Genomic DNA, 72,089 nt, shown 5'->3' with positions numbered 1-72,089 from the left:
AAGGGTTTTTAATTTGAATAGAAGGTGCGCCCCGCCTCGCACACCCTATGAAGGACGACCAGATCCGTCCACCAGACCCATCTACCTTCTCTAGCCCACTGGCTCTATTCAAACTGGTTTTTTTTTGTCAGTCAGTCCCTAGGAAAGGATCTATTGATTGGGATCCAGATGATGTTAATAATATTTTATTCAGCTTCACAATTCGGCACGGATATCTCCTGAGCCTACTTAAGCATTTATTCGACACGGATATTTCCTGAGTCTACTTCTGTATCCATAATATGTAATAGTTATTCGGCACGGATAGTTCCTGAGCCTACTCTTGTATTTTCGACACGGATATTCCCTGAGTCTACTTATACATTTATTCGACACGGATATTTCCTGAGTCTACTTATGTATCAATAATGTGTAATAGTAATTCGGCACGGATAGTTCCTGAGCCTACTTTTGTATCCATAATATGTAATAGTTATTCGGCACGGATAGTTCCTGAGCCTACTCTTGTATTTTCGACACGGATATTCCCTGAGTCTACTTATACATTTATTCGACACGGATATTTCCTGAGTCTACTTATGTATCAATAATGTGTAATAGTAATTCGGCACGGATAGTTCCTGAGCCTACTCTTGTATTTTCGACACGGATATTTCCTGAGTCTACTTATACATTTATTCGACACGGATATTTCCTGAGTCTACTCATGTATATCGTCACAGTACAATGTTTTCCAATAATGGACATAATTAAAATATAATTATTATCTCCCATTTCAGCTTGTGTCAAGAGCAATCACTCAAATGTATCTCTATATTGTAGATCTCAGAGTTATGTGACAATTAATATTTTATCGATGCTGGCTTGTGTCTACCATGGTACCTACAAGTTGTTCGAGGTGGTTTCCCTGCCTCTAATTAACTTCATCACAGTCAAGCTCAACATTACTTATTAATAACTAACTGTCATCATCTCCTCCTGTATATAGTATATTGGTAAGTTTGTAAGAAGAATCCAATTCAGCAACTGCTTTCCTTTACCCAAGCTGATAAGAAGTCATTTCAATTTATTTATCGGTCGTAAGTAAATCATGTATTATGAAAATATTTTCCTATCTTATTCAAAACTCAGTAAATTTTATTTAGAATAGAATAAAGTTGAAACTCTTATGGCCGTCAATCACCTCACTGACCCTAATTATAAGATTTTGTTTAATATTATCAACATCTTATCCAAACCCAAATCAATAATTATTTATATTAGCAGAATTAAAGGAGAATAATAAGTATAATAAATTATTACTAATCACTTAATATGTAAAAGTTGTCATGGTCACAGTCAATAATATATAGCCAATGATACCCATTTAACCTTCAAAAGTAAAATTGCATGAATATTCACTATGGAAATATTTATTTTATCTTTTCCAAATATTTCAGATAACTTAAAATAGTGTTAGTGCTCCTATGGCCGCCATCCAACACATTGACCCTACTGGTATAATTACCTAATTGAAGGTATTTATTTTATTTTAATCATACAAGTAGATAACTTTAGTAAAAGTAAAGTTGGTGCTCAACTAGGCCGCCAACTGACTCATTGACCCTATTATTTATTAATTTTGTTTAATATTCTTAACATCTTTTTCAAGCAAAATCAATGTTTATTTATATTAATAAAAGGGTATAATGCAGGTTTTTAAGTATTATAAATTATCATTAACTTGCTGAATATATAAGAATTGTCTTAGTCACAGTCAGTCAGGTACAAGTTATGGCCAATGTAACCATTGAATAAAAGGAATAATTACATGAATTCTATTCTGTTGTCTGATACATAACTAGTTATTGTAGTAAGTAAATACCTATTGAATTCCAATAAAACAAACTTTACATACTTAGGTGGGTAAGTAAGTACCACAATCATACCTATCACATATACTGTAGATCAGTAAGAAGCCTAGATTCACTAAGCATACATACATCAATAACATTCACCACACATGAGATACAAAAGGATAGCTGGATGTTCCTAGTATCAGGTATACCTAGTAAGTAAGTATAAATTAAGAATCTTGGTTTCTTAGTTCTGAACTAATGTTCTGAAAGTAGATTTATTTTGCAAACAATAAAACACTGGTGTCCCTTAAATGTTTGTTGGTTTTGTTGCTGCCTAATTGTTAAGTATGTTTTTTTTCTTTTATGATAAACAATACTTCAAATACCTGAATTTACCAAGTGTAGCTAAACCCATAATAAAACCATAGAGAATCATTAAACTAGTGAATCACACAAGTACACACAATAATTATTCAAGTAGAAACATAGTATTTTATGAAAATATGGTCCGGCCAATTTTCATCCCGGTGGAAAAATGTTTAAAATCATTTCAAATATTAGGAATACAAGTAATAAGTAATGTTTATAATAACCACTCTTAGAGAATCAAAGTAGGTTGAGCTAGCTGTAGATTTTAAATTACTTAAGTACTAAATAGAAATGCTGATTCAAATAAGAATATAATTTTGCTAAATAGATTCATAGCTTAATATGAATAACCTGAAGCATATTCTTCATTCTGGTTTCAAGACTGAATAGATAAGTACATGCTTACATGAGAACTAGATGGAGTTGGTAGAAATAAGTTTATATTGTGTATCTCAGGAGATAAGTAAATAAGTACCGACTACCTAGGAATATGAATCTTCTTGTAACCTAAACAATTTCAGAATGATCTAATATGTTACCTAATAGATTTACTTAAATTGCAAGCACTTATCACTGAATAGGATTCCACATAATTATGTTATATATCTGATGAATCATCCATTATTATTACTTAGGTACTTATTCAGATTGTTGTGCAAGCCTAGTAAGTTTGTAAACCAAATATGTTGGAACATAGGTTATGATCCACCACAATGAAACATAGGTACACCTAATGGTCTGTACCTATTATGCTAATTACTGTTCTTTACTGGGTATGCAGAGACTGCTGGGTGAAACAATTTCAGGTAGATAGATCGCTGTGAGTAAAAGTAACATACTTAAATACTTGACTCATTAGCCATCATCTCAATAGAACATAGTATTCAATATCTGTACTATATTGATATAAGTAACTAAGTTTATTCCTTCCAGGTAAACAAACATAGCTTGATGAAACAAGTGGGGTAATTTTCCCATAGTCGAATGTACTTATGCTTGTAAATTGATTGTTTTATGTGATAGAATCTTTAAGGCTGATTGATGAAGTAAAAGGTGGTTTCCTTGGGTCTCTCCTAATAAGCCTAGGTACCCTAGCAGCCTTCAATTTCAAAATGGCCAAGAAGCTTAACAATAAATAATGGGGAACAATTGGATTTTTAGGTTATGAAAAATATTCTAATTTTGAAACCAGAAGAAAGTAGATAGATATTCTAATATAAAGAATGGGGTGAAGTATAGATATGCTGTGATACCTCTAAATAGTGGTTATGACAAGACAAAATATTATCGACACTTAGCTGAGGATCCTGAGGCGCCGCCGCCGGCCGGTCGAAGCTCCAAAACCACCCCGCCATAAAATACACTTCCACTATCACTCCCATATGCAAACGCTCCCTCCTATCACCCGAAACTCCACGAGAAGCCCAAGGGCGAGTTTTCTTCCCGAATCCTATTTATAGCCTTCCCTGACCATCGACTCCCTTTCACTTTTTTTTTTTTTTCCGGTTCATCCATCGAACTTTATCGATTCCACCCCATCCCTAAGATCCTAGACTACAGGTGGCGCCACTGAGCTAGACAATAACACAACTATTAAATATTTTTAAGGTAATAAACCGATGAACTATTGTTCTATAATTATTGATAATTAATATTATTATTATTTAACTAGTATTTACTAATTTTAAGTCCTGATTCGATTAATTAGAACTAAAAGATACTCAGTTGAGCGTCAAGGAGGCGTAGTACGTAAAGTGTTGCGTAAATTAGTGTTGTGCAAATCTGATCCTCATAATAATAACTTATCACTATGGCGTCATTCATTTCAATAATAGAACAATAATTAACAGAGCCGTATAAACGGTTGAAACATAATATAACCGAATCTAGTATGATATCTCTTTAAACTCTAAGCGTCAACAATAAGACTTGTACTTATTCTAGGTATCTGTCGATTCGAACGACACAACACCCCCCGAACATTACCATATAAGGAAATGCGTCATCGAGTCTAACCCATTAGATGGCACTAGTGTGGCATTTCTACATCGCGGTATGGTTGTGTTTTCCAACCAGCGTATAGTCTTATTTTGCTTATAATAAAAATTTCGCCAATCTATACATAATGTATAAGTCTGCTACGGACGGACTATGTTCCGTTACAACCACCCCCTAAATTTTTAGGAAATGCAATTGGATAAAAATTTACCTATCTAAGACTTATACATTATACATGAATAACGGTACATGAAAATAACAAACTAATATCAAACCCTTACAATACAAATAAGTTTCGTTACAACCACCCCCTAAATTTTTAGGAAATGCAATTGGATAAAAATTTACCTACTTAACTTGATAGACAATGATAACTCTATATCTTAGTGAAGGTGATAAACCCCAATACTCTCATATTAAATTTACTTAATTCATAGTATTATACCCAGTGTTTTATTGTTACTTAGTAATATTAAAAACAGAATATTCGAGGTAACAGTCGCTGTACCCTTCGCTATCTCGAATATGCAACGAGTTCGGGGCCCCCTACTGCAGATAGATGCCACCCACTCGACCAGCGCACCCAATGAGGACAACAAAGGTGTCATTACCCGACAGGCGTGCACATAATCAATCCTATCAGGTAACTCATTTGATAACTCTCTTATAAGAATTCATCAAACGCCTTATATGTTTCTCAGTGATTTCTCCGTACGATCGATGCATTGGTTGAATTGCTTACTGTTTTCTTCCCAATGTCTTTGCAATTAAGAAAAGAAACTAAGTAACAAAGTTAAACTAAATACTTGAGTTGAGACCCATATCCCCTCTCAAATATGTGATCGATTAGAGCCCTCACTGTAGATCCTCACCGAATGTCCAGTCAAGCAGACACCATCTACGACACAGGTATCATTATCCAATAGGCTTACACTATCAGTAGTCCTGTTGAACAACTCATTCGATAGCCCCCTTATAGAAGCTCACCAAATGCCCTATGTGTCTATCAGTGGTTTACCCGAATCGTTTTACTTTTCTACTTGAATTAACTCCGCTTCAACACCTTCACAACACTTTTATCAACAGAATTTTGTAAGGTAAATTTAAGAATCCCTGGGTCTTATCACCTTCAGCATTTACTAAACCTACCTAGCTTTATGTAAACCTGTAAGCTATAGTGACAACAGGATAAAAGTTAATAAGAAAAACAAATAACTGAACGAAACTTTTAACGAAAAGAAATGCATCTCTGGAAGTACTTCTTAATTATAGCTTAGTTACGTAAATATTAATTAATAAATTACGGCACACTAAAATTGTAACCAGTGGTAAGCGTAAACAAAGTATTCGAGATAACAGTCGTTGTGCCCTTCGCTACCTCGAACACGGAACAACTTCGAATCCCCCACTGCAGATTAATATCGCCCCACCAAACCAGCACTCCCGCGAAGGCGACAAAAGTATCATTATTCAAGAGGCTTGTATTTTTAGCCTAATGAATAACTCATCTGATAGCCCCCTTATAGAAGCTCACCAGACGCTCTATATGTCTCACAGTACTTTCTTAGACCGATCGGCGCATTGAGTGACATTTAAATTAGTTCCTCCTCAATGTCTTTGTGATTTATGCAAATCAATAATAACTCATTAATGAAAAATATTTGAGTTGAGATCCAAAGTCACACTATTCCCTTCTCAAATATGAGATCGTTGAAAGCCCGCACTGTAGACCATCGCAGAAAGTCTTAGTCGGTCGAGACAATAAAAACGACAAAGATATCATTATCCAATAAGCAATGCTACTAGATAACTCATTTGATAGCCCCCTTATAGAAGCTCGGCAAATGTCTTATATGCCTATCAGTAGTTTATCCGAATTGTTCAGCAGGAGGTATGTATTTAAAAACCATCACTTATCACCTTCACAAAAAAAAATATATATTATAAAATGTAATCTATCACGGTAAAGTTATTAAGTATAGGAAGAAGTACTCCAAAACTACATTCCATTTCATTACCATACCAAAGTATAGTCACCGACATTAGCGCGCCCAAAAGTATAAAATTTACAGGGCCAATGAACAAATGACACGGTTACACGGTGTGACCATCATCACTGTACCTTCAGATAACCTGTACCTAAACTTAAATCCAAGTAGAAACTTATTTACTATCCCTCTTGTGTAAGTGCACAACACACCCCCTTGATTTAAGAATTTATCCACTCTCCTAATCACTAATCATAATAACAATAATCCTATTCTAATCCATAGCTTTTAGTTTAACCCAAAATCCTTTACAAAATCAATTAGTTATTTAAAGGAGTGCAATGAGAATTTAAATCAGCTATACTCAACCTGCGGCCCGCGTACCATGACTTAAACGTGTTTGTGGCCCTTACATAAAAAAAGTTTGAGTACCAATGATTTAAATGGTGTATCACCCCCAAAATTAAACAACTCTAAAATATTTATCTATGTTGATGAAATACTTAGGTAAGTTAGGCACATTCGTTCACTCCAAGACAGTCAAATTTAAAATGCATTCAAATTGTCAAATAACCTAAGCTCTTATCTATTTCTGTAGATGAATACTCTCACCCCCACGTGTGTAACAACAGAACAATACTTAACCCACATTCACATCACAACCGTCTTTCCTATTTTATAGTATTGATTGACTCAATTCAATCACCTCACTACACTCTCATTCATAAACATTCCTACATTTTTAAACCATATTTACTAATTTTAAGACACACCCCACTCTCATATGTCACCTATTCGTAAACACCCCCTATTGATGATGATGATGATGATTATAAAATTGGAGCAGCGCATATTTACTCACTTTAAGAGACACCCCCACTCTCTTATGTCACCTATTCGTAAACACCCCCTACTGATGATGATGATGATGATTATAAAATCGGAGCAGCCCTAAGGATACCTATTCTGTGACATTTACCTAATATTATGTTGAACCGCCCGATGATTATGAATCTTGGCCATCATAATCTAACACATAATTATAATCTAATACACATATTATAGTTTATAAAATATAGCATGAGCCCTTTAAAATATACCACGTTTGATTGACAGATCTTCCTGGTAGATGACTATCGACAAATAATTGTAAAATTTTACGTCGACTAAACCATTTGATTACCGACATAGCTGTCAAAACATGCAAGCTGAAGCGGCAGTGGGCCGGTCATATCTGCCGAAGAACCGATAACCGTTGGGGTAGACGAGCCCTCAAGCGGAGACCACGAACAGGCAAACGCAGCGTGGGACGCCCTCCTGCCCGCCGGACCGACGACCCTAGGCGGGTGGCGGGTAGTGGTTGGATGAGGAAGGCCGAGGACCGAGTGTTGTGGCGCTCCTTGGGAGAGGCCTATGTCCAGCAGTGGACGATTATTGGCTGATGATGAAATCATTTGACTTTGACTTATGCCTGCTAAATAAAGTTGGGTTTCCCTTGAAAGCGAAGAAGTGACAAATAAAATGTATGGATTTGACAGCTGTCATTCTAATCAAGCTATTTTTAAAGAACTGTAACATACATTCACTAGGCTCACCCCCACTATCTTATGCCTTCCAGCTTCCTCTCCTGGGAACAGTCCTAAACACCCCCTATATGTGATGACGACATTGAAGTAACCCTATGAATACCTATTTGTGTGTAACTTTTAATCTAATGATGTTACGGCCGATGATGATGATGAACCCAAGCCACCCTAATTTAACACATTGATAAAATCAGATATAAGTAAGTATGTAAATACGAACATAGTTTCCTTCACTAGCTCATTTTATTTACACCGTAATCTTATCATTCCTCTATCTCATAATATCCCTAATGTCGTGCACATTATTCACAATATCAATCCATACTCAATCGCACCTACACGCAATTAGCAATCCAGTACCTATACTATATGTAGCTAGCACGCACTCACGCGCAGCCTGTATTTAGGTATACACTGCAGGACACGAACCTCCTCCAATTCCCCAACAATAGAGAGCCACCTCCACAATCTCCATGCACATAAGTTTAACACCACAACACACATTGAACACCAAAAACCCGAGGATCGAACTCGAGACAGTAGTCAAGATCACTATCCACCACAACATTCGGTAGTGTAGCCAGCTAAGTATTTATTTATTTATTTATTTATTTATTTGATACTTTATTGCACAAATATGAAATATAAGTGTACAAAAGGTGGACTCAATGCTAAAAGCATTTTCTACCAGCCAACCTACAGGAGGTACAGAAAAACTAGTAGAATAATTTACATATTTTACATACATGTAGAAACATAAGATCATAATATCATAACCTCTCTTTCTCCACATGCTAGGTATCGATTTCCCCCTCCTAGTTCCAATTATATACCTAATTACCTATACCTGCGTATTAGCAAAACGCATACCTACTACATACATGCCATTGAAGTAGGTACAACGAAAGGAGTGACATATCCATATCCACTGTACCCAACACACGAACAGTGCCTGCGGCATCGGCAAACAGCCACCGACAACTGATCCCACTACATAATCTTTTAACCACGGTGACAAACACCTTAGTGACAATCACTGGAGCTGGACAGCTGTTTGTCACTGACATTATAATAAGAAGTAACATTACCTATCATTGCCTAATTAAATAGGTACATAGGTACATGAAGGTCATTGAACCTGTACAAAACAGTCTTTAATTTTGTCGACACGAATGCGGTAATTATATACATATTCAGTTAACCCCACGAAAGCTGAATATACTATTACTAAAATCCACAAAACTCATAACAATAATATTCGCTAACTAAACTTATAACAGCCCTTTCCTTTGTCCGTAAGGTACCTACACGTCAGGTACCTAGAACTCACCTACATCCATACCAAATTCATGACACCAATCCCCTTCTATCGTGGGTAGAAGTCACCTTGACATAAGACCCAACACTAATCCTATCTTTTCTATGCTGGCAAAATTTATTTGTCATACATAACTAATTCTCATTACACCCCTTTCTCTAGCGTTGAAAGTATAAATATATCAGCATATAAACATACCCCAAACCTATAACAACACTCTTCCTTTATGGTTTAATTAAACCCACATAACGGACTACCTAAATAAATGAGTAAGAAAATTATACAATGCAAAATATTTTAATATGTATACCAGCGCCACCTGTGATAAAACTCTTGAACTGCAATTAATCATTGATATCTACAGGTAATCAGGTTCGAACATCAAATACAGCTAGCTAACTTCTTCCTGTTGTATCCTTATTTACCTTTTATTTAAAGGTAAGTAGAAGTATAAAATAAAAAAACAGTAGACAGACAGTACACTTGGAATTAAACCTAAAATCGGATGCACACAATCAAAATAAATTTGCCATGAGTAGATATATCTCATCCGCCGCTGTGAAACTGACACTTATTAAAATGTGTCTACTATCTACCTATAATATGTGTAGGTATATGAATGTATAAATAACAAAAAATCTATTCCCTAGACAATCGTAGTCGTAGAAAAAATTAAATAGGTAAACAAGTACTCAGGTACTTACTAAAGTTTGCATTCACCAAAACATCTGTTAGATAAAGCTACCTACCACGCTAACTTCGAACGGTCTTTGACCTTACTAGTTTATTATCGTTTACTTAGTAGGTACCTACTTTATTTTACTATAGGTACCCCTTTTCCTTTAATAATTTAATGAAATAATTACAGAAAATGACGCAACATCCATGCGCCAAACCTACCAGTTTCAAGTGCACCATGGTAAGATCGGTATAAATGAACCATGTAAAGTGTGCGCAGCTTCTAAATCACAATGTCATGTCTACCAAAATAATAATGACAGGACGCTACCTATAACCTATTTGATTGTTTTACTAATGCATTTGTAGGCAACCTACCCGTATTTTAAGCACACTAAGTTTGAATGCAACAAATTTGTATACAGTAGGGTAAAAGTACCACATATCGGCACTTCACATGTTTCAAGCAAAATGTATACAAGTATACAAATATTATGCTAAGTTTTTTTTTTTTTGTAAGGGTAAAGTTACCAGTTATTGACCTTTTAAATGGTTCAAATAAAATGTATTACCTAAGTGTACACATTATATATATTTTTTTAAATTGTTTTTTTTTTCTCTAAATGCCTATTTTATTGTACACCTACACATATGATTTTCCTATTAACGTTTTCTCTCAATCTCCTTCCGTTTCACAGCAACAATTGTAGGCTAAAAGCCTTTTAAGTTTTTTGAATAGTGCAAAACACAAATAAAATAACGTTCCTAATAACCCGATCCTGTTTCTAATAATTCTGATCACCCTATCCTGGTCTACGGCATATCAATTGTAATATCCCCCCCCTGTAGTGAAGCTTCAGACTCTAACCTACCTATTTGAGACGTATTTTCGCCCTAACTAAACTGAAACGAACTGAAGAGAAGTTTTGTAACGGTATACGTGTTTTGCATTATTCGTTTGGCCAATACGTGATCGTCTAGTCTAGCGGTTAGGACTCTACATTGCCGAAGTAACTCAAGTTCTTTTAGGAGGTTGAGAGAATCCCTACCCTAGCACTAATCCCTAGAACCCTAGTTCATAATCCCTAGTTTATCTAATTTTTAGGACAACAGAACAAAGCTCAAGCAATAGTTATTTCTTAAAAAATATACATAATTGAGAGTGATTTAAAAATATATTATATATATGAAAAAAAGGGTTTTTAATTTGAATAGAAGGTGCGCCCCGCCTCGCACACCCTATGAAGGACGACCAGATCCGTCCACCAGACCCATCTACCTTCTCTAGCCCACTGGCTCTATTCAAACTGGTTTTTTTTTGTCAGTCAGTCCCTAGGAAAGGATCTATTGATTGGGATCCAGATGATGTTAATAATATTTTATTCAGCTTCACAATTCGGCACGGATATCTCCTGAGCCTACTTAAGCATTTATTCGACACGGATATTTCCTGAGTCTACTTCTGTATCCATAATATGTAATAGTTATTCGGCACGGATAGTTCCTGAGCCTACTCTTGTATTTTCGACACGGATATTCCCTGAGTCTACTTATACATTTATTCGACACGGATATTTCCTGAGTCTACTTATGTATCAATAATGTGTAATAGTAATTCGGCACGGATAGTTCCTGAGCCTACTTTTGTATCCATAATATGTAATAGTTATTCGGCACGGATAGTTCCTGAGCCTACTCTTGTATTTTCGACACGGATATTCCCTGAGTCTACTTATACATTTATTCGACACGGATATTTCCTGAGTCTACTTATGTATCAATAATGTGTAATAGTAATTCGGCACGGATAGTTCCTGAGCCTACTCTTGTATTTTCGACACGGATATTTCCTGAGTCTACTTATACATTTATTCGACACGGATATTTCCTGAGTCTACTCATGTATATCGTCACAGTACAATGTTTTCCAATAATGGACATAATTAAAATATAATTATTATCTCCCATTTCAGCTTGTGTCAAGAGCAATCACTCAAATGTATCTCTATATTGTAGATCTCAGAGTTATGTGACAATTAATATTTTATCGATGCTGGCTTGTGTCTACCATGGTACCTACAAGTTGTTCGAGGTGGTTTCCCTGCCTCTAATTAACTTCATCACAGTCAAGCTCAACATTACTTATTAATAACTAACTGTCATCATCTCCTCCTGTATATAGTATATTGGTAAGTTTGTAAGAAGAATCCAATTCAGCAACTGCTTTCCTTTACCCAAGCTGATAAGAAGTCATTTCAATTTATTTATCGGTCGTAAGTAAATCATGTATTATGAAAATATTTTCCTATCTTATTCAAAACTCAGTAAATTTTATTTAGAATAGAATAAAGTTGAAACTCTTATGGCCGTCAATCACCTCACTGACCCTAATTATAAGATTTTGTTTAATATTATCAACATCTTATCCAAACCCAAATCAATAATTATTTATATTAGCAGAATTAAAGGAGAATAATAAGTATAATAAATTATTACTAATCACTTAATATGTAAAAGTTGTCATGGTCACAGTCAATAATATATAGCCAATGATACCCATTTAACCTTCAAAAGTAAAATTGCATGAATATTCACTATGGAAATATTTATTTTATCTTTTCCAAATATTTCAGATAACTTAAAATAGTGTTAGTGCTCCTATGGCCGCCATCCAACACATTGACCCTACTGGTATAATTACCTAATTGAAGGTATTTATTTTATTTTAATCATACAAGTAGATAACTTTAGTAAAAGTAAAGTTGGTGCTCAACTAGGCCGCCAACTGACTCATTGACCCTATTATTTATTAATTTTGTTTAATATTCTTAACATCTTTTTCAAGCAAAATCAATGTTTATTTATATTAATAAAAGGGTATAATGCAGGTTTTTAAGTATTATAAATTATCATTAACTTGCTGAATATATAAGAATTGTCTTAGTCACAGTCAGTCAGGTACAAGTTATGGCCAATGTAACCATTGAATAAAAGGAATAATTACATGAATTCTATTCTGTTGTCTGATACATAACTAGTTATTGTAGTAAGTAAATACCTATTGAATTCCAATAAAACAAACTTTACATACTTAGGTGGGTAAGTAAGTACCACAATCATACCTATCACATATACTGTAGATCAGTAAGAAGCCTAGATTCACTAAGCATACATACATCAATAACATTCACCACACATGAGATACAAAAGGATAGCTGGATGTTCCTAGTATCAGGTATACCTAGTAAGTAAGTATAAATTAAGAATCTTGGTTTCTTAGTTCTGAACTAATGTTCTGAAAGTAGATTTATTTTGCAAACAATAAAACACTGGTGTCCCTTAAATGTTTGTTGGTTTTGTTGCTGCCTAATTGTTAAGTATGTTTTTTTTCTTTTATGATAAACAATACTTCAAATACCTGAATTTACCAAGTGTAGCTAAACCCATAATAAAACCATAGAGAATCATTAAACTAGTGAATCACACAAGTACACACAATAATTATTCAAGTAGAAACATAGTATTTTATGAAAATATGGTCCGGCCAATTTTCATCCCGGTGGAAAAATGTTTAAAATCATTTCAAATATTAGGAATACAAGTAATAAGTAATGTTTATAATAACCACTCTTAGAGAATCAAAGTAGGTTGAGCTAGCTGTAGATTTTAAATTACTTAAGTACTAAATAGAAATGCTGATTCAAATAAGAATATAATTTTGCTAAATAGATTCATAGCTTAATATGAATAACCTGAAGCATATTCTTCATTCTGGTTTCAAGACTGAATAGATAAGTACATGCTTACATGAGAACTAGATGGAGTTGGTAGAAATAAGTTTATATTGTGTATCTCAGGAGATAAGTAAATAAGTACCGACTACCTAGGAATATGAATCTTCTTGTAACCTAAACAATTTCAGAATGATCTAATATGTTACCTAATAGATTTACTTAAATTGCAAGCACTTATCACTGAATAGGATTCCACATAATTATGTTATATATCTGATGAATCATCCATTATTATTACTTAGGTACTTATTCAGATTGTTGTGCAAGCCTAGTAAGTTTGTAAACCAAATATGTTGGAACATAGGTTATGATCCACCACAATGAAACATAGGTACACCTAATGGTCTGTACCTATTATGCTAATTACTGTTCTTTACTGGGTATGCAGAGACTGCTGGGTGAAACAATTTCAGGTAGATAGATCGCTGTGAGTAAAAGTAACATACTTAAATACTTGACTCATTAGCCATCATCTCAATAGAACATAGTATTCAATATCTGTACTATATTGATATAAGTAACTAAGTTTATTCCTTCCAGGTAAACAAACATAGCTTGATGAAACAAGTGGGGTAATTTTCCCATAGTCGAATGTACTTATGCTTGTAAATTGATTGTTTTATGTGATAGAATCTTTAAGGCTGATTGATGAAGTAAAAGGTGGTTTCCTTGGGTCTCTCCTAATAAGCCTAGGTACCCTAGCAGCCTTCAATTTCAAAATGGCCAAGAAGCTTAACAATAAATAATGGGGAACAATTGGATTTTTAGGTTATGAAAAATATTCTAATTTTGAAACCAGAAGAAAGTAGATAGATATTCTAATATAAAGAATGGGGTGAAGTATAGATATGCTGTGATACCTCTAAATAGTGGTTATGACAAGACAAAATATTATCGACACTTAGCTGAGGATCCTGAGGCGCCGCCGCCGGCCGGTCGAAGCTCCAAAACCACCCCGCCATAAAATACACTTCCACTATCACTCCCATATGCAAACGCTCCCTCCTATCACCCGAAACTCCACGAGAAGCCCAAGGGCGAGTTTTCTTCCCGAATCCTATTTATAGCCTTCCCTGACCATCGACTCCCTTTCACTTTTTTTTTTTTTTCCGGTTCATCCATCGAACTTTATCGATTCCACCCCATCCCTAAGATCCTAGACTACAGGTGGCGCCACTGAGCTAGACAATAACACAACTATTAAATATTTTTAAGGTAATAAACCGATGAACTATTGTTCTATAATTATTGATAATTAATATTATTATTATTTAACTAGTATTTACTAATTTTAAGTCCTGATTCGATTAATTAGAACTAAAAGATACTCAGTTGAGCGTCAAGGAGGCGTAGTACGTAAAGTGTTGCGTAAATTAGTGTTGTGCAAATCTGATCCTCATAATAATAACTTATCACTATGGCGTCATTCATTTCAATAATAGAACAATAATTAACAGAGCCGTATAAACGGTTGAAACATAATATAACCGAATCTAGTATGATATCTCTTTAAACTCTAAGCGTCAACAATAAGACTTGTACTTATTCTAGGTATCTGTCGATTCGAACGACACAACACCCCCCGAACATTACCATATAAGGAAATGCGTCATCGAGTCTAACCCATTAGATGGCACTAGTGTGGCATTTCTACATCGCGGTATGGTTGTGTTTTCCAACCAGCGTATAGTCTTATTTTGCTTATAATAAAAATTTCGCCAATCTATACATAATGTATAAGTCTGCTACGGACGGACTATGTTCCGTTACAATACGCCCGCCGTACTTTGCTACGCCTTAGAATCGTTCCGGGACTTGGTGACGAGTTGAAAACGCTTATAGTTATCCGTGGGATTGACAGTCCACAAGTTCGTGCCGCAGCTGCTAATGCAGCGCTAACTCCTGATAATTTGGTCTCATTTCTGTCAATTTATACCAAACCGAATCGCCTGAAGCAAGATAAGCCTTCTCAACCCGTAACCAAGAGACATCCATCCTTTCAACATCGTCGATCTGAACCAAAATGTTTTTCCCGCGGACAAAAGGGCCACATAGGTCGTGAATGCACTAATAAACCTATGATCGACAAAACCGGACCGAGCTCTGCCTCTTCAAGGCCGAGTACTAGCACTGTGTGTCCCTTTTGTAAAAAGCCCGGGCATACAGAAGCCAACTGCTTTGCCAAAGCACGATCCGATTCCCGTCAAAAAAATGTGAACTTGTGCGCCGATCGAACTTTATCATCTGAGAAGAACAGTGACATAACAACAGCAGTAGTCGATGGCGTCCCTATGGATGTTCTTATTGATAGTGGAGCCTTAAATGTGTCACTCATCTCCTCGGATGTACTTAAGTACCTAACGTGTAAGCCTAAGCCTAGATCGTGTGTATTGAGAGGGATTAGTGACAAGGAAATAGTAACTACCTCCTACGTGACCGTAGTCATTGAGTTTGATAAAATTTCTCTTGAGGTCGATCTAATCGTAGTGCCGGCACTGTATATGAATACACCTATCATCATCGGCACAGACGTTCTCAATCGAGACGGCGTGACTTACGTTCGAACGAAAAACGCTCAGTACTTAACACATAGCATCAATACAGTCGCTTCCGCATATGTTAACGAAGTTAAGGCAGCCGACTATTCCATTGATATAAATACTCCGCTGCAGGGTGACGAACGTAAAGCTTTAATGGTAGTAATCGACGAATTCTCTGAACACTTGATCTCGGGCACTGCTTCAAGCATGGTTAAGACCGGGAAGATGAAAATAAAACTCACGAGTTCTACGCCAGTCGTATATAGGCCGTACAAACTCTCCTATCAGGAAAAGCTTAAAGTTCGCGAGATTACTAACGTTCTTTTAGAAAAAGGTAGCATTCGGAGATCGCAATCGGAGTACGCTAGTCCAATTATACTGGTTAAGAAGCGTGATGGGTCCGATAGGCTTTGCGTAGATTTTAGGGCCCTCAACAGAATCACGGTAAAAGAGCGGTACCCTCTTCCTTTGATCGATGATCAGATCGATCGGTTGGGGCACCATGAGTACTTCACCAGCCTTGATATGGCCACTGGGTTTCACCAAATCCCTATCGAGGAGGAGTGCATTCGCTTCACTGGTTTTGTCACGCCAGAGGAGCATTTTGAATATGTGAGAATGCCATTTGGTCTGGCAAATTCCCCGATCGTCTATCAGCGAATCATAAATGACACACTGCGTAGCCTTATAAATGAGGGTAACGTCCTTGTATACGTTGATGACGTGCTTATTCTAAGCCATGACATCCCCGAAGGCATCGAGTTACTGCGCAGGGTGTTGTTTACACTTACACAAGCCGGTTTTTCGATTAACCTTAAAAAATGCTCTTTCCTAACTACCGAAATCGAATATTTGGGAAGGGTTGTAAGTCGAGGTCAGGTGAAGCCGAGTCCACGAAAAGTAGAAGCCCTCACGAACATTTCTCCACCCAAAACTGTCAAACAAGTTCGGCAGTTCCTCGGACTCGCTGGCTACTTTCGGCGTTATATCCCGGGTTACGCTACAAAAACTGCATGCATAGCTCACTTAACTAGAAAGGGAGTCGATTTCAACTGGGGGCCCGAGCAGGAACAAGTTCGTCAAGAGCTCATCCAACATCTGACTAGCGCACCGGTCCTCGCTATCTTCAATCCTGAACTTCCTACAGAAGTCCACACAGATGCGAGCAGCGTTGGTTATGGAGCTGTGCTACTCCAGACACATCCGGATGGCAAGAAACACGCTGTCGCCTATTTCAGCAAGGTAACCCAAGGAGCTGAAGGTAAATATCACTCCTATGAGCTCGAGACACTTGCAGTGGTGAAGGCTTTGCAGCATTTCCGTCATTATCTCGTAGGGCTCCAGTTCGTGGTGGTAACTGACTGCAATGCCTTGAAAGCAACCCAGCAGAAGAAGGACCTACTGCCACGTGTCGCTCGGTGGTGGATCTACCTCCAAGATTTTCAATTCACCATCGAGTATCGTAAGGGAGAAATGATGCAGCACGCCGACTACCTGAGCCGCAACCCACCTGCTCTTGTTCATCAGATTTCTAAGCCTCGTAACTGGGCCCAGATAGCACAAGCAGCTGATGACGAGACTCAAGACCTGCTACAAAAGCTTCAAGACGGTAGGTTGGACTCTAGTCGCTATGTAGCCCGAAATGAACTGCTGTACTATAAGTATTCTCCTGTCGGTGAGGATCAGCGCCTGCTCTGCTACATTCCCAAAGGCCACCGGTTGAGCCTTCTCAGAGTGTTCCACGACGAACATGAACACATTGGTGCTGAAAAGACCCTGGACCTTATCCTGAAGCACTTCTGGTTCCCAGGACTCCGAGCATTCGTCAAAAAGTATGTTGCCCACTGTCTTGTATGTGTGTCACAAAAACGAGTACCACGATCAGCACTTCAGAACATCACATCATGGGAGAAGCCAGGTACTCCCTTCCAAACGGTGCATGTGGATGCTTTGGGACCTTTGCCGGTGTCAGAAGGCTTCAAGTTCGTCCTTATTTTGGTGGATTCGTTCTCCAAATTTGTTCTTCTTTACCCCATGTATCGACAGGACGCAAATGAACTAAAGAGGCTCATCATGCAAGCAGTCTCACTGTTTGGAGTACCCAAACTGATGGTAACAGACAAAGGTCGTATGTTTGAGTCGAGCGAGTTTGTCACTTGGGTCAGCAGCCTTGGGTGTGAGCTGCATTTCATCACGCCAGAAATGCACCACGCCAATGGGCAAGTCGAAAGGTACGTGCGCACCGTGCTCAATATGATCCGTATAGAGGCAAACCATAAAAAACAATCCTGGTCTGGGACCCTCTGGAAACTTCAATTGGTGTTGAACATCACCAAACAAAAGACTACCCAAACCTCAGCGCTGAATCTTCTCATCGGCACGGATGCAACTACGCCGGTCATTCGTGCGTTACTACGTGAGGTGGCAATTGAGGACAACAGTCCCAACCGAGAAGCTCTACGCGAGATTTCCAGAGACCGAGCTCGTCGCTTGCTTAGAGACAACCAGGAGGCTCAAGATTCGTATGCGAATCGGCACAGGAGGCCACCCCGTGAATTTGACGTGGACGATCTTGTGTTCGTTATTAAAACTTCTCAGTCCACAGGGAAGCTTGACTCAGGAATGCGTGGCCCCTACAAGGTGATCAAGAAGTTACCGAGTGGACGCTACACCCTGAAGCTGTTAGCAGGTGGCTACGGCAAGACGACACAAGCGGCGGCCCAGTTCATGGTGCCGTGGAAAGGCGAGTGGTGCCCTGAGACCTGTGCCGCACTATTCAGCGGTGAGTATGTCTGAATCATTTCTATTCGATCAAAGCATTGCTGTATTGTTCGTGGTCTTTCTCAATTTATAAAATTGCTCACTTTATATCTGCCCTCCAAATAATTACTTCTATAAAAAAACCCCCGCTAGCTACTTGAAAGCTTTGCTTTAAAAATCAAATTAGTTAAAATCATGGCTTATGCCCTATATTAGATAATGGAAGGCGACGAAAAGTACAGTATGCGATAGGTATTGAGTGAAATGAATCTATGTGCATGTGTGCAATCCTTTTCTGCGTTGGTCGCATAGTCAGATAACCCGTTTCTGCGTTTGTCGCATAGTCGGATGCCCGTTTCTGCGTTTGTCGCATAGTCGGATAACCCGTTTCTGCGTTTTCGCATAGTCGGGAGCCCTTAGCGATGTGTCGCAGCTGGGCGGCGCGTGTTGCGCGTCATGTTGCAGGTGGATGCCAGTGCAACACCTGTGCTGCTTCGCAACTGCGAACACGCTGCGGAGCTCCTGAAGCTGTGAAGAAAAGGCCTTATAATTGTGTAAACCGAGAGACGTCTCGTTAGGTGATGAAAGATGAGGCATGCTATTGGACATGATTTGATGATGAAAGTTAGCTGATGTGTGAATTAAGTGATAGTCTATGAAAGAAAAGATGGATGTCCCATCAAAAGCAAAAACAAAAATGCTTATATATGTGCTTGTTACAGACGACAACTCTGATGATCCTGGTGACCCTAACAACCCTGTGGCAGGACCATCAGCACCTGGTGACTCTGACAACCCTGTGGCAGGACCATCGGCTCCCACCCCTGGCGCCAGTACCGGACTATCGATGCCTATGTTGGACTCGGAGCCAGAGACAGCTTCAAACCCAGTCGAGGACGACCTCCCGTCAGGAGAGGCCGTGTTAGGAATTAATCCAGTAGCGTGACGTAGAGGTACCGCCTGATGCATAAATAGCCGCCGCCGCCTTGAGACGGCCCTTTTGCTCGTCAGCGCTCGTGAGGACAACATCTAAGGCTGTATCTCTGCGTCTCACTATTCGTATCGAGGAAAGGTCACGTGAGCTATTTTGTTTACTTGATGTGAATCCTTGTAATTAATAATTGTGTGTGCATTATTGTCGTATTAGGTTAAGGTTAATTTGTTCCTAAGTGATTTGTAAATTATTTTGATAAGAATAAAGGTTAGGTTTTGTGTTTGTAATCTTTTTTTTATATCTTCACTTCTGGTGTCTCCTACAATATAATACATATTATTATTAGAGGGATAGAGGTATATTATTGACTGAGACTACAAGTGCGCAAAACAGACTTTTATTGACACTCACAGCAAAGCAGTGCATAATATGACACGTATCTGCAAGTAATACACACACACGCACTCACGCCTTGTACTAATGTACTCCCTTGCGGGGTAGGCAGAGGTGCATTGCTGCACCCACTTTTCGCCAGAGTGTTATGATAGTCCCAATGTAACAGGGGGCGGGCCTATTGCCATTTTACGGGCACATCCAAGACCCGAGAACAAATATTCTGTGTTTAAACAAATATCTGCCCCGGCCGGGAATCGAACCCGGGACCATCTGCTTAGTAGTCAGCGTCACTAACCACTACGCCATTCGGTCGTCTAAAGTCTATCTGCAAGTAATAGAACTTCCTTAAAAAATAAGCACAGGATGCAATGGGTGCGACTCTTCTGGATTCTGGACTCGGCGGGCGGGGCCATGGCCACCATTACCTATATTGCTGTCATTATTTAAATTTATTTCACTCTAGTTTTGATAAAATAGTAATACAGAGCAAGCATAATTCATTGAAACTGCACCTCAAGCGCCGGCTCGGAGCAGTCAGTCGCTCTAAACACGGAGCCACAAAAGCAAAACAGAATGGAAAATGGTCTCCGACGACGCTATAAATCACTGGCAGAGTGCTGCAGTTGCAAATTGTATCAGTTTGTGAGCAACAATGATACGGTCGCCGTCTGTACGCAGGTACTGTGATGTGGTCCGGCGAGCCGCGAGCTACACTTGAGCTGTGTCAGGAAAAAGTTACACTACATAGTTGAGTTTGCTAACAACACGTGTACAGACGTACAATGTGGGCTCAGCGGGCAGTGGCGCGGGGGGAGGGGGTACACACAAATGTATCATTGAATGGGCGCGCTCGCGGAAACATCGTGTAATGGGAATCAGACTCACTGACTTGAGGAAATCGAAAGATATCATACAAAAGAAATGCCAGAATAGCAAGCTAACGATAATCATTGTAATCTTATGTATTTTTGGCGCAGATATGTTTTTTCATTGCATGATACGCACTGTCTATTTAAGTCCGTTGGTGAGATTGTTAAAAGATTATGAGTGAGTAAGTACGTAGGTATGTAATATAGACCGATATTTATTCATATGTCACGTGTTTGTCTGACCGCCATAGAACAACGCGCACGCAGTACGTGCAGTGTACTAACTATCCTCCCCACTATCTATTTTTTTTTGTTATTCTGTATATTATGCATATATTATGTCATACCTACTTATATTTTAAGACAGAAAGTATACCTACCTACTTAGTGATAACAATGGAATTCAATTCATTTTGATTCTATCCCATTTTTATTTGTTTTGATTAAATCGATTAAATACGTCTAAATATGTGATAGTAGACACTGCTCCCGATTCCGCACTTGTCCGCTATCCACTCTCCGAGATCCGTTCAAGTACCTACAGTAGAAGTACTTACCGCGGATTATTGTAGCGAAGAATACCAACAATAAGAGTATCCCTCTCCCTATTGTTGTGTCGCCGCGACGACTTATCTCGCCCCCCGAGAGCGACTGGCGACAAGCCGAGCGGATATACAAATATTCTGATCATTTCTTGCTTCAAATCGGAACAGCTACATGACAGTTATTCATAATAACTACCGAGCGTATAATCTTGACGGCTGCCTGGTGACCGCAGAATACGTACAAGATGCTACTTCTATTTGGCGGCTTTGACGCTAATTTTGTAGAGTTACACTGAATTGTCACTTCAGTCGAACAAAAGTTGCTGCTGCGATGCACGTCTTCGAAAGACAGCTCGCGTGGAGAAATCCATGAACATAATAATCATGGATCAGTCCAACCCTCACCCCGCACTGCCGCAGCGGGTCGCAGGGACCGGTGGAGGGTAAAGTAAAGACGCACAAATTAGCCTCTCGGATGATTAAAAGTTAGAAAGTTTAGTTAAATTTGTCTCCGCCTTAACAGCGACGCTTCGAACTCGCGTCGGTGACCGCTCAACTGCGGTCCTCAGTGAAATTCCTCAAGTTTCCTGCAAGAGGCGGGCTCAGTCGATTTTGGGTGTAATTATAGACAGTTTCGGTGAAATGGAATTTGTTCGGGCTGAATATTTTGATGTGTCGATTTTGAAGTTAAAACGATTTGAAACGTCTTGAGTCTTTTTAAAGCGGTGGTGTATACTCAGTACATACACGAAGCTAAGTAAACATAGAAGGTCAGCTAGTATAAATATAATAGGCCTTTTATGTATGTATGTGATAATCTAAAGCGTAAAAATTGCCAAGAGTGTAAAATTAATAATTACATTATCCATGATATGAGTTTGATATTGTTTGAAGGTCAGGATGCTTGTTGTGTGAAATCACTCATAAATTGATAATAATAATGAACAATGTTCGCAATTTTTCTCCTCTCATAAAAGCATAAATTGGTCATAAAATGCTGTCAACCGAGTTATGATTAAATTTTATTTTATGTCCCAAGTATGAAGTGACGCTTGTTCTATGAAGGGAAGCTGAGTTTACTGCCTCATCGTGTAGTGAAGCCTCCCTATCGGACGAGGCAGCTATCATCATTATTCGGGTATTAATTTTGTAGTTGCAACTTTTATATTACCTCCTTGTATACGTATATCTACGGAGCAGCGCCGGAGCAGCGGAAGAGAGTCGCGGTCCGCGGAGACTGCGGTGGCGGTGGTGTTCAAGGATGTCGCTGAGTAGTGTGTACCTACACATTACGGAGTAGATCACTTTGAGTCGCTTCTAATCATATTATACAGGGCTAGCTTTTCCCGTGAGCTTCGCCTCGTCAAGTTTTGCCGAAAGAATTCCGGAATATAAAACCCATGTTTTAAAATCCAAGATACCAGTTTGGTAGGTACCTAGGTATATGTCGAATTTCACAAAGATGCTGCCGTTTTTCCGAGAAATAGTACCTAACAAATATCCATCCATTGTAAGTATCGATAGATGAAAATTCATATTTAAAAATTTCTAGGTTTATCGGGAACAACATTGTTCATTGAGGAACCAAAAATATGTAATTTATTTCTAAAAGCACATAAAACGATGGTAAGGATTAGGGTGCCAAGTTAAGCGCTTAAGCACCCTTCATCGGCGTATAAAATCACGTGTGCTACACCCTGTATAATAACGAGTCTCCGAATACGAGGTACTTTGAATATGCATGAGCAATATGAGGATGATTGAAGATATTATAGGATAACGTTGTTTAGCATAGCATGTTAATACATAACATAATACATAATAATATTATATAAGAACACACACGCGTATAACAGCGATAAATACTGGCGTTAAATCATGAAAATAACATTGAATTAGGTATACATACGAGTAAGTAGTAGTACACGTATTATTTAATACCACCAATAATTCATGAAAATTTAAGCCTATTCATAATATATATTATGTATATTATTATTTTAAATGAAACATAAAATCCAATACTGTATTTTATACACGTCTGGTATATAGGATCCTGCTTTGATTTGTGTGGTCGGTTTCAAGTTTCAAGTTTCAAATTACAACTTGCGGCGAGTCCACATCTCCGCAGGCAAAGTTCAGACTCGTGTATTTTTTGTGCAAAACGCCGCCGCCGCCGTGCTTTGTGCGGAGACAACTTGGAGACAGACAGAAGACGACAGACACAGGCTACTGTCGCATTCACCACACACTGGACTATTCCGGAGAACACTCCGTATGTGTGTTCATTCGAGAACATCTCGGGAGCAGCATGTGTCCAACAAGGGACGTCGCGGCTCGTGATCTTTCAGATATGTGTGGTAATTGTTATTTTTAAAGTTTTTGTACATTTATTTTAAAAACCATAGAATGGCGTAATACCGAATCAGTGTGGTTTGAATAACGCGCCTCGTCCCGGTCTAGTTGTTTCACAGGCTGTAATGTTAGATTTCACAAAGCGCCTCGACGTTCGTTCCTATTTCACTTTACAAAACTATATTCACATGGAAAATATTGTGAAAGTAATCGAAAACGATTCAAATAGAACTCGGATATAAAATGTTCGTTCATATCACGTGGCTTGTAGGTGTGAGGGGGGGGGGTGTTCACAGCTGGTACAGGCAGGGACACATCCAGCCTACTTTGACAAGAATTGAAATTTGAGTAGGGCATACACGCTCCGGTGTACCGGAGAGACCTGCCTGTGCAGGGGTGCCGCCGGTTATCGTATTGTGTGTGTGGACTGTGGACTCCGGTCGCCGGAAGAGTTCACACGAGATAATTGATTTTCGATTTTGCTCCGGATGCCTGCGCAGGTCTAAGAAACTGCACAGTTCTACCCCACACATTCCGGTATACCTGCACAGGTAGACGTTTCCGGTCGACTGTGTGGCCACCATTAGCTTCGTGTTGCCGTTGAAATGTAGGTAGGTACCCTGAATACAGTCTTCATGGTCTGACCGCGACAGTACCTCAAGGGCAGTTTGCCAACCAAGGCCGCTACTTAGATTTTTGAGATAAATTATGACCACTTTGCTCACTGCTCACGAATTTCATATCTACAAATATTTTTAGAATCTTTTTTTAAATTATGTAATGCTGTAGTTAGTGGTTACTGTGGTTAGCTTCATGTACCTGAGGAGTGGCCGCCCCCGCGCCCCGCGCCCCGCGCCGCCCCCGTAACGCTGCAGGAAGTAACTTATAATGAGCTTGCTGTGAGTAGGCGTTTCACAAGTCAATCTTGCCTTCATTAAAATGTAATTATTATGTAGCAAATGGCAGACAACATTAAACCTATGAAGTAATTATGATCTTCATAAAAAATCGAATGGTACTTTATTAGAAAGTTGTCTCTTCAAATCTATAATTATATTAAATTATGTGAAGAGCATTGAGGCCCAATAACCAGCCCCGCGTCCCCGCCGCCCCCCGCGCGCCCCCGCCGCGCCTGCGGGGATCGTAAACCGCGACTCATAAATACTGGTCATCATGAGCAGGGCGCTAACTGAATGTAACCCGTCTGTAGCACTCTGTAGCCTGCAAGTGGTCTTGTGAGACGCGCGCGGGGGGAGGTAATGTGATTGGAACACTTTATGGATTAGGGGATGGTGTGCGGTGATAGAAGGAGCGGTATGCGGTGTGGAATTTTTTTCTTAGAACACTTATTGATGCCTCCTACCACTATGACCGCACCCGACGCTCCGCCGCCGCCTACCGCTGCCACTATGGTCGCAGCCCGCGGCACCCCTCTCGTGCGGGGCTCACTGCGGGCTCACTGGGGGCTCACTCGGGGCTGCTTATTGCATATCCTCGTCGAGGATTCTTTGATGAGCTGACAACTGCCTCTTGCTTAAATTAAAGCTATTGCGTTAGGAAATTTGAAAAAAAAAATAGTGTTTTTTATGTGGAGTTATTTGGGAAAGTGTAGTGATCGTAATGAAATTTCTTTAAACTTTACAGACAGACATTTCAAAAACTTTTCACGAAAGACCTCCAAATATCATAATATATTGTATCATTCATTTTATCAGTATTAATAGCTGCGCCAGACCACGTGAGGTTTTCTACTCTCGCCACCGCCGCGGAGTATCTAGCTGTTATAATAAATAAACTTTAACATGACCTTAACTTGCGACCGAGATTAAATACCTACTAAGAAGTAAGTATTTCTGTACATTCTTACCATTTTGTGTGTTTGAAAATAGAAATTTACTTTGTGAAATATAAATAAACACTTAAAGGTACTTAGGGATTTTAATTGAATCTCGACCCATGATTAAACTATACATTTTAATAAGTTGTTAATAAGTACTAATAAGTAGAGGCAAATAGTTACTTTCCCAAACCGGTGGCCGCGCCTGTTGTGAAATGGCAAACACGTCCGGGCTTCGATCCTAAACCCAAAACAAGCGAAATAAATACCTGCTTTTACAGAATGAAAATTTCCCTTTAAAAACCTTTCCAGCTAGCTTTTAAAAGCCTTAACCGCAAGACATTTTAACCTGAATAAAAATCAGTAACGAAGTATGGCGAGCACTCCGATGAACCTCCCTCAGCTGCAGGTACACTAGTACATTATGTATACAGTGGTACATTATGTACACTGCGGGTACATAGGGCGTGGCTCGGCGATGCTCCATTGTTTTATTAGCTGCAATAAAACGTGAACCACAATAGACCCTGCACTCGCGACCAGCTCAGTAGTCACGTGACTACACACTTTGACGGGACTGAAAATGATAAATACACTCACAGGCAATGAATAAGTTCCACTTATAAAGTGTCGGCACCAAATGACCTGTATAAAATATAAAGGTCATTAAAACTAACAGGTAAAGCTGATGTCGGTTTTCATGAAGTTAAGAATCGTGGCTCTTCGTATAACAATTGTTAATCGTAGAGTAACATTTTTGAATGAAAATTATCAATTTTCAATTTAATTTGTACCTACCGTGTGAATGTTTGCAGGTCCGCGCACAGAAGCTTTTATATATTTATTTTGTCGGCTGCGGATATTGTTAAATATGAAAGAATGGCCATCTGTGACTCCGCATACGCCGCACATATCCTTCGATTAATGTTGTTTTACTACGACTGAAATCAACATTCGTTACGGGGCCGTATATCGTTTCAAAATATTAAAAAATCTGCGTAAATTTTAATGTAATTTATCATTAAAATTGGAATCCATATTTTTAATTTCAAAAGAAAATGTTTTCGCTTTAAAATTGTTTTTGTGCACTATCATGGCGCGGCGGGCGGCTCCGCTCCGCTCGCGCTCTCGTCACTACATGCTTTTATTATACAATCAGTCATTCAGTACAGTATTTATGGCACCATGTTAACAGTAAAATTCTCTTATTTTTTTGACTCGTCGTAGTACCTACTTGTGTGGGTGAGGCGCTGGCCGACACCGAACTCACCATCGGTTTTTCTCTGAGGAGTGCTACACGGTCAGGTCCGGCTGGAAGTCAGGTCTAGGTCAGATGCGGCTCCCAAAAAGTTGTAGGTAGTATGCCAATATTGCTTCGTTGTGTAGAGAAACGGATAGTATCTATGGAAGGCGTCGTAGCTTCAAAACAAATTGAATGTAGTTATTGATGTTATAACGGTGACCTACATCACTTACATAATATTATCATTAGTATAGGAGCCGTAACTTACCCAGAGATAATTATGTCGACACTTGTCTTAGAGCTTACCAGAATCCAAACACAAATTAATTCTAAATCTGATATTTTTATGTAATTAATAAACAAATAGTTAGTCATTGGGCAGGCCCCGCTGGCTGTCTCGGTTCCTTCAGCGCGAGATAACTTTTTCAATTAATCCTCTTATTAAAAAACAGGCGAGAAATATGCTGCCCGTGGCGAGAACTGGAACAACCAGAGATTTGGGTTTTTTTCTTACAACTCCTTAGGTATTTATTAAAATTATTTGTCTTGTGGTATTATCATGTTTACTTATGATAAATTTACTTGCTATCTGATGTGCAAAGGCTCTCATCGGTTTATCTCATGTTTATGTGCTAAAACCGTCACTGAGTGAATCTATCTGTTGGTAAATGTTGAAACCTACTCGTAAATATCTATTCCCATTCCCAAACCAGGACTTTGCGAGTCAACGAGGACTGCGAAGGCAGCTATTGTATGCACCCGCGCCCCGCGCCCCGTACCCCGCGCCCCGCACCCCCGCCCCGGCCGCGGCACAATACACCGCACTTCCATTTAAACCGCTTCTTTTATCTCTTTCTCCATTTTACATGAGTTTGTTAACATTTAGAAGTGTGTGGCTCCACTCGCTCCGCGGTACAGATAACAACAGACGCTCGCCCGGCGCGGGTCGCAGTTCATTGGTGAAAGGGGGAAAGCTGCGTGGTTTATTTTCAGATTATTTTAATGCAGCGGAGCTAGATACAGTTTTAAAGAAATTAGTTCGTGTACGGGTCCGCACGTAGTAGACGTTGAGAATCCCATACACTAGATGTAGTAGTTGATAGTTAGTTGTAGTATTAGGAAGCACAGTCACAGAAACACTGATCTTCACTAAAGGTAAGTAAGTTTATTATGGCCAAAGTCTAGTAACACAGTTTATGAGTGTTTTTGAGCCTTGCCCGCGTAAGTAAGTTGCGAGTTCCACGGTTGATACAAGACTGAAGTTAGGTAGGTAATTAGGTCAAAGTAATATTAGTATGAATGCAGTAATAAGTGTATGACGCGTATGACGTCACGCAAGGTGTACGGTTCCGTACGTTTAGGTCATTTTCCTAATCTATTCTACATGTGCGATGCATTCTACGGTCTACATCGTACAAATACAAATAGTATATCTCAGGAATGTACGTTATTTGTGTTTGACATTACGTTTCTGTGAGCGACTTCCTGGTTGCTTGATTTATAAATAAATCAACATAAATGTTTATGCGGGGATGATATATTAAAATATCGAAATATTCAATAATGTTTAATTCCATCACATAAATATTTTATTCAAACAAAAATATCCTACCTAATCATGTACCTACTTATTATCATAAAGTATTCAAGGATAATATAGCATATATTTTTTTTCAAATTCATTATTAATAGTTTAGGAATAGTTTTTAACACAAAAAATGACCAAACCCCTTGTTTTATTATTATTACAATAATTGTAGTAGAATAAAATATTAAAAGCTAATGAAATAAATAATATGTTGCAATTGAAAGCTGTGGACCAGAATGACACGGACTTTATTCAGAAATTGTTTCCGAACAAAGCGAGTGGGCGACGAGACTTTTATTCTTACTTCTTTAATTTATATAATAATATAAACTAACTTGCATTATTTTAGCCATTGCATAACTGCAAATTTAGAAAAGTTACAGAAAAAGCCGCTTTTTCGAACGAAGAGTAGTTTATAAAAAAATTACATTCCTCAGAAAATTTTATATTTATACGATGAACAGAGGCATTTGGCTTAGACTTTGACTAACAACTCAGTTGTTTGTAACATAATAACTCAACCCTTTAGTGGTGTGTGACGAGAAGCTACATACATAGGCGTCTACAATTGCGGCTATTTGCAGTCATTTAAACTTTCATATAACAACGCAACAATTAGTTAAAAGCAATTATTAATTTTGTATTTTATTGATTGACCATCGTGACTGCCCCCGCGCCCCGCCGCCACTTCCCCCGCGCTCGCTGTTCTGTGGTAAAACTTTACAAAAATCTCAGCGCATTGTGAAGTTGAGTGAAAAAAGTTCCGTTTGCAAAGTGCATTCTTTACAGCGAGGAAGCTCGGCGCCCACTGTTACTATTTTTTCCATCGAGTTGTTTGCTGCTGGAACTTTTGTTTGAATGTTATTTTTTGTATTCGTTGAATTGCGCCGCATAGTTGAGCTGTTACCTCATTCTAGGAAATAATAACATTTAAATAGAGTTATTTTGTTTAGTGAAGTGAATAAATTTATTATGATAATGGGATTATGTTAACAGTCTTCGAGAATTGAAATACTTGTATTTGTAGTTGTATAATGTACGATTTTTATATCAATGACCGATAAAAAATATAAGTCCCGACTTTGTATAGAACCCGATGCCTTCTGCAGTGTATTATGATGTACTATCTGCACCATCCCGTCTTCAATAAACGAAACCGAGTTATACAATTTTTTTTCTGCCAACAGTTTTTCTCGTGATTTAACTTAAATTTCCTGGCGCGGCGCGCTGTTTCCTGAAGTCAGCAAAACAGGATGCTGAAAACTGAAGAAAATGTTTACTGTAGCGAAGCTGAGATTCTATTAAATTATGAGTGTTATTTAAAAAGGCAATAAAATGGAAGAAGTGCAACGACGGAAGTGGCCGCCGGGCCGTGCTGCGGGGGCAGGCGCGCGCGGTGGTGGCTTCTAGTCTGTATCCGAATAAAATATAACAATCTTATAAACTTGGTATAACCACTGTAAAGTGTAAGCCCGTGAGTGGCTATGAGTATGATTTGACGTGTCTGCGGTATTGTGATGGTAAAGACTACACGCGGCGTGGTCCCAGCGAGTACCTGCCTCCCGCCCCGCGCCCCGCGCCTGCCCTCGCGACGGTCCTGATTCAATTTGTCGGTCGGCGGGACGCGGGCCGGAAACGCGCTCGTTTGTCGACGCGAATAGCTGCAGCCGCTTACAGTATTTACGGCTAACTAACTATGTATCTAACTATGTATGTAACTAACTATGTATAACTAGCTATCTCAACTTTCTTGTATTATAAAATAATGATAAGAATCTAATTTCTAAGAATATGTACACATATTTTAGACTAACTGACTGAATATTACATTGTTTCGTTTACTCGTTACTACTACTACCCGCTACAAGCTACGAGCTACACGCTACGAGCTACACGGTACGAGCTACAAGCTACGCGCTACGAGCTACGCGCTACGCGAGCGGAAGTCGGAAGGCGCCCACTTCCTAGATAAGACTTCAACGTTTTTTGCCACAAAGATAAAGCTTTCAAAGCTGTTTGAAAACGGAAAGGAAAAGGTAGATGCTACGGTGTTTTAAATAAGAGATGAACGTTTTTTACGCTGTCATGGAGTGGAGAGATTTGGTACCGTAAAAGGGTTATTGTTATGTAATTCAAGCACAAAACTTAAAATTGTATCATTTTTCGCTAAGAATAAGAATACTTTTACACACGAACTGTGAGCACGTATTGTCGCGTTTGTTATGTAATCAGTGTATGTGTGCGCAAACAGCCCGCGGTGGCAAACTGCCCGTATTTGTCAATCTTTCAGTTTATTTTTATTTGCAGTCCTCGCAGCCGCGCGGCTCCGGCGACTTTTTGTGTAAACAGAGAGTTGTGTGCCGAGTGTGACGTCACACACACGCCGAGATTCTAACCCGGGACAAAATGGTCAATGCGTATTTGGCAATTTTTTCAGAATTATGAACCAAAACGATAACAGCAAAAAAAAATTAAAATTCAAATGATTTATTGCATACAAGAAGTGTGTACATGGTGTTATATTCTTAATACTAGGCACTTACAATTTAGTAACCTTTTTCAGGTGTAGCAATTGAGGGCATGCAATTTATATAATTTAAATTATTATAATACAAAAAATATATACCATTGTCCACTTTTTCCTCGGCCTTCCACATAATTAAGCGAATAATCTAACCAGTACTGGTTACCAGAAACCTATCGACCAAGAAATCCTCATTAGAAAATGGAGGTGGCTGGGGCATACCCTTAGAAGACCTGGAGAAACTCCTTCGAAGCGCATACTCACCTGGAAGCCGTAAAAGAGGCCGCCCAAAAACAACCTGGCGACGTTCTGTGGAGAGTGAGGCAAAGGTTATGAGGATGGAGTGGGAGGATCTCGCAGCCGCTGCCCAAGATCGAGTCAGATGGAGAAATCTTCTCAAAGCCCTTTGTCCCTGCTGAGGGACGTCAGGATGGATGTATGTATGTATGTACTGGTTACCTGTATTGAAGTAGCATAATTTATTAAACACTACTTCCATTTATTACTGCAACATCTCCACTTTAACTGCAACGTGACGCACGCAACTTGTGCCTAGTAAGCACCAATTGTTATTTATAAGATTATGTTAGATTTTGTACTGGGTTCACTTTTAATTATGGATTAAACACATCAAGACCAATCAGTCTCTTTTACTCGTGCGTCGGCCTTTATTAGATGGCGACCTTGCCTATCGAACCGAAGACGATACAAGGCAATTGTTCAAGACAATCTGAAGAACGAAAATAATCATGGGAAAAACTCAATCAAAAGAAGAAGTAATCATTGCACAAAACGCGAATGGATCAGCTTCTGCCTCGACAATCCAGCACCACACCCAGAAACTAGAAATAATCGAAATCCTGATTGGCGTAGCTGTATTTCTATTGATGGTGGCCCTCATCTACCACATGATTAAAAAGTGTAATAAACACTTCGTCCGTACAATTCAACGGGAGCTGAACCGAAACAACATCGCGACCATGTCCCGCACTGAACTAACCACCAGTGCCGTCTGAAGAAAGAAGGATAAGCAAGAGGAGTCCAGGGTATAGCCCGGCCCACTGGAGTCCAGGGTATAGCCCGGCCCACCCAGCAGCAGCCAAGCAGCCAAGCAGCCACGTAGATGTCCACCTCCAGCCGCCAGCCCGTGCGAGTGCGACGACCGAGGACCCCCCAACACGTGTTCCGGCCTACATAACAACGTCAGCGACCGACCGAAGGTATCGAAACTAACATGATACATTAATTTTCAGATATTTAATTTAATTTGTGTAAAGGTAGACTATATAGGCATAATGTTATAGTATGTCCCAGCAATTAAAAGAATTGCATCATAACATTAATTTAATCAAAGAATATCTAGTTAAAATTGGGCCTGAGCGCCGTAAGCAACAAATAGCTTATAAAAAATTACAAGAGGCTAATGACCAGTATAGTAAACTCGATAATATTTTAGTTCGGGTGAACCAAGAAATTAAGGAGAAACAACTTGGTACGGAGTGCTGTGAATTACTCCATAAATTAATTAGTGACGTACATATAACTTATCGTAAGATAAAAGGTCTTCTATCCAGTTTAGATAGTTCTAGCCAAACTGAAGATATTGAACATAGGATACAGCATAAATTATACAAAATGGCCGATTCTTTTGATATCAAAACTGCAATTTCCCTATTGCCTGTAATGACCGGACAGGAACAAGTGACCAATCAATTAATCGATGGTATTTTACTATATAGCTCACTTATAAATGATAGTAGTAAAAATACTTTGATAGATTTTGTTCTAAAAACGAGACTTTCAGCCAGTGCAAAACTGCGTCTGAAAAGTACCTACAGCAATGTCCAAAGTCTGGTCGATGACATTCGAAAATATCTTTTGCCGAAAAAATCAACAGTAGCGTTACAAACTCAGTTGTTTTCAACTACTCAAGGTCGAAGATCAATAGAGAATTTTGGAACAGAAATTGAGGAACTATTTGTAAATTTGACCATAGCCCAGGCAGATGGAGATTCTACAAAATATGACGTACTTCGCCCCTTAAATGAAAAAACCGCAATAAAGCGGTTCTCAGACGGTCTTTCCGACCAACGGCTGAGTACCATTATTGCCTCGCGACAGTTCGAGTCACTTCCCGATGCTATTAGAGCAGCACTAGACGAACAATCTATGTGCAACCAGCACCAAAATCAATCATTGCACTTCCAGGACCCTCGCCATACATCGGCTGTACCACAAAGTTATTATAATAATAGAGGTTTTCGTGGCCGAGGTAACTATCATAACACAAAATACAATAAATTTAATAATTCACAAGACAATAAGCCAGGTCAAAGAACTTTCTACCGAAATGTAGGTCGAGGCAATAGGTACACAAACAGCTGGCGTGGCCAGGCGCAGGGCGCACGCGGCGACCACTCGCGATTTCAGCGAGTTCAGCACAACGACTCCGATGACGTGCCAAATTCCGAAGAAGTAGAATTTTTTCGTGACCAAACAGAATAAAACACATTCAATTTTAAGTTTTAATAATTTTTTTGAAATTAGATGTGGGCTAAATTCAGATGATGAATTAAAATTATTAGTCGATAGTGGAGCGAGTCTATGTGTACTAAAATATGAATGGTTATTAAACAACCAGCACTTATTAAATTTAATTCAACAGGATAAAATATTAATAAAAGGAATAAGTGGTAATTTAGAATCCGTAGGATATATTTATTTAGATATTATTATTAACCAGGTAGCATTTAACCAAAAGTTCTACATTTTTAAAAATATATCTTGCACCTCAGATGGTATACTCGGGCAAAACTTTTTCACACAATATAATGCGGTTTTGAATTATAAAAACAATACCTTGAGTTTGGAAAATCAAAACAAAACTATCATCGTACAAGTAAATGAAAAATCAATTACAATCCCGCCGCGATGCGAAGTAATTAAACACATTCCAACGACATTAAACAATGATTGCGTCATATTAGCCAAGGAAATTAAGAAAGGGGTCTACACAGCAGGTGTTATTTCCACACCAAAAAAGGGCCATATTCCAATTAGAATCTTAAACACTACTGACAGTACTATTAAAATAGGAATTAGCGATTTTGAAGTATTTTGTATGAGCGATTACAACGTGTGTAAGTTTGATGAGGATATTATTACGTCCGATAGAGTTAGGAAGTTATTAACTTTACTCAATTTACGTTCTTATTTAAATAAGGAGGAACAAAGGAGCATTGAGAGCGTGTGTGCTAAATATGCCGACGTTTTTCATATGCCAGGAGATACTCTCTCCACAACTAATTTAATTGAACATTCTATCAAATTGAAAGACAACACTTCACCAGTGTACGTCAAGCCTTATAGATTGCCAAACGCACTAAAAGGTGAAATTCAAAAGCAAGTAGACGAGATGCTTAAACATGACATTATTGAAGAGACCACCTCTGAATGGTCTAGTCCTGTACTTCTAGTCCCAAAAAAGACAGATAGGTCAGGAGAAAAAAAATGGAGACTAGTAGTCGATTATCGTCAATTAAATAATAAAATTATAGACGATAAATTTCCATTGCCCAACATTACAGAAATATTAGACTCACTATCTAATAACATCTATTTTTCAAAATTAGATCTGAGTCAAAGTTATTACCAATTATCTCTTGAGGAACAATCTAGGAAGTACACCGCATTTACGACGGACAAACAATACCAAATGAAAAGATGTCCCATGGGATTAAAAACATCGCCTAGTGTATTTTCTCGCCTAATGACCATAGCTATGTCCGGATTAAATTACAAAGCCTGTTTAATCTATTTAGATGACTGTATTGTTGTTGGGAATTGCCTAGAAACCCATAATAAAAATCTAATATCAATTTTAGAACGATTCCGTAAGGTTAACTTAAAACTAAATCCATTAAAGTGTGAGTTTTTGCGAAAAGAAATTGTTTATTTAGGCCACAAAATCACGTCAGAGGGTATTTACCCGGATCCGTCAAAAATTGAGTCATTAAACAATTACCCAACTCCACAAAATGCAGACGAAGTCAAAAGATTTGTAGCGTTCGCAAATTACTACAGACGTTTTATATCTAAATTCGCAGAGATTGCATACCCGTTGAACGCACTTTGCAAGAAAGATGCAGTTTTTCTATGGACAGACGAATGTGAACGTGCTTTCCAAAAGTTAAAACAGGCCTTAATTAGTCCAAAAGTCCTTGACTATCCAGATTTCTCTGATAATAACACGTTTACGCTACAAACAGACGCTTGTAAGCAAGGGCTTGGCGCCATACTGTCTAATAGTAATGGCAAGGTAGTAGCGTATGCGAGCCGTAATCTGAAACCGGCCGAAACACGATACCCAGTGATCGAACTCGAACTACTTGCTATTGTTTGGTCTGTACGACATTTTAGACCGTATTTATATGGCAAAAAGTTTAATATTAGAACGGACCACAGGCCGTTAATTTATTTATTTAACATGACGGATCCTTCAAGCCGTTTAACTAAATTTAGGCTTTTCCTCGAAGAGTACGATTTTGAAATAAGTTATGTACCTGGAAGACAAAACGCAGCTGCAGACGCATTGAGTCGTATTCCATTAAACTCCTCACATTTAAAAGAGTTGCACGAGCATGTAGTATCCGTCATGACCAGAGCACAAACCCGTAGGCTACGTAGGGGCAGTACTACCACGGTGGTCGAGAGTCCCGCTGAGATAAGGCCTGATCAACCTAAAGTTGTGGATATCCTCAAGCGTCCGGCTGACAGCACGGAGTTAATAATATATTCTAATAACAGTAAGTTAGGGCAAATAGAGAAGTTAAATAAAATCTCAAGTAAAAATGGAAATTGCATTTTTGTGCCAGAAAAATTGGCCATATTTGTAACATCTCGATCGTTATCTACCGTAAGTGTGTTAGCGAGAGAGTTACAAAGTTTTTGTAAGCAATTAAATATAAATGAGCTCGTTATTATAAAGAGTAAACAATATGAGGATTTAATAAATATTTTACTGAAAGAAATGAGTCAACTTAATGACATTCCAAGGTTACTTATTCTCAAGGAAGTCACGAGAATAACTGATAAGGACATAAAAACTATGATCTTAAATGATTTTCATTTATTACCAACCAGTGGCCACGCTGGCGTAAACAGGATGTTAAATAACATCAAAAAATATTACTTTTGGCCAGGAATGACTAATGATGTAGAAAAATTTGTGAAAAAATGCAGTAGTTGTCAAATTCAAAAGCATTCCAATAAACATACTAAGGAACCGATGATAATCACATCTACGGCATCCACAGCTTTTGAAAGAATTAGTCTAGATTTAATGGGTCCTTTGAACATAGACAATAATAATTTTAAATACATTTTAACTATACAATGTGACTTATCAAAGTATGTTGAAGCTTTCCCGTTCGAAACTAAAGATGCTGTTTCAGTAGCTAGGTCCTTTGTAAATAATTTTATTTTAAAGTACGGAATAGTAAAAGAGGTCATAACCGACCTTGGTTCTGAGTTTATGTCATCAGTTTTCAAGGAAGTCTGTAATCTACTGAATATTTCTAAACTACACTCTACCGCATACCACCATGAAACGTTGGGAGCCTTAGAGAACTCTCATAAAAACCTAGGAGCTTACCTTAGGATACAGTGTGATAATAACAATACTGATTGGAGCAGTTGGCTTCCGTTTTGGTGTTTCTCCTATAATACCTCGGTTCATACCGAAACTAAATATACCCCATTTGAGTTAGTATTTGGAAAAGTTTGTAACCTACCTAGTAATTTAAAAAATACAGTTGTGGAACCATTGTATAATCCTGACAGTTACCCATTGGAACTTAAATATAGACTCGAAAAAGCTCAATGTGACGCTAGAAATAACTTGTTACACAGCAAAGAAATTAGAAAGTTATATTTTGATAAAAAATCAAACCCTGTTAATTATAAAAGTGGTGATTTAGTTTTAATAAAAAATCAAGTAGGTGATAAGTTAGATAGGATTTATATAGGACCTTTCAAGGTCATAAAGGTTATAGAACCTAATGTTGTAATTTTAAGAGACAATAAAGAATATGTTATTCATAAAAACAATACTAAACTATATTTTATGTAACATGAATTAATTACTGTAGAATAGTCACTTAGAAAATATATTATGTTATGATATAGTTGTTATGTACTTAGTTAAAGTTCTTTTAATACTTAGAAAATATATTATGTTATGATATACTTACTTGTTATGTACTTAGTTAATTTTTTTTTATACTTATTATATTTAGATAAAAATGTGAGCCAAGTAGTATGCCTCACATTTTTTTTTGCAGAACCCCGGGGATGAAGGGTCTTTAAGGGGGAGATGAAGTAGCATAATTTATTAAACACTACTTCCATTTATTACTGCAACATCTCCACTTTAACTGCAACGTGACGCACGCAACTTGTGCCTAGTAAGCACCAATTGTTATTTATAAGATTATGTTAGATTTTGTACTGGGTTCACTTTTAATTATGGATTAAACACATCAAGACCAATCAGTCTCTTTTACTCGTGCGTCGGCCTTTATTAGAGTATAAACGATCAATTTAGCATTAAAATTACCATTATCACTACAAATGGACAAACAGAAATGTTGAAGTTTATGTTTATATGGTTTATGCACATGCAGTGCCAATTAAAAATCATAAAACTTGGTCGGGTAATGCCTGACCCCCGCCTCCGCCGCCGCCGCCGCCGCGCCGACTCACACAAACCGGGTTATCGCGGCGGCGGCGCGCACTCCACGCGGCTCTTTGACGCGCCGCCAGCAAATTAACAGCGGGAGGAACCGCCAGGTAATGCACTTACTAGCTCCTTGCACCCGAGTAGGGGCTCACTCTATCATGGACTGAGGATTAACATAGTGTAGTCGACTATACTCTACTATAGAAGTTGGCTTTAAATAATATCGGGGCATTTGCTCTTATATTTTAGACCATAAACCTATTTCTCGCCTTAAAAACTTCTTTCGTGGGAATTTCTGGATCAAAAGTAGATAAAGTAGTTTTTATTTAGATTCCCACATACGACATTTATGCCAAAATCGCTCTAGTTGTTATCCTACAAAGTCAATGATTTCAAAAGGAAGGATAGGCCCTTCAGAACATTTTACTCAAACCTTCTTCATACAAGCAAAATAACTGTTATCTGTCATTATTTGTTTGAACTATGTCAGTGCCTAGCAACTATCTTGACGACGTAACCTTGTACGTGCGTTAATAATTTACCATCCCGGACATTGTTTTATTATTTGCAGGCGCCATATCAATAATTTAAGACAAATCCAACTACTAAAATCAAAACTGTTTTGGGCTGGTCTACAGCCCAAAACAGTTGTAGAGCGTCCCGTACAAATTGACTAAAAATCACGCTCCAAAACGTAAGTGTGTGCAACAAGAAAATGTTCTCGGAGGATAGTCAACAAAAAATGACGTCCGAACAAGGTTACAGCGCGCGGCCATTGTAGACTTTGGTAGTAAAATAATTATCACTTTATAATGTCTCGACATCAGAACCAAGAGGGCCGATGTCCACTTTTTGCGAAAATCACTTTTTAAAAGATCTTTTATCAGTTTTTTGTCCTCTTTCTTTTAGTCTAACTCACGTATCTCTATCTCTTTTTGTTCAAAAGTTCAATTTCTTAAAAGTGGTCGCATATCCACAGTACACTGGAACCATACAGACTGTTTATAATTTCAGACGTTATGGCTGTACAAATATGAAAATAATGTTATTTTTTACGGTCGGTTGTAAACAACAGTCCAGAAGTACTTGCAAATAGTTGATCTCATATCAATAACGTACCCTTTTGTCCAACTAAATATCACTTCTATGCGGCCACATTTTCACATCAGACCTTATGGTTCGAAACATATTCAGTTAAGTTCATAAAACCCCGATTTAAAAAGAGACAGCACTAGTTTTTTCACAGAGTATGAGCGAGACAAAGCATAATGCCATCAAAAACATAACTTGGAAAAAAAGCCTCGCAACCGTAAAAAAATGGTGGTTTCACGTACTTAATAAGTTTATTTTATCAGTTTCTACTAAAGAGTTCTCCTGTTTTAAGTTATAAGCAAAAATCTTGTATGTCTTAAATAATTAGATTGACTTGAAAATTGCATGAAAACACTATATACCTCACAACTAATATGAGTGCGTTTGCCAAGTCAATCTGGTAGATAGGTGGAAAATCTCTCCACCTACCTACCTGATTGACTTACTTTAAGTAATAAGCCCACCGATTTTACTTATCCTTGTTGTGAGATATATAAAATTCATCTCGTATTTAATTATCTTATCTTATTTAAGACATACAAGATTTTTATATTTAAATGGTCCCTACGGTACGATACTTTCAAAGAAGCCGTACGCTTCTGAGGTCTTGGGATACCTAAACATGCAGATAGGAAGGAGACAGGATAAATATATAATACAGTTGCAATTTCCTTCCTTCAAAATAGGCGGCAAAGGAAGCAGAAGTGTTCAGAATTTTTATCTTTAAGGTTCGTCTGCCTGGCTGGTGAAGTAACTACGAATTCTACAAGCAAGTCTATTTTCTTCTTTAGGAATTCACTCCTTGCCCGGGCCTTCAGCTCCTCAGACTTCCGGGTGCCTATTCAGTCAGGTGGCATGCGGCCGCTTAATTCTTATGACGCCGGCTTAGCTCCAGATGAATGTTGTCCGGTTCGGTGGATAGACTCAGGGAGCCGTTTCGTCGGCTGGTGCCAACAGTAGGAGCTCGCAAGGATAGGGTCTGCCTTTGTGAGGCCGGTCATAGGTGGGCTGAGGTAGCGAAGATGTTTGTGCGGCCTATTCTAGGCGGGATCTTACATGATACGCGGCAGACGGATTACAAACTCCTCTACCGACTTGATCTTGTGGTCGCGGGTGATGACGTCAATTCTAACGTACCATTCGGCCCCGACGATAGTCCTCAGAGTCAGGTTCTGCTGTACCTGGAGCCTCTTGCAGTTGGTCGTCGAGCATAGTGAGTACGCCGGAGCGGCGTAGTTAATACGGAAACGCATGTATGTTTTAAAGATCCCCAGCTTCGTGCGCAGAAGGAGTCAGGAAGCCAACATGGGACAGAGCATAGCCCATTCGGCCTTCGCCTGGTAGACTGTGTTGACCGCTTGCACACTCATGGTGAGCGTGCGCTCAATCGTCACCCTCAGGTATACTTAACTGAGTTGATTGACTGAGGATCTTCAGACGACGATATTACTTCAGGGTTGCAGCTTCTTAGCCGGCGTGCAGGTGCGGCTGGACAACATCGCAGTGCCCACGTTGACCACCATGCACCACTTTTCCAGCCATTCCAGCAGGTGATTCAGTTTTTGATACAGCCAGGTTTGCTTTCTGAGATGAGACGAACTACACACTTTTAGCCTATAAAACCACGTCGTCTCCACACTTGCTCGCCAGTGTTAGGATATCGTCTGTTTAGGCCACGTAGAGTCAGGCAGCTGCTCTGAGGAACTCTAGATCTTGCGCAGGGTGGAGTCGGCGTCCTCGACTAAAACGTAGAAACACCGTTCGTCCAGGAATGAAGCCGCTGTCTGCACAATTGTCAGCGACGTGGTCGTCTGAGACAACTTGTACAGCAGTCCCGCATGCCACACACGATCGAACGAATGTGTTCGGCCCTTGTAGCGTTCAAAGCCATAAGATGCAGGAAGCGCTCAAGCTGCAGCGTTGTGGAGTACTGTGGAAACCAAAATGCTCCGCACGATAGCGTGATGGAACGATAGCTTCGCGGGTATCGGCAGTCCTTTCTGGTTATCGGTAGGATGATGACTTTCCAAAGTTTCCAGTCTAGTCCGGGGAAATGTTCTAGGCCTTTACTAATGAATTTACAACAGCTTGTCGATAAAAGCGTATTTTTTCTAAAGATTTCCTAGTGCAATACGGTCATAAATATAACTAATTAATGCTGGCAATGATGCTACCTATCGCCCGTTTTCTTTTGGACCACGACTTACAGGGCTACCATTTGTTTTTGTGGTTTTATTCGTTATACATACCTGTTTTACAATTTCTATTTTTTTAATAAAACCTTCAAACATTTATAATTTCAGAACCAAAGAGTCGTATATAACACACATTTGGGTCTTTTGTTTAATTTTATTCAATATAATAAATAATTTCAGAGCCAAAGAGTCGTATATTACACCAAATTTGGCCATTTGTTTCATTTTCTTGAGTACAATTTTATTTCAATTTGAACCAAATAGTTATAAATAAAGGTATACCGTAGTTATTTTTTATTTTTTAGAGCCATTGAATCTTATGTAGACATATGCAAGCCAAAAATCAACTTAAATACTATTTTCCCCGAACCATACAGTCTGTTGTTATAATAGGCATAGGGATTTTTTTAAAGTGATATTCTATTTTCTTGAACTAAAAGGTCCGATGTTAACAATGGCTTTGATTTTTGGTCTAGTGTTTTTAAAATCTATACAGCCGTAAGGTCTTTTATTGACGTGAGCCTTTAAGTTACTATTTAGAGTCGAAAAATGGGGCTGATATCCATACTCAAAGACACAAAACTTGATTTTGTCGCTAAATATAGCATAGGAATTGTTTTCAAATGAAACGCTTTTGTATTGTCATTAACTAGCCGAGCGAAATAATGTATTTGGACTCCAAAACAAACATCTGTGTTTGTTTTATACTGAGTTAAAAGTTTATTTTAGCTCTACTGAAAAGTTGCAAAAATGGACATCGGCCCTCTTGGTTCTGATGTCGAGATGTGTTTATTACTTAATTTAATGGTAATTACCGATGATACGATATTCGATGTTTCTTTTTGACCTTCGTATAATGGTTTTTGCAGCCTTTCACAACACAACTACATATTTATCACAAGATTCACAAGACCATCTCTCGGCCACAGACAACTGTCGACTGAGGAGCGTTGGCCCTAAAATTACGATTTTAGGGCCAACGCGCGGGTGCCATTTTTTTTAGTGGGAGGCCCTGTCCTTACGCTAGTAATATATATGTCAATGTACAAAGTAGTCAAAAACAAGGATCCATACAAACTTACAAAATTGATACACAATTAACATTTGCAATACTCCTGTTGATCGTCGTGTTTGTTAATAAAGTCGTGTTCGTGGTGTCACGTCGCGAGTCACATCACTTGACATTCCCGGAGCCTCGGGGTTCAATACACATGTTGAGGACTCTAAGCAGCTCATTGTATAAAATAAACGTTAATAAATGTTGAAAAACAAATACATTCAGAATTCAATAAAGAGGAAATAAGAAGGGGGAAATTTCATCTCGAACTTTACCCTTTAACTTTAACATATTATATGAGATTCTACTTTCGATTGTACCCATTCTGGTATTTGTTATTTCTGCGTAGGAATGATTATCGAACATACCATTATGGTTACACAGGTCATAAACCTGTGTCTAATGGTATCAATATACAGGGTGTCCCAAAAGTCAACGACATCCCTTAAAGGGCTGATAGGTCAGCTCATGAGAGGCCAGAATATCATAAAAAAACACGGTTTTCAAAGTCGTAAAACGTAATCGTATTTTTTTATAAATAACTTTGACTCTACATACTGTAAAAAAAATATACCACGCAAACCTGGCACCTTATTTGAAAAGATAGCTCATTTAATGCAGTTTCCAAAATGGTATATAAAACGTTGCTATTGTTTTAATTAACAAAAAAGTTATTGCTATTTTAGTACAAAATGACCTCGATGTAAAATTGTTTGAAAGAAATTTATCTGACTAAATTTATTAAGGGTAAGTCATGTTGGAATGAGTAAAAGTAAAATAGGTGGTGGGGTCAGCCGTGGCAACATAGATGACGCAAAAATAGCAAAGAAAAAACTTACAGACTCTTATAAAACATATTTGCGTTTTTTACACCTTATTTAAAAAAACAAACATTTATTGACTTTTGTTTTTATTTCTCAAAATTATAACACTACATTATTATAATAAGTACATAATCAGCAAAAAATAATACTCATTAATGGTCATAATCATAATTTTGAGAGTTTGGTTTTGTTTAACAATAACTTTAAAATAAATAACAAGTAATTAGACGTAATGTTCATGACAAACTGATCTGTCTCTTTTTTGGATACTGTGGGTGTACAATGTACATGTGCAAGCGTTTTACTTGTACAATATCACACATTAGCACTACTCAGGAATGTACGCTACCATGCGCTACATTTATGGGGAATGTAGAGTTTGCTATAGTCCACTTTTTCGAGAAAGATACTCAAAATGCGTTTTTTTTATTAACTGTGACAACGTTGTCTCTTTTCCCACTCCCGGCCACACCACCTATTTTACTTTTACTCATTCCAACATGATTTACCCTTAATAAATTCAGTCAGATAAATTTCCTTCAAACAATTTTACATCGAGGTCGTTTTGTACTAAAATAGCAATAACTTTTTTGTTAATTGAAACAATAGCAACGTTTTATACCATTTTGGAAACTGCATTAAATGAGCTATCTTTTCAAATAAGGTGCCAGGTTTGCATGGTATATTTTTTTTACAGTATGTAGAGTCAAAGTTGTTTATAAAAAAATACGATTAGTTTTATGAGTTTGAAAAACGTGTTTTTTTTAAACATACAGCATTACTCGATATTTTTTTTGACTGCGATCAATAGCAGGGCTATACAGGGTGATGCAACACCAAAACAATTTCTAACAATATGGATTTTTGTACCGGCGGCACGCAAAAAACTGATCCAAGGTGTCGATTTTCAGCAAATTTATAAAAGTGTCAATATCTCGAAAATTATCGAGTTTTTACTAAGGTCATATTGTGATATTCTGGCCTCTCATGAGCTGACCTATCAGCCCTTTAAGGGATGACGTTGACTTTTGGGACACCCTGTATATGATTTGATTTGATTATTAGTTACGTTATTAATTTGTAATGATGTGTACCTACTCCGTACTTTACGTACAATTTTATTGTGTTGTGGCAACAAAATCTCCTCACACGATCACTCATCATCCTCAGCCGATATTGTCCACATCAGCAGTCTCTGCGGTCAATGAGTCACAGTCACAGCTCAAGCAATTAATGGCATAGTTTTTTGGGCGTAAAAATCAATGAATGGATTTTAATGTGGTACTTATGCAGAACAAAGAAAAGTGAAGCTCGCGATCAACAGCAGCTTTTTTTGGTATGTACAATTGTACATAATTACTAGAATACATATTTTCGGATGTATGGAGACTATTGAGTGATAGGGAATATAACAAATGAATATTCTAATCTAGCCCTAACCTTTAATATGAATAAATTACCTAGGTAATGACTAGGTTTTCTGAAATTAATAATAATAATAATATGTGGGACATCTCACACACGGTCGTCCGACCCCATGCTAGGCAGAGCCTGTGTTATGGGTATCGGCCAGCTGATATATATATATACAAATACATAGATACATATTAAATATAAATATCAACACCCAAGACCCGAGTACAAATATATCTGTCTTTAAACAAATATCTGCCCCAGCCGGGAATCGAACCCGGGACCTTCGGCATAGCAGTCAGGGCCACTAACCACTACGCCATTCGATCGTAATTATTAGCCCATAATCATTATTTACTAATGATGATGTTAAAAATCAAATATATTAACAATATTAAATGGCTAATGGTTTTTAATAGAATTTCATTGTGGAACAAACTAATTACCTTCAAAATGTACAAAAGTAATTCGATGATGTTATGTGACACCCACTCACGCCATTAATTCGGCTTCTTATATTTACCACTTTTGGAACATCGAACAGTCTGTAGATCAACTACTTACCAGTTTTATAACTGAGAATGTAATAACATTCTCAGTTATAAGTATAAGTACAATTTAAACAGAGCTTTAGTTTTAAATACACCATGTACACACCTCTGGTGATTGTCTGAATAAATTATCTGTGACCGTGAGCAAAACTTTGAGAAACGAATGTAAGTTTCTCATACTGACCGATAGAAGTGAGCCTTATAGTAGACCTTGCCTTGCATCTATAAGAGCTGTATAGTTGATAGCCGTGGGTGCTGGTGACTCATTACCTGTGCGTGCGACGCGGCGTTGCCGCTCCGTGCCTCGCCTTATCAGACCGTGCGCGAATCACAAAACGTTGCCACATCGCTTTCCATTTCATTCATTCATTCATACGAGTACCTAGCAGTCTGGCGAAAGACAGTCTGGGAAAAAATTAAGTATGGAACGCGTACGAAAAATAATGGCGAACACCGCTCACAGAGTACTTTGTACGCTATCATAGACATCTTTGGCTTTTGTCATCTGTCAGTGTCAGTCAGTCAATCGTTTAGTTTGAAAAATAATTTTAAATCGTAAATAAATTAAGATTTAACAGTTATTTATATATTATTATTACTGTGGATAAGTGCAGTGTTTGTGTGAAGGTACCTAACTATTAGTGTTGCTTGATATTATTGATAATAATTATGTTTTATAAAACTTGTGAAATATGTGGTTTAAGAGCCGCTAGCCGGTCGTATAGATGGCCAAAAGAGAATTTTCATGGCCAAATTTCCACTGGATGAGGAAAGGTAAGCTACAATTAAGGGCTAAAGCATAGGATTTAGATTATTTATATGTATAAAAAGTTAAAGTCTAATAAAATAACTGGAGGGTCAGCACAACCAACAATAGTGCATGAATGTTTTTTTATCGATATCGATATTTTTATTTATCATTAGTTCGCACAGCTCATCAATCAGAACAACTTTTGTCTACTAGTTTTGGAAATTAGTGAAAATCAAATTCGGATCTCCAAACAAAAATTACCAGTGACTTTTATTATACCTACTTAAATAATATTTAATTGTTTAATAATAATGATTGACGGCCGAATGGCGTAGTGGTTAGTGACCCTGGCTACTGAGCCGATGGTCCCGGGTTCGATTCCCGGCTTGGGCAGATATTTGTTTAAACGCAGATATTTGTTCTCGGGTCTTGGATGTGCCCGTAAAATGGCAATAGTCCCGCCCCCTATTACATTGGGACTAACATAACGCTCTGGCGAAAAGTGGGTGCAGCAATGTACCTCTGCCTACCCCGCAAGGGATTACATTAGAACAAGGCGAGAGTGTGTGTTTTTTGTTGTGTGTGTAATAATAATGACAAAAATGTTGTTTGCAGATGTAAACAGTGGGTTAAGATGACCGGTAAGGAGGATCTGGTTTATGTGCCTATTGAAAAGCTACATCAACTTAAACGAATTTGTGGCAATCATTTTCTACCACAACATTTTAAGAACACAATTGAAAAAAAACAATTCCATGTGTGGGACTTACTGCAGACACTTTATTTTATAATAAATAAATATAATTATATTTTTCCACTTTTATTTTATTTCAACATTATATCATAGCACTTACGTCAACGGAAAATCTCGAGTTTATTTAATGGATTATATTTTTGTGTTCAAATAGGAACATAACATAACGTTGAACCGAGACTTAACGTTGGTGTCAATGTGTAACACTAAAATTTTATTGTGTAAAACTGAAATTAAAGTAATACATACACACGCACTTTTTTTTTACTAGGTATCGATAAAAAATATACATAAGGAGCACATCACTATTTCAGCGGGGCTATGTTGGCAGTTTTGTACGTCATAATTTTTGTTTTGTTGGTACCCTCTGTTAGTACGCGTGTATAAAAAAAAATATACAAGTATTTTTTTTATTTTTTTCCTTTGTACTCCCATCTCTTAAAACGTAGTGTTCTTTTCTCTATGGTACCTAGTTGCAGTTCATAACTCAAACCACTGCGCTGTATTTTGCATTCGAAATCTTAATTTTATGCATTTAAATGTAGTTTTTCATTAAAACTTGTTATTTTTATGTAGATTCTGTCTGTATTTTGCATTTAGTGCATCAAAAGAGTTGGTGTTTATTTAAGTTTAATGTATTGAGGTTATGTGTGGTGTTGTTTACTAGTGCGGGTGTGCAGTGAGTGTCGCGATGTTGCTCGGTGCGCTCACGCAGCTGTGGGCTGTATTTGTCGTCAGCGCGGTGAGTCTCAATAACATTTTGAATAAGTACCTAACCTATGCAAATATTTCAGTGCAAATCATGGAAGTATTTTCTACTTCCATGGTGCAAATACCTAATTTAAGTAGGTAAGTAGGTATGTAGCGAAATGTAGCCAATTGCTTACTTATGTCTGACGGAAAAATTGCAACTTATAAATTTTTCTTTGTTTCTACTCTAATACAGCAATGTATAAGTCTTTGTTAATAAATTATACTTAATTAAGTAAACAAATAATCTACATGGTTTTACTTATGTAAGTATCTGAGTAGTGCGAGTAGTGAGTACAAGCATTGTAGGAATATACAGTACAGGAAGTAACTACTTACAACTGTAATTCCAGTTTTTTTTTCGATAGTCTCTACGTGTCCCACTGACGACTGCTGGGAAAAGGCCTCACATACCCAGACACTTCTCTTTCGTTGGTCTCCTGACACCAACCCGGACAATAAGTACCTACCCGTCAAGGTCGTCCTGCCATCTCCATCCTGGCCTGAGCGCCTCATTTAGCTAATCTAAAAGTATCCTAATGTTGTCCCCAGCTGGTGTCATTTTCCATCAGCCTGGTGGTGCTGCTGGCGCTGGTCCGGCGCCGCGCCCCCCGCGCCCCGCCCGCCCCCGCCGCCCCCGCCCCGCACCCCGCCGCCGCCCCACTGCTGCCTTAGGGCTCCCACACATAAACACGACACGATGTCGCATCGTGCCACGACGCGGCGTCGTTTCACGATACGACGTCGCGTCGCGTAAATTTACGACGCGACGTCGTTACGTGTCGATACATGAACTTGTTGTGGTCTATTTTCAAGGCATTGTACTTCTTTAAAAAGTGACTCCCATTATTCATTGTTGAAAGAAATGGGTGGATCCAGTATCTTCTGAGTATCTGTCTTTTCTTTCTTCGTCTTCTTATTAACAGCAGAAGCAGTACGCGTCTACTGCGGTCCATTTTTAGGGAATGAATGTTGTATCGACGGCATCGTGCCGCGGAACTTTACGTTACGATGTCGTGTTTTTTTACGATGGTAGTCGTAAATTTCCGCGACGCGACGTCGTATCGTGAAACGACGCCGCGTCGTGGCACGATGCGACATCGTGTCGTGTTTATGTGTGGGAGCCCTCACAGCGCCGGCATACAGATATACGGAGAGAAGACTAACTGCTGAAGGAAATACCTTGTATATTAGGTACTTCATGTCATTATTAAATGGTTTTATATGTACCTATAGTAAGTACCTACTTATTCTGTAAGGCTCCAGTTAACCTAACAGCTGATGCCTTCTGATTCTACATTGTCTCGCATTCGTAAACTATAGTTAGCGAACCGCCATATTTTTTTCTAAATTAGGAGAACAACCTAGGTACTTTTTACATATTATTATAGAGGTAAGATCATGTCATGATTTATGTAAAGTGACATTGGTTCTTTTTGTTTCCGTCCCTTATAATTTTATGATGTAGGCAACTGTGATACTTTAGAGTGTTAGGTAGGTACACAACACAAAATAATGTAAGATTATGTCTATAAATTATGTTAAGTGGGTACCTATGCCATATTTTTGTTTATTATTCATCATAACTTATTATGCAGCATAATCATAATCAAGCAATCACGTATGAATTTAGTTTAACTGACTATGTAAGTAAGTACTAAATTATATTGTTAAGCAACGCACAAATTAGTATCTTTGAATAAAAATATGTTATTTGATAAATATTTTATATCTTTTTTTAATAAAAACTAAGCAAACCTAAATACACTTTTAGGAACAAATGATTCATTAAATAAATAACTGTATAGCAATATACAAATTCATATCCTATATAGGTATTCCAATCAAGAAATTGATAAAGTCATTTTAATTCATGTACTTAGAGCAAGATTTCTAGTACGATAAATCGAGCTTTAGCTTACACTATACTCAAACTCCTTCATACAACTATTCACTTGCTAGGTTCATCTCTTCACCCGTAGCCAACATCTTGTTATTTCTAGCCGTCGTATTGTCTTGTCTCTCTTCCTCCTGCAGCCGCTTCCACGCGTCCGTCCTTATCGCACTCACATCGTCGGCTAGCTGTGGGGAGTGCTTGACTCTGATCCTATTTGATTCTTCCTTCACCTCAATGAGAGAAGAGTCGAGGCTGTCGGCTAGTTTTTTCCACGGGTCCAGGTGGCTCGGGGGGTCGCTGATCTCTTCGAATTGGGCAGCGGGTGAGGGTTCCGTGGTTGGATCTGTACTATCAGGTGGTGTGGTGACGTCAGGTGGTGTGGTGATGTCAGGTGGTGTGGTGATGTCAGGTGGTGTGGTGACGTCTGGTGGTGTGGTGACGTCAGGTGGTGTGGTGACGTCAGGTGGTGTGGTGACGTCAGCTGGCGTGGTGACGTGAGATGGTGTGGTGACGTGAGGTGGTGTGATGATGTGTGGTGGTTGTGGTGGTTTCTCTATTTCGAAACTATTGACCACTATTATGAAGTAAACTAACACTGGAAGAAAAACAAATGACATTAAAATTAAATAAAACTGTCTCGTGTTCAGTTTAACACACAAATGTTATTTATAAATCTGAAACTGAATTCTTTAAATTATTTGTCGGACATCCTGGGCCCATCCACAAAATCCTTTAATTAAAACAGTTTCAAAACGATTGTGGAGTTTTACCTTAATTAAGTACAATATACCTATTGCTCTTACGGCGAAGGAAAAAATCGTGAGAAAAACTTACAATATCTATATTTACATCTAGGTAATGTAAACCCACCAACCCAAAGTCGACCAGCGTGGTGGGAAAAAGTCCAAGCTTATGATGGTAGTATAGACCAAAATATGATCATAATAATAATATAGGATACTAGCTGTTCCCATGCACTTCGCTTCGCCTTAAAAAGTTTTCCCGTGGGAATTCCGGGATAAAAAGTAGCCTATGTTCTTTCCCAGGGTCTAGACCGTTGTAGTTTTGGCGTGAAAGAGTAACAGACAGACAGACACTGTTACTTTCGCATTTATAATATTAGTTAGGATTAGGATGCACAAAGTGTTCTATCCTTGAGGGCCAGTAGGTGCAGGTACGTTCACCCCCACAGACAATAGAACAGAACTCACGGCAGATGTAGAGCAGCATGGAGGCAGCAAGCGCGGCGGCGAGGGCGGAGCGTGGGGGGGCGAGCGCCGTGCACAGCGCCAGCCCCAGCGACAGCACCACGTAGCCCACGCTCGACCACAGCCAGAGACTGATGAAGGACGGCCGCAGCTGCCGGGCGGAGGAAATAGGATTAGTTAATTATACTCCACTAATAATGGTACAGTAAAACTCCAAGCAATCATTATCTTATTTCTGTATGCTCAACTTCCTTCTGCGTACCCTAGCTGGGGATCGAACCCGGGACCTTCAGCATAGCAGTGAGGGTAATGACTACATCATCTGGTCGTCAGTCTTATCCCATCATCTTCATCATGATCGTATCTGCTGGACATAAAGCCTATCCGAGGAGTACTGTATCACACTTTAGGCCCGATTCAGTACGACGCGGACCGTCCGCACGTGGATGAGGTTTTGCGTCCGTCTCGGAAAAAATCGTCACTCTCCGCTACGCGGACAACGTCACTCTAATGGCACTGTAAGGTTGCACTGAACTGGGCCATATGGTTAGGATAGGCTTGTGTCTAATGGCTTTCTATCCTGTATGCGTGGGGTATACTCGTGAGTGGTCACCAGGAGCACGCCGCCCAGCAGCGCGAGGCTGGCGGCGAGGTGCAGCGCGGACACCACGCTCATGGTGAGCAGCAGGAACCCGCTGCGCACCGCCCACTTGTACGCCATGCACACCGGAGACACCTGCGGACAACCACGGCATGATACACACGTTTAGAGGCGAAAGGTTATGTGTGCGTGTGTATGTTTGTTACTTTTTCAAGGGATAAAATAACTGAATAATTTTGGATGAGATTTATTTGGTAGGTATTATGTGAAGCTGTAGGACAGCCTGGATTAATCATCATAGGCTCCTTTTTATCCCGTCTCCCATCGAATGGAAGCGAGGATGGTGATTGATGTGATGACTTATAATGCGGTGAAAAAACACTTTGGTAGGTATCAATAATAATAAATTGAGTGCGTACATTGTATGTACATTGGTTAGGGCTCAGGGCCAAGCGCGTGATATGTATAATTGTATATATTATGTAGATAGGTACACTCTTGTCATAAACTTGAAACCAACAAAAAGTACCTACAAATATGCGTCTGTCCGGATTAAACAGTAGATAACTTACAATACAGATGAATGCAACTATCAGCGATCCAGTCCTTAGGTCTATGTCTAATCCAAAGAACCACTCAACAGTCGGCAGAAAGCTAATCGTAGGCCCATCATTGGAATTAATTGTAGGTGCCATCGCACGTTAATGTTAAATAAATCATAAATTAAAAGTAGTCATTCAGGTTGCAAGATAAACATAATTTTATAACCTCAATATGAAATTGATTTGACGTCTGAAGCTGTAGTCTGAAAATTACCTACTCTGTGGTCTAAAAATGTTCACAGAGAATACTTTGATGGCGTACTGTGAACTCCTGTTCTATAAAAATTCAATAACTCCTCACGAAAATATTGGGGACGCCGCCAAAAGAACGATATAAAGTGAATAATAATAATTAGCACAGACCACATTGCGTTATACTTTTCTTGTTCCTTGTCGCGACTTGTTCACGACACGAGGCGACAGCTGCCACCGCCGGCAGTTCCCAACTTTATTAAATATACTTTTGAATGCCTCTGCCGGCCCGCCGCCAGCCGCCCGCCGCTGCTAAACTTGCCCCTTTGGCGCGAGCCTGCGAAGGAAAACTACCAGATGTCCGACATTACGCACGCTACGCCGCCGCCGCCGCCGCCGCCGCTAGGAACTTTAGGTTTACACAAAGTTTTAAAAAGAAAATACCGTGACATTTTCTTAAATATTTACCTAATAAGCTAGCCACCTTTCCTTTACGAATTCACAAGTTATTTAAAAGAAGGTATGTATTTATTCATAAAAATCCAACATAATTAATAATGCCTATGTACCTGGGTAACGAGGCCGTTCACCGTTTGCCAATATTTTTTATTCTGGCCTCTACTTAGGTACCTACTCATGAAAATGCTTGCACAAAGTTTTGTAAGTCAAGAGTTATTTTCTCAAAGAGTCGTTCCCATTTCCGCATCGTATAAGCGGTTCCCGGCTGCAGGTACAGTCGGCTGGTGGATGAGTTGACTTGCTCCAGTGACCCACTGTGCCGCACAAAGCCCCGCTCGCCCGCTGACAGCGCGGCATTCAGTGCTCACAGCCACTGGCTCGCATTCCGAAACCTCTCGGGTTAAGAAACCTAATTCATTAACTGTTCGTACACCAGAAGTTCAAATATGCAAGTACGTGGCAGGTGTTGGATAGAGGTGTCAAAGTTTGCATGCGACATAGAGCATGTCAACGAAGTTCGTTGCAAAGTTGCGAACCCTATGAATATGCGCTTTTACTGGCTTTTACGATAAGTAATGCAAGTAGCGCCGTCAAAGCGGCGGAGTGTGCGTTTAGCCGCCGGTAGCCGCTAACTTCCTGCATAAACCCGCCACTCTGCTGTTACACAATGAGCCTTGTTACTAACTTGTAGAGTTGCATATTCAATGTAACTTCGGCGGAGTGTCCATGCGAGGGATATGTTGCACTCATCTAGACCAGCCCTAAACTTTACGTGCGCTTGGTGAGTTTGGTCGCAGTTTAACGATGTCTGTTAGGGTGAATACTCTATTGATATACATAATAAAAAATGTGGTTGTATTAAGTATATCTTGTAAATGATTATTAACATAAGTACATGATGTGTCTATAAATAATGTACTAATGGCATATAGGTACTAGAGGTAATTTCAGGAAGAACGGATGGTACAGACCTCTTACATACAGATATTGCGACATTGGGTGAAAACTGTACATAACTACATATACTGGGGAAATTGCAAATACCTCCGTATATTTTAAAACAATAGTAATGTTTAACGCCAACCTTCGCTAGGAGACGAAGTACCTAATGTTTAATTTTTTTTTTTTATAATGTATGTAGGTTTTAAGAATAGCTTTGTCTTTTTATTCCTATTACACTAACATCGATTAAGATTATTTGCTAGTAAGTAACAAAGTCTGGCTTTCACTGAAATTGAAAGATTGAAAACAGTTTATCATTACTATTAAATACCTTAATAGTACATAATACATAGGTATGTCTAGGAACTATTGTAACGGTATAATTTTTGTCTTCATAATGCGTAGGCAAAGCCAGTCTCCAGGTTCCGTTGTCCGGAAGCGAAGTCAGCAAATAACGTTACTTCTCCCATTTTTCTACGCATTAACCAACTGAAACTTGGCTCCATCAGTTTCAGCTATACCTACAAACCTACATATATCTGCGAGATGGTGAACGTGTTCCGTTTCGAAATTATTTCCAAGTTTACGACTGAAATAAAGGAAAAATAAGCTTTTGTCAAAATCTGCCAAGTTCATGTGAAAATGTGCAGAACCTGGAGGTGTTCGTTTATGAAATACAAGATAAAGATATAAAATCTTTAGTCGGTATGCAGCACCAAGGAACATCCAGCACAAAACTTTTTTTATTAGCATCTGAAATTAGTTCTGCCCCGTGTAAAGAAATGGTATTTCTGTGCTTATATTTAACAAAACAAGGTAAGTATTTAATTAATGTATCTATAAACCTGGCTATTTCTCGCAACCCCTGAGATCAGATTGAAGCTCCGACCTTTCAAGAACCATCTCTAATTAACAATTGTTAGGACTTTTGTAAATTTTCATTAAATTCGCCTAACTCTTCCACTCGTATACAACGGAAATATAACTGTTACAAAGTTCTAAAAGGAATGAATTTAATTCATTGAAATATAACCTTCGGATCGCCGATTGTGAAACATCTGTTCCTAATTTTATTTGTTGCTTAAAATTTTAACTTTATGAGGAAAATATTTATTAATTTTAGATTTGTTTGATGCGATTTTCAGAAAACAAAATGTACCTATTTGAAATGATTTAGTTCAAAACAAAAGCTGGTATTAAATTATTTGTATCTACAGTAGGTACCTTTTTAATCTATCTCTGTTGGCTCTTTGATTTATGGTGTGATATTTAAATAAATAGAAGAAGTACATGGCAGGTGTTACTAGAAATAGTAAATAAAAGTAGTAGTATTAGTAGTAAGTAGTAGTAACAGAAGTGACATAGATGAACCGTGTTCGGTGAATCAAATATCGTCCAAACGGCTTTAGAACTTACGTAAGTATCCCGTTTTAATTCGTTTTACTTATTACTGATAATAAATGATCTAACATACTTATCTATCTATCGTGTGAATCTATCCTAAGCCGAGTGCTCAATCAGTGTTGGCTGCGAGGTGTCGACACCCCCCCCCCCCCGCGCCATCCATCACTCGCGGCTCGCGGTCGCGGGCCGATACGATAGATACGAGTAGTAATTAACTAGATGCTGAGATTACCTCGCCGTGGAGATGTGGTACAGTCTGTAGCTTGAAAGACTGTGGGTCTGGTTGTGAGGTCTGGCTCAAAAGTATGTACTAGCTATACGTACACTTCTGAACCCGGTCAATGTACAAACTGTGTAAGTTTGACAAGGTACAACAGTGTGCTGTTATAACTATAAATACTTACTGTGTGGTTTATTCGATAAGGATGCATCCTGAAAGTTAACTTTCGAATTTCACGCAGCAAATTTCAAAGGGAAAAGATCAGCTATTATTTGCGCGAGATTCTTATCAACAGCCAATCATGGACAACAAGTCAGTATATGGACTGTTCACCGGCTGCCCCGCGCCCCGCACCCTGCTCCCACACCCCGCTCGTCACTTGGCCCGGATGGCGCCGCCGCTGCCGCCGGGCCCGCAGCGACCCTCGTCACGCTGAGCCGCGCCGGCTCCGGTAATACCGCGGATTAGCAGCCCGTGTGAAGCCCGCGACTAGCGAGCTTTAGGTTTAATTAAGTCTATGGTTATTATTTGTTAAATTACTATGGAACAAAATACTGCAAATAAGACACTAACATAAGCAACGTTTTCCACCTTCATTGAAGAAATAATTTCATTAATAATAATATTACTACAGATACACTCCCGGACAATAAAAAAGTTCCACTGAGGAAATGCCGACACCAAACAACTATAGCTGCTTTTCTCAGTGGAACCTTTTCATTGCCCGTGAGTGTAATTCTATCCATCTACATAAAACAAGTTACGTTTAAATTAATCGGGAATTGAAATGAATTGCGGAACTGCCAAAAGGCCTGGTGTTTTCAGGCAGATACCTAATTCATATTGTTTGTTGTTTATGATAACAACTTGGTATTCATTCTGACTGCGATTGTAAGTGTTACTAACAATACAATAGAGTACAGATGAACCCTTCCTGCGGTCTCCGCGCGGTGACCCGCGGCGGCGGCGGCGGCGGCGGCGGCGGCGGGGGTTGCTATTGTACAGGGTACAGTCAGTAAAAGATATAAGATCATCCCAACATAAACATTGCATATTATGTTACACTGACGAGTTATACATGGCATAGAAAATAATGAACCTATAGAAATTGTTTTTATGTATTGGTAAAAAAAAAATATCTATCTTCTACCCATGATTTCAAAATTAAACTGTTTGCATGGTGGCCTACAGTAGAAACTTTTGCTGACTGTACAACTGTACGTTTGTACGAGAACAGGTACACGACAATACGCTAAGGTTCTCAACTAATATTAGAGGCTTAAGTTAACGGGCAGGTTGCCGTAATTACTGGGTAATTCGTTTAGCGTTATTTAACACTATTCCGCGGCTATCCCAAGATCAAAATTTCCTAGAATATAACTATAGCTTTTACTATTATTGTTTCGGTGGGTACTACATTTGAATTTAACAAAGAGACAGTAAACTTTGTTTTGTAATTTTAGTGTTGTATTGTTAGCAAAACCCATGTTCTTATCTAATTTATTATTTATTTCATTTTTTGGTGTATGTGTCTTGTTAATTTGATGCGGTAGGTAATTGAATACGTTAATTTAAATATGTGTCCATAAGTAGTAGGTAGGTACATGACGCTTGAGGCAATTCGAATTTAATTTAGTGAACAATTTTAATCAAAACTACTCACTTTGACTTTGATCGTCGACCACTGCCCCGCAGCCACTCGGTGGACCAAACTTACCCATCTAATTATTACAAGGTGTATTTATTTAGGCGCAACCGTTCTGAACTTTACAGAAATATTTATGTACAATACATCTAATGTAGTATATGATATACATGATACTGCAGGAGGAAAACTCATGATAAACCAAAAATACAATACTCGCTGAATATTATTTGCTTCTTACCATGTCAGTGTCATACTAGATCTAGACCAGGGTTTGTGACTGCCAGAGTGCTCCGGTCGTATACTCACTCGACTCGAGGTAGCCACCTGCATGTGTATGTATAAGGTCGTCGGCCGCCGGAACGGATGGCTACCCTACGTTAAGCTTGCCTGTTCGTGGTCTCTACTCGAGAACTCTGTTTTATACCATGATTGGTGAATATCTTCTAATGTAGGCACGTCGGCGGCGCGGCGTCCCACAGGCTGGACCTTGGTGGACCGCGGGGGGCGCGGGGGGCGCGGGGGGCCGCAGAGGGGCGCGGGGGGCCGCAGAGGGGCGCGGGGGGCCGCAGAGGGGCGCGGGGGGCGCGCGCTGTCAGCTGTTATCAGCCGGTAATTGTGGGCAGCCCTCCTGATGCGGTTGTGGCTGCTTCAAAAGGCCCAATAATGTAACTCATTATATTACTTATTGTTACTGTGAACTGTGTCCTTTGAGGTTTGCGTGGGATAATAGATTTCATTTTGATACGCAGATTTATATAAATGGACTCAAAGTTGCCTGATAAATGCTGTAAATTAGTGATAAATACGGCTATAAATGTCTGACTATTTAAGTAGTGGTTCAGTGGCGGGTCCCGCGACGCTCGTCCCGGGGCTGACTGCAACTTGCTCGGCGCTAACTAACTACTTAACTACCCGCATTAACATAACGACCACTCGCTTCTACCTGCCGGGTAATTTACTTTTTAATTCAATTTACATTGTAATAACGAATTCCCAGAAGACACTGCGGGACATATTTTACATCTATATCGTTTATACTTTATATTAATGTAGTTTATAAATATCTCTTATTTTCACACGCTACCCTTTTTCATTATTTCTACGTCCTTTCAATTTGGTTGTCTGGAAGAGATTACTTTTAGTAATAAGGCCGCCGTTTGTGCTATTTATTTTCTGTTCATGTTTGTAATACTGTTTCTTTTTGTGTGCAATAAAGAGTATTTTATCTTTATCTATGAGTAATAGTGTAAGTACCTATACTGCTCTCATTTTATTTACTTTTCAATTCAAACATAATGTTTTTAATGTTGTTATGAATGTCCCTGAACGACAGACGGCCAGCAGCCAGGTCGTTATTGCTCGGAGCCGGAAGGGCTATTCCACCTTGACAATAAACGAATGAGCGAGAGCTATCATTCAATCGATACATTTAATTCAGCTACACAGACTCGTGGTTAGCACAGCAGCGGCCCAAAACTTCGTCTTTTGTGACCTAGAGTGATCCCCCGGATCTATGGAACACGATGTTTGTTACATTAGCGACGCCGCGCGACAGTATTTACTGAAATTTATTGATTTCTGGCACAAAACATACTATTCTGTAACGTATGCAGTTGAAAACTTGGAACATACATATTTTATAATATTATGTACCCAGTAGTAGAGATGATACTATAATAATGTCCTCCTAGCCGAATTTCGACTACGGCGGCCAATCTCAATTGATGATACTATACTGATTGGATTTCAATAGTAAAAAATATTCTACAATCATGTAAAGATAAAATTTTACAAATTCAAAGTATTCGCCTCAAGCTTAGTCTAACTAGTCAAAGATGCCGTCTCGTATCGTTCCTGGCTCGAAAGTACCCAACAAGCCAGCCGCATTACCGCGCTGTATCGCCAACGAAATGCGCTGAACCAGGAACGACCCAGAGCGAGCAAAGTATCATGTAAAGTATATTTAATTCAGTAAAACAGTTATGTTAGTAAAACCAAATACCATGACAACTATGCGTATTTGAACTATGTAGTTACTATAAAAAAAATCCTAAAGATAATACTGAAATAGCTGATGAATGAACCCGTTAAATTATTACTTAGCCAGAGTGAACTTCTGCAAAACCAACAGTAATACATAATGTAATGTAGCCAGATAGATAAAAATACATATTTACTTTACTTGATTGTAAAAAAATCAAGCAAATGTATGTTATCCATCAAATTAGCCTCCCCGAACCGCATATATATGTACTCGTATGTAGCTGAAAAAACTTGTTTGTGAACAGTGATCCAACTTGAACCGCAATCAAATATCGCCATTTTTTATTCAGTTTCACGAGCGGCACGTGAATTCGTGAAAGTTTAAATTAAAAAAACTCGGCGCGCGAATAAAGCACATTCATATTGGTTCGCGAAATTCGGCTTTTATATCTCACGGCTTTCTCACGGGGATTCATATTTTCTTGATGATACTTTACTTTATTACTTAAGAATAAATTTGTTTCGTTTGCACATAATTTATTTTGTATCATCTACTTATTTTTACATACATAATCCTATGTTCTTATAGTCAAACAATCATCCCAGATATTTCCTTCCTGTAAGTTAAATCATCAAATATTCTTCGAGTGATGTGCATGTTTGCAGTAGTACTTTCCGGATCGTGTCTACACAGCTTGGGCGGGGTCTCCAGCTTGCGAAAAACGAAGATTTGAAGCGTTGCTGCACAATCCCCTTTCTATAGTGTACTAAACGTACCGATTGCATTCCAACGCTTTTAGGTTGTTTTGTGCGAAGCTAGAGCAGCCCCGAGCGTATAAGCGGCCCGCGCTCGCCGCGTCAACAACAGCGGGTTCCATTCCGCGCGATTGCGACGCGCGTATTTGCATACATATCAAAAGAGCGAACAAAAACACTTCCCGCCTTCCCCCGGACTGCCTGCGAACACGGGCACGAGCGGAGCGGAATCACACGTGCCCTTAATACAGAAATTTCATAAGGTAATAAATTACTGTGAGGGAATAAAACTTTTAAAGTTTGGGTTGCGATCACTTACATCGCGTGGCCTGCGAGTCTTGCTAGGTTTCCTGGCCCTGTAGCACAGGGTGCTATTAAGACGTGACAAGAGTTCTCCGTCCCGCTCGCTCTTGAGGCTGCGCGATGTGAGTGAGCGCGATGCAAAACTCTTGTCGCGTCTTAAATGCGCCCCGTACTAGCCCTTCTGGAATAGCTAACGTCGCTGATAAGAGACCTTATATACTCTCTGCGTGCCCCCGAAACACCCAGCCCGCCATCCATGCAACCCGCGCCCGCCCCGCCAGCCATGCAATCCGCGCCCGCCCCGCCAGCCATCCAGCCCGCGCGCCGCGCCGAGTGCGGCTGCACAATCACTGCGGGACGCCCATATCACGGGAATTGTTCACTTCTTACTTCATTGGGAACACGATTCGATAGATGCTCTTGTACAGAGTGGACACTTGCAGTGGCTGCTCATTTGGTTATTTCGGGATGACTGTTGTGCAATCATCTAGTTCATTCATGCTGTATTTTCGATTCCATACCATATTTAAAGGTAAAATTATTTACGATAAGTAAACATTGTGATTGTTGCAACAGATTTTATCTTTGTATATTGCATTGATCATATCAACCGCTATTAAAAAACCTCGTTGAATATTATATTTCCCAGCCACATGTTAAACCAAAATGTTGGAGTTCCATTAATAATTGCTATCTATGCAATTTCGTCGGCCATTTTTCAATTCGTTTAAAAAGCCGCACGGCAAAGTTCCATTCATCAATATTTGGCCGCACCGGTCGCGGCGGCGGCTTGTGCCGTGTGTTGTGTGTTGCTAGCTAGACCATCAACAATTCAACATACAGGTATTGTATTATATTATTAGTTAATACACAAAGAGAGTAAAAGGTATATGTGATAATAATAATGTATTCGTTGCTGGTTTTGCTGATGATGATGCACCGATTGGATGCTGCACACAAACCTTCTTGCAGTTACTTACTACTAATGTAATTCAAAATACGAATGTTTTGTAAATATTGGCCAGATATACTCACATCAACTAAGCTATTGGACATAGGCAAGAGACTCGGCCATAGAAGAGTTTCAAAGTTCTTTGCAATCTATGGCAGCTATCATTCACAGATCCTCATCCATAGCCGATAACCACCTCATAACCGCGCTGTTACGGCGCCAGGCGCGGTGGCCATTTTTTGCCATTTGTTTATTTATTTTATTAATTTATTATTATTTTTCTAGCTGGCAACCCGGCGCCACCTCAGTGCTTGATGGATCGGGTCTGCTCGGACACGTGACATATTTATGTTCCAATATCGCCTCTATTGACATGTCGCCAGATTAAAATGCCAGCGCGAAAATATCGTGCACTGCTCACCGTGTGTGCTGGGTGTGTGCGGGGAGGCCTAGCTCTGCGGCCCTGGTACACTTGTACATGGCAAATAGTGACGTCACGGCTTGTGCCTACAATATATCGCCAGTCAAACTTGCAGTTATCATCAGATTCAGGCACTTTCACCATAGTGTGTTATATCATTAACACCCTTGTTACATTGTAAGTGTCTAAATTATAAGCCATGTCTAATGACTTTTGACACACATTCTGGACAGAATATGTGTCAAAAGTCACCAACTAATCCCTTGTTATGATATAACAGAGTATGGTGAAACTAAGCATTAATATGCCACTTTTGCAACACTCCTCAGGTATTCATAAAATTCGTATTATTTATTCAATTACACCCATACCCCTTATATCCTTGTGCGTAGTCTAATATACGATAGAATATACCTAATAAGAATCTTTTGCAACGACCTTACCACAACAAAGAATATGAAAACCTTTCGTAACTTTCCATCCAATATGATTACCCGAGAGGCAAATCCATGGCTCATAGCGATAGCTTTCCGCCCAATTGTAATATGTCCGGGCTATTGTTTGTACATTGTAGCGAGTGTAGCGAGTGTAGCGACACAAAACAATATAATAATGTACCAGTGAGCGCGCCCTTGTAAGATCCACAGAGCTTGGAATAAATTAATCGTTTATTGTTAATATCTGCATTATAAAATTAGCCTGAATTAACATACCTAAATGAAAACACAAAATAACACTAGCCTACTATTTCCTGACAAGTGAATTTCTTTCCATTTTCTAAGATTACCAAGAAGTTACGAGAATTTAGTAGTAAGAAATTAAGGAATATTTCCTTTCAGCTATCTAAAGAATAAGGAAGGTACTTCCCCTCCATCGCCCATGTCCAGCCTGTATACCTTAACTTAAACTAGCGAATCATACTAATTTTATTAGCAAAACAGTTTAATTTATACATATTATGAATTGTTTAGTTAGTGGTGGTGCCAGGTGTATGTCGGGTGCCGGGTCTGCTCCTCCTGTGTCTATGGCACTGTCGTACACCCGCGTGTGTGTGTGTGTATGTGTGTGTGTGTGTGTGTGTGTGTGTGTGTGTGTATGTGTGCGTGTGTGTTCCAGCTCCGTATAATATTTGCATACGTCGGCCGATGGCCCGTGTATTTGCTCTGCGAAGTTAATTTGTCTGTTTGTTTGCTCTGATACATTTCAATAGAACAGTACTGAGGACCGTTGACCATTAATACGAATATGGGTTGAAATTTGTGACTTCTGCGTCTGCGTATGGAGAGTACAGTAAACCATCATGATTTTTGGTAGATGTGTAATACAGTATTTCGTTTCCTGTCCAAAAACGATTGTAAGGAAGACTTTCAAAATCCTTAATTAATCTTTGTTCCAGAATGTCGGTATAAAGGCTTTGACTGCGTCGTCGCCTCGGCACAGCACACGCCGGCTGTAGGAGAGACGATGCGGCACGTTACCTGATACCTTATTCACGGACATGTTGTACAATATAGTAGCTCTGTAGGTATAATGTATCAAAACCATTCGAATTTAACATGCCTACAATAAAGTATATTTGATCATGTAGAAAATGTTTCTTAACAATACGTTTGAATGACTCTGACTTGCTAATTTAGGTGGAATTTCACAAAACGCTAAACGTATTTAGTAGCCTGTCAAACGACTGTCAGATAGTACAAAAAGTATTTAAAATTTGATTTAAGTACAATTTTAAATACGTTTAGCGTTTGGTAAAAGTGACCCTTAATGAGCAATGGCCTTCCAAAGTACTAATCGTCTTGAAATAACACAGCTTTCACTACTGTACTCCAGTGTGCTGTACCTAATTGGCTACAAGAGGTATTATAGGATCAGATGAGATCGTTTAATTATCATCAGAGTCTCTTGACATTCCGCTGGAGGAGGCTTCTGGTAAAGTTTCTGATGGATGGACTAATAATAAGCCATAGTGGCCCCAAGTATTGGTAGCGAAATTAATTTATTAGACTTCCATGAATAGAATTTAATTTGACCTCAAATAATAATAGTTAAGTATATCTTAATCAAACCTGGCAATATCGAAGATCGACTGCACAATTATAATTGCTGCAGCTCAATTAAATTAGATTAACTTGGCGGCTGCATGCACACTGCGGTGGGGGTTTTTAAAACTAGGTATTTTCATTAGAAATTTATATCAATAAACTTGTAAATTGTAGCGATCAAAAAGTGTGGTGGAACACTTATGAATTCATAACGACAAAAAAGTCTCCTACTAATTATGGTATTGTTCAATCGTGTAACAGCTATTTGACTCAGTAAAGTAATAAGTATTGGGCAAAATTAGTCGTGAACATTTATATGTATGTAATAATTTGTCTGATATATACATATATACAAATACAGTAGACAATTCATCAATTCAATTCAATTCAATCATTTATTGATAATAACTTAAATAATATTACAAGTCATTTACATAGGTATAGGTAATTGGTAATTATGCACTAGGTATAATTAAGTTACTTATACAATATAACATAGACTAGCTAAAGTAGGTAGTTATATAATTTTATTCATAAAGTAGAAGCACTGATAGTTAGGTATTTCTTTTTACATATAAATAATTTAGTTATTAGGTAGTACATCAATAGTTTTTAGGTATTACTGTTAAGTAACAACATTTCAGCATTATTTGCATATTTGCATTGTGTTTTAGTATGATAGTATCTTATTTGAAAGCTTTATACACACTGTTTTTCATCGTTATGAGAGTTACTGTTGGTAGTAGGTACCAATAGTGCATGGGTTGGCGAGGTAAGGTCAAAGAACTCATTTATAGTATAGCATGCCGAATTAAGCAACATATTTTTAAGTTTTTTTGTAAAGGTGGCCTCATTTGTTTCGTTTTTAATGTTCTCAGGGATTACGTTATATATTTTTGGTCCTATTATATGGATGAGTTTATTAGACTTAGTTAGCCTGCAGCCGGGACAGTACAGCTTATCTTCACGGCGAGGGCAGGTGTTTGGACGAACATCCTTGTTTGTTGGGAAAAGGCTAAGATTACGCCTTACGTATTTAGCTATTTCTAATATGTATAGACACGGCAGCGTTAATATTTTGAGTTTTATGAATAGTTGCTTTGCTGGGGTGTCCCAAGGTACGCCCGCCATTGTGCGCAGTGCACGTTTCTGAGATCTGAAAGCACGCCCTGCATCAGTTGAGTTGGCCCAGATATCGACACCATGACTTAGTATTGAGTGGAAATATCCAAAGTAGGCTTTTTTCATGTTATCTTCAGACAATGTAGGTTTTAATCTGCTAAGAGCATAAGAGGCTGATGATAGTTTAGAACAAATATTGTCAATTTGCGGTATCCACGTCAGGCCGGAATCAAAGGTGAATCCTAGGTATTTGACTGTGTCGACTTGAGGGACTAATAAGTTGTTACAAACGATGTTCAGTTCATGGCCTCTGGTTTTTCTCATTTGGAAGTGAATTATGTTTGTTTTTTCAACGTTTAACGCCATTCCGTTGGCAGCGAACCAGTTAGATAGGTCGCTGATAGTTTTATTTAGTTTAGATTTAAGTTGTTCGTAACTTTCGGCGTTAACAATTACACAACCGTCGTCGGCAAAAAGAACATAATCTACGTTTTCAGACGCTGTAGTTAGGTCATTGATTAAGATTAGAAACAGGTTATTGCCCATTACCGATCCTTGGGGGACAGCGCAGGGGCCTATGGTTTCTAAGTTTGATTGTGCATTATTAACGCGTGTGCTCTGTTGACGCTCGTGTAAAAAGGATGCAATGGTTTCCAGAAAATAACCATTAACACCGTACAGTTTGAGTTTGTTTAGGATTAGTGAATGGTCGACAAGTTCGAAGGCGCGGGATAAGTCGCAGAATATGGCGGCGACTTGTCGGCCGGCGTCCAGGTGACTCATTAGTTTGGTTAAGACATCGCGAGCAGCGTGCACAGTGGATCGCCCGGCTTGGTATGCGTATTGCTGCTTGTTTAGGAGATTATTTGTGTTGAAGAATAACATGAGTTGTTGGCTGATTAGATTCTCAAATATCTTAGATATTATTGGGATTTGTGATATTGGTCTAAAGTTTTTAAGGATATGCATGTCGCCCTTCCCTTTATAGACAGGTTGAACCTTTATTATTTTCAGAGCTTCGTCGTAAATACCGCACTGTACACACTCGTTAAATAGATGACATAGTAGTGATATTAATACAGGGGGTAAATAGTCAAGTACCAGAGTAGACATGTCATATATGTCTTTTGATTTTTTACGTTTGATGTTTTTGACTACTTTCAATACATCAAGTAAAGTAAAACATTTAAATGAAATTGTTGGTATTTGGTCTGGTAAGTAGGTATTTAAAAATGTGATTCCCTTATTTATTTCCGGCTTAGCAGAGTTATTATTTGCTTCTATGTAGAATCGGTTTAAGGCGGCGGCGGTGGCAGCCGCGGCGTCGCGCGCGCCTTCGTCTACAGTATCTACCGAGGTTTTGCTAACAAGTACGTTTAGTGCATTGTTGTTTCCCGTGCGGCAGGTCTCGGATGAGATCACTTGCCATACTTTCTTACACATGTTGCTGCCGTCATATTTTGTTATCGAGTTGTTTAGAAATTGTTTTCGGGAATTGTATAACTCGGAGTTATATTTAATTTCAAGATCAAGTAATTGAACGTTAGTTTGTATGTTACAATTCGGCTTTAATAATTCATGTTTTTTTGAAGATATTTGTTTACGTAAGGATCTGGCGCGGTCGCTCACCCATGCACTAGAGGAACTCTTTGACGGATAAATTCTAATTGGAAAATGTACATCATACATGTGTTTAGTTATATTAATTACAGAGTTGAGTTGTTCACCAGGACAAAGATATTTTTTCATCAATGAATCCCAGTCATACATGCATAAGGCATTTGTGAAAGCGTTTATCTTGCATTCTGAAAATAGACGCGTTTGGGACGTAGGGTTGTTCTTTTTACAGTTATTATATAAGTTTAAAATTAGTATTACACCTAAATGGTCAGAAATGTTCAAGTTTATACTTTGATTTAATAAAATATCAGACTTTAGTACGTTAGTGTAAGCGTGATCGATACATGTTTTAGAAGTTTCAGTGATTCTTGTTGGAAAGTTAATCACAGAGATAAAACCTGATGATTTTACAATATCAATTAAACACTTAGAATGAGTTGATTTTACTAGAAGATTAATGTTTATGTCACCCATAATTATGACTTTATAGTTTTGAATAGTGTTAAGTGAAAACAATTCGTTTAATTTAGAATAAAATAATGATAAGTCACCTTTAGGTTGGCGGTAGATGCATACCACTATCAGGTCCAAACCGACACATTCAGCCGCGCAGACTTCAAAATGCATTTCAACGGAGAGTTCAGCGACCTCCTTTCGCTCGATTGTAAGCAGTGAAGGCCTGGAGTAGATGCATGCTCCCCCTCCTTCCCTGGACGGTCGGCAGTACTGGGCGCATAGCTTCAAGTTAAGTATGTTCACTTGACGTAGTTGGTAGGTTTCAAGCCAGTGTTCAGTTAGGCACAGGATATCAGCACCATCCTGCAATAAGGGCTGGAGTTGAAGTTCACATTCAAGTTTGAAGGTCTTTCTACCTAGTCTGTTTACGTTTTGGTGGATTATTGTAACGGTCATTGACTTTGAAGTCGTTATTCTTTCACTTTTGTGAGTGTGTGTCGTCTTCCGTTGTTGTGCTGGTGTTCATCCTCCAAACCTACCAGAATGTCATGTATATTGCATGGCTGTCATGACACATGTCTTGACCAGCTCTGGTGGACAAGGCCCCCGACCCCAACCATTATGTATGCCAAACCAAAGCGAACCGCAATACCTATAATGCTTGATTTCGTATTGAGGACAATTTACTACAATGACAAATCAACGGAGTCGTACAGTCAATTATCGGCTAACCGCCGCCGCCGCCGCCGCCGCCGCCGCCTGACGACCAATTGTCGCGGCTAATTACTGACGATTATAAGGAATTACGCACAGACGTGGACATTCTACCCACGTGAGGTTTCATACAACAAAATAGCCAGAAATATTGATAAATCGGATATAAACATTCTAGGTCATACTTATGAATGCTTGCATAACGGTAAACTCACCTGTAAATGCAATAAAATTGATTTTGTAGACCTAGGTGTATATATCGATAGCCACATGAGCTGGAAATCACATGTTAACGATGTTTGTAACAGGCTCCGAACAATATTGGGTAAATTTTATCACTTAAGTAAAATATTAAATAGAAGCACCTTATATAGTGTTTATTACGCTCTTGCTGACTCATTGCTGAACTATGGATTAAGTACATACGGCCGAACATTTAAAACCTATCTCGATCAAATTAAAGAACTACAAATTAGACTGTTAAAATACTTAGTAGACAAAAGAACTAAAAATAATTGTAATAATGAATATGAAAAACTCTTTCTTCTTTGTAAAATATTACCAGTACATAGCAAAGTAAATTACTGTATAGCTATTGAACAATATTATTGTAATGATTATAAAACACTTGTTGTACAAAATTATTTTTCCCGACAAAAAGGTAAACTTTATCAACCAAAACATAAGAACTACTATGGTCAAAGAATTCGAAAATACTTAGTGCCTAAAATATTTAACAGTATACCATTGATAAAAGAAACCAAAAAGTTAAGTAAATTTGTCATAAAGCAAAAATTAAAAACTATTATGTTGGATTTGTTTAAGAAAGAACTGAATGATGTAGGTATATTATGAATTTGAACTGTTTAGATATAATGTAGTCATTAATATGTTGCATAGCTTAACTAAATTAAAGTAACTATATATTATATGTAGTGTCGCGAATTTATCACCATAAAGTCGAGTCACTAACATGGGTAGATATAGCAGGTAATGTAGATATTTAATGTTTATGTTTAAGAGAGCTCTCTCCGCCAACAAACTATGTGTCTATAGTTTGGCGGATTTATATTGTGTAATTATATAAATTATGTAAATAAAAGTCCTTCCAAAAAAAAAAAAAAATACTGAAATGTGACGTGGAGACAAAGGCTGCCAAATGAAAGTAGACCTTAGGTGAATGAAATAAGATATGCGAAATGTAAGGAAATCAGTTAGATGTGATGGTGATGAGTGCTGACTCAACATTCTATGAGAGTAACCACATTGTAATTAAGTTAAAATATTTCTATAGAATATGCCTCTGTTTGTTACTGCACACTTCGTGAGAGATCGGTGAGTAGGTACATTGTATGTTTGTTTATAATGGTTCAGTTTTAACAGATAATAATAAGATAGCCAGTAAGTACCTAAACTGGCCTCATTTGTGGTTGCCGTGTCGAGACTACGAGACAAAACTTATTATTTTTTAGACTCGATTCTTAAGAGCAGGTTATGTAAACCAAGATGAGATCACGTTCGTAGGTAAACATTTTGTTTACTCACACAATAAATAAATACTTACTTGACAAACACAGAATGAGCGTAAAAAACATGTTATTCCTACCTATTTCTTGTAAGCAAGCATGACTACTTTTATCTCTTGTCAGGTGGTAATGAGTGGCCAACATTGGTCCAACAGTTGGCCGGATGGTGGATCAGAGTAAATTGCCGGCACACGGAGGCTTATCTCCAGATTGTCCCTTCAGTACAGTTTCAGTGGCACCTTCATTAGAGCTGGGAGCTTGTGTGTGGGGACTTAGGAAATGGTTAGACATAGACAGATTTTGTTGCAATGAGTGGCGTCTACATCGCTTATTTCTTTAAGTACTTTCATAATATTTAATTTATTGGAGAAAGTTTATCAAAATGTTCCGGGAAGCACGTGATTGGTCCTCGCCAACTTCGATGAGAGAATGTGCGCGTAAACAAAATTAATTTCAAACTTGTCAAACCAAAAAGTTCTCTCCGTAAATTTTTATACCTCCGAGAATCTAGATAAGTTAAGGGTCTGCAATAGGGAATCGAGGGTTGGCATTGTCATAGAATTATATAGTAAATGATGCTCTACAGCCTTGAAAAAAATCACACAGGTAGCCGAAGAGTCTAGCTAGGTGCTGAATCATTCGAATTTAAGTAAATGCTTATGGATAACTGTAAATTAATTTCAGAAAACCAGTAAATCACACTCCCGTATTGTAACAACTGTGTCGTAATTATCAAGAATTTTCATATGATTCTTATCAAATTATAAAGATAAATGCTTGGACTAGGCGATAAATACCTTGTTTTAAAATAAACACACACCTATTTTGTGTAAATTAATAACAAACTTGGGCAATTTTTTTCCCTCAAATCTTCATACAAATATCTATGGCGGCTTTCTGTGTTATAAAATCATAAACACAAGCGACTTTTGACTCAGTCGGCCGCAGGCCTCCAAAGAAGGGTCACGTCGGTTTAGGCAGCACTGACAGCTCGCGATCTTTTCGTGTACAGATACAAAATCACTGCACATTGGTTGTCATTGCACTTTTTCAACTTTTATGACACCAACATAATTTGATTTGAAATTGAGGAAGCATAATTCTTACACTATATTCAATACATTAAATTAAATTAGATAGTGGGCAATGTTCTCGCGTGACATTACAGTCTCGTAAAGGTCCGATGAGGAGCAGGAATATAGCGAATGGATCTAAGTGATGACAATACGTAGGAACATTAGGTTAGGATTCATCAAAAACACAGTCTCATGGTACTGGTTGAGGTATGGTCTCGTGAGGATCTGATGAGGGCAGTAACAAGGTGGTGACTGAATTTTATTTCAAAGATGTTAATAGCTAAAACCATCGAGTTTGGGCTATTAAGTATGTTTTTCAGAAAGACAAAAAGATATTTTAGGTTTCCTCTGGATTAGTTAGGTTTACTGGGTTTACTAAATTCATTCGTAACGTAAAATTGATAATGACGGAATTTCTTCTATAGACAGTAGTTACTAAAAAAACCAACGATAGATGGCGTAATTTGCAGAAGTACCTATCTAGTCACCCTGTCACGGGGTGACTTCGGTTGGTAACTCAGAAAAAATACTATATGTTATTGCATCAATAATAAAAAAATCAAGAAAATATTCAAAGTTTCCATCCTCGCACACAAATCACAAACTCATGCCCTGTTCTAGGAGCAGGGTCTACCCTAGTGCATTTTCATTACCACTTTTCGGTTCTACCTTTTTTGGCCCAAGATTTATTTGCCTAATCTCGTATTGCATAGTAACGTTTGGTCAAAGTCTCGTTTCGCCGAAAATCGTATGGCATAAATCTCGATTAGTAAAAAGTTATTTCGCATTATCTTGTTTAGCCTAATAATGGTATGGCCAAATCTTGAATAGCCTAATAATAGGTTTATACAAAGTAATAATATTTGTTTGGCTTTAACTTTGACGGAGCGTCTCTCTATAGCGCAATCTGGTGCCTTGTATTGTTTCCGCTGTTTAGAAAACGCTCCGCTCCGCTTCGCTGCGCTCCGCTTTGGTTTTGATGAACATGTGCACCTAACACGCTCCTCCTCGCTTTGCTCGTCGTCGCACCTATCTTTAGGTTTCGATCTCATGGGGTTTGTAATAATTATTGTATGTGTATTATAAATGTATGTTGTATTGCTCGTTAACTTTCGATTTTTTAATCATTCAATATCGTGATTTTCGGGATGTATGAGAAAAAATACCACAATTTGTACATTTACTACATACTTAATATATTATTTATTAAGATAACATTAGGAGAAACAAGATTATACATAGGTATAGACGAACATACATTTGAGCAAACGAAACTTAGGTGTTTAAAGATTGTGCCTAAAGAGTTTTAGACGAAACGAGCCTTATGCCACATAATTCTTGGCAAAGTGATGGTTCGGCCAAAAAAGTTAAGACCATACGAGTTATGCGAAATGAGTTTTGGTCAATAAAGATTATGCGAGATGAGAGGAACCGCCACTTTTCACTTGTGTCCCACCGGTTTCTGTGCTCAGCGGAATAGCACCATTAACCATTATTATTCTGAGATATCATCACTTCTTATTCTGAGTTACCCAACATAAAAACACGCCATCTATTGAAATCATTTTTTAATTAGGATTTTTCTATGGTGTGGTCCCCAAATTTAAGGGTAAAAGCAAAATAATTATATTTTAACCTTTTTTTATACCTATTATATTAAAAGACCAATTCAACGATACCCTACCTACACCATCAAAATAACCGGAAAAAATATCAGCTCCAATTTACTTTTATGGGAGGGGGAGAGGGAGTACCCCAATATTTTTTTGGGGTTACTCCCCATATCTATGCGAAATATCAGCTTGATATCTTTACCCGTTTCTGAGAAAAAGGCCGGTGACAGACAGTCAGTCAGACAGACGGACAACAAAGAGATCTTATAACGGTTGCTTTTTTTCCTTTTGAGGTACGAAACCCTAAAAATAAGAAAAAATATTATTCTGCTACCAAAAAATATACTTACAAACATACAAACATACAATCGAAAAATATTACCCTTCTCCTTCGGCAGTCGGGTAAAAACAAGTGAGACAGGGGGTCATTCTGAACTTTTTTTCTACGAGTTTTAAAAATGAACAAAAAAAAACCTTTTTCATAGAAACTTTGATGACACGTGACTTTTTACCATGGAAAACAAATATTTTTTTTCGCGAATTTTCAAAACTCGAGAACAAAAGTTGTTCAGAATGACCCCTTGAGTTGAGTCATCCCCTTTCGGCTTAGTATACCCTTAGTATCTACACTTTAATACCTGTAGTTACCTTTCTACAAGTAAGTAAATACTACATTTGTTTAGAAAGCTAATCGGGTTCCGAGTATGGAGAAAAGTGGCACCCCTATTAATTTCTACTCTTTCCTGGTGCTTACCAGTGTAATTAAAAATTATACTTACCCTCAAATCACTACTTGAAAATAATTGTCAATAAAGTTGGCGAGTAAAAGTTTATGACCCACTGTGCAAACTTACATGTGTGCGTGTCACTGCGTGTGCTGTGTGAAGAGCATTGAAAACCCAAATTTGGCGGGGCACGTCACCCTGTACGGGCCCTTAACATCAAAATACAAAAAAAACTGTGAATGCCAATTTTACTCACAAAAATTGATTTTATAAAATAAAAGTACCTACCTACTTAGTTAAAAAATTTAAAATGTCTTA

The 72,089-nt window shown here is 38.6% G+C and overlaps 2 protein-coding genes and 2 long non-coding RNA genes across 4 annotated transcripts; 3 read left to right on the top strand and 1 right to left on the bottom strand.

The window, feature by feature from the left end:
- Positions 1-31,630: 31,630 nt before the first annotated feature.
- On the top strand, positions 31,631-33,823 carry LOC125489708. Its single transcript, XM_048626505.1, has one exon. The coding sequence runs from the start codon at positions 32,466-32,468 to the stop codon at positions 33,663-33,665; it is 1,200 nt and encodes a 399-aa protein (XP_048482462.1). The 5' UTR covers positions 31,631-32,465; the 3' UTR covers positions 33,666-33,823.
- An 11,767-nt stretch (positions 33,824-45,590) lies between these two features.
- LOC125489697 lies at positions 45,591-46,597 on the top strand. The gene is made up of 2 exons (XR_007267181.1): positions 45,591-45,805; positions 46,398-46,597. It is a non-coding gene; the product is annotated as an uncharacterized LOC125489697 (long non-coding RNA).
- Positions 46,598-48,411: 1,814 nt separating this feature from the next.
- LOC125489706 lies at positions 48,412-62,461 on the top strand. The gene is made up of 2 exons (XR_007267190.1): positions 48,412-48,480; positions 62,271-62,461. It is a non-coding gene; the product is annotated as an uncharacterized LOC125489706 (long non-coding RNA).
- LOC105391918 lies at positions 49,178-51,782 on the bottom strand. The gene is made up of 4 exons (XM_038118736.2): positions 51,565-51,782; positions 51,005-51,127; positions 50,395-50,542; positions 49,178-49,778 (listed from the first exon to the last, which is right to left on the bottom strand). Exons 1-4 carry the CDS (start codon positions 51,685-51,687, stop codon positions 49,234-49,236), a joined length of 939 nt encoding a protein of 312 aa, XP_037974664.2. The 5' UTR covers positions 51,688-51,782; the 3' UTR covers positions 49,178-49,233.
- Positions 62,462-72,089: the final 9,628 nt, after the last annotated feature.

This window comes from Plutella xylostella, chromosome 16 (genome assembly GCF_932276165.1).
Source record: "Plutella xylostella chromosome 16, ilPluXylo3.1, whole genome shotgun sequence".
NCBI lineage: Eukaryota > Metazoa > Arthropoda > Insecta > Lepidoptera > Plutellidae > Plutella > Plutella xylostella.
This window is presented reverse-complemented; position numbering and strand designations above follow the sequence as displayed.

Excerpts from the sequence above, each read along its gene's own strand:
- LOC105391918 (XM_038118736.2), bottom strand. The coding sequence starts at position 51,687 with ATGGCACCTACAATTAATTCCAATGATGGGCCTACGATTAGCTTTCTG. Across the intron at positions 50,543-51,004 it reads TGCTGGGCGGCGTGCTCCTG|CTGCGGCCGTCCTTCATCAG; the intron begins GTGACCACTCAC and ends TCCGCCCGGCAG. Across the intron at positions 49,779-50,394 it reads CATGCTGCTCTACATCTGCC|TGTTAGTTTACTTCATAATA; the intron begins GTGAGTTCTGTT and ends TTTTTCTTCCAG.
- LOC125489708 (XM_048626505.1), top strand. The coding sequence starts at position 32,466 with ATGTCCCAGCAATTAAAAGAATTGCATCATAACATTAATTTAATCAAA.